The sequence below is a fragment of the Monodelphis domestica genome, chromosome 5, assembly GCF_027887165.1.
Source record: "Monodelphis domestica isolate mMonDom1 chromosome 5, mMonDom1.pri, whole genome shotgun sequence".
Lineage (NCBI taxonomy): Eukaryota > Metazoa > Chordata > Mammalia > Didelphimorphia > Didelphidae > Monodelphis > Monodelphis domestica.
Genome location: NC_077231.1, coordinates 54,413,114 through 54,485,202, shown reverse-complemented (window position 1 = coordinate 54,485,202; position 72,089 = coordinate 54,413,114). Strand labels below are relative to the sequence as shown.

The 72,089-nt window shown below is 38.8% G+C and overlaps 2 protein-coding genes across 6 annotated transcripts in view; both read left to right on the top strand.

Moving 5' to 3' along the window:
• Nucleotides 1–29,171: 29,171 nt before the first annotated feature.
• On the top strand, nucleotides 29,172–56,916 carry NAP1L1 (nucleosome assembly protein 1 like 1). 5 transcript variants are annotated; one of them, XM_056798468.1, is made up of 15 exons: nucleotides 29,172–29,201; nucleotides 43,373–43,414; nucleotides 44,771–44,856; nucleotides 45,647–45,749; nucleotides 46,876–47,017; nucleotides 47,530–47,610; nucleotides 47,859–47,987; nucleotides 48,559–48,630; nucleotides 48,927–49,066; nucleotides 50,062–50,207; nucleotides 50,314–50,333; nucleotides 52,177–52,299; nucleotides 53,247–53,279; nucleotides 53,789–53,839; nucleotides 54,557–56,916. In XM_056798468.1, exons 2-15 carry the CDS (start codon nucleotides 43,398–43,400, stop codon nucleotides 54,590–54,592), a joined length of 1,179 nt encoding a protein of 392 aa, XP_056654446.1. In that variant the 5' UTR covers nucleotides 29,172–29,201; nucleotides 43,373–43,397; the 3' UTR covers nucleotides 54,593–56,916. The 5 variants fall into 5 exon arrangements, 4 of the variants coding, with proteins under 4 accessions (XP_056654446.1, XP_056654445.1, XP_056654443.1 ...); XR_008912091.1 differs by lacking the exon at nucleotides 29,172–29,201 and adding an exon at nucleotides 29,299–29,440 and having other exon boundaries at nucleotides 53,518–53,839; XM_056798467.1 differs by lacking the exon at nucleotides 29,172–29,201 and adding an exon at nucleotides 29,299–29,440 and having other exon boundaries at nucleotides 47,862–47,987.
• A 10,431-nt stretch (nucleotides 56,917–67,347) lies between these two features.
• Nucleotides 67,348–72,089, top strand: part of PHLDA1 (pleckstrin homology like domain family A member 1) — an 8,694-nt gene continuing 3,952 nt past the window's right edge. The window contains exons 1-5 of the mRNA XM_056800631.1: nucleotides 67,348–67,428; nucleotides 67,599–67,835; nucleotides 70,630–70,790; nucleotides 70,849–70,968; nucleotides 71,890–72,031. Of these exons, the coding sequence (XP_056656609.1) occupies nucleotides 67,348–67,428; nucleotides 67,599–67,835; nucleotides 70,630–70,790; nucleotides 70,849–70,968; nucleotides 71,890–72,031 (741 nt within the window). The remainder of the gene's footprint in view (nucleotides 67,429–67,598; nucleotides 67,836–70,629; nucleotides 70,791–70,848; nucleotides 70,969–71,889; nucleotides 72,032–72,089) is intronic.

The window sequence follows — 72,089 nt, the reverse complement described above, 5'->3', positions numbered from 1 at the left end:
AATTCAAATTGTAGAATAAGATATATAGTTTCAGAAATGACTTGTTGTTTTGTTTGTGCATAGTTGTTGCAAGGGTTTTCTTTTCCAGTGGGGGAGAAGGAGAAATAAAATATGCTTATTAATTTAAAATAAAATTTAATTAAAAAAAAGATGAGATTAAATTCATAAATACCACAAGGGCAGATAGTAACCACCAAGCCAGTGTGTCCCTTCGTAGGCACTACCTCAATATGAAGCAGAAACTATACCCTCACTCGGATGCTCAAGGAGGCAGAGGTGCATGTAGAGCCTTACCCATCTAGCAACAGCAGACAATTCTCAGTGCCCTCAAATTCTCACGTACCTGGAATTTAGGCAATTAGCTAAGATACCAAAAATAACTTCTCCCTCATAGAAGATAAAGAAACAGAAGTAAACAGCTAGTTGCAGCATGTGGTCAATGACGAAGGTATAGATAGATATTTTGTTTTTTTTTTTGTTTCATTTTGCATTTTCAGCTATTTTTCTTTGTTACAAAGGAGAGCACAATGGGTGGGTATCCAGGAGGAAATGCCTGTTCTGGGAGAAGAAAAGGCATCAAAGAACTTTTTTTTTTTTTTAAGTCTGCCTGAGTCCCCTGTGTTGAAAGAGCCCCTAATGCAAGAGTTATAATAATAATAACATTAATATTGAAAACAATTTTTATTAGTGACAGAATTGGGATGATATATATGCTCTTTCTTCTAGATCACAAAATGAACTGTGAAAGAAAAGATGACCCCTTGAAGTATAATAGAACCATCAAGTGTGAATGTTTTCATATTATCTGTTTACTCTGGTGATCATTAAACAGTTTGCAATTATTTACACATACAAAAATGTCTTCCTAAATTTTCATCACATACAATTGAAACAGTCACAGATGGTGAAGTAATTAGGAAACAGAAATTCACAAATTAAAAATAGAAACAACCCCGGGCTTTAGACACAAATATTTTGTAAAGGATCTTTTCTTTTTTCCAATTTCATGACATCAGTGTAGTTTTCAGTCATTGTGCCATTGTTAAAAAGAGGTAAAGGGAAAAACTAGTATAGATGACTAATTTCTCAGGAAAGTGAAACCACCCAGGCTAATAATGAGATGAAAAGTCTAGATATACACAAAGAATACACACACACATACACACACACACACACACACACACACACACACACACACAGAGTCAGGTATAGAATCATCTTACCCTACAGAGAAGTTGAAGGAAAAGGGATGTGGTTGAGAATCAAAGGGAAAGTAGATTAAGGGAGGCAGGAGTCAGAAGCAAAACAGATGGAATTTCATAAAAAGGATCAGAAGGACTAGGAATGCAAATGGCCTTTTAGTATGCTTCATAGTTAGTCGGGATTATGTCATCCCCCAAAAGAAGCATCTGAAGGACTTCAACATCCATAGGAAATTGTAAGACAGACTTCAAGACCTTTGGCAAGAAAGCACTTCTCTCACTCGTGCCTCATTTCATATGCTCTTTAGAGGATTGTCAAACAAAGTTATTTCTGGGATTGCATTCATTAAGAACTCTTTTATAATGTTAATATATGCATAGGAGACATTTGATTGGAGGAGAGACTTTAAGGCTATTTTTTGTTTTATGTTGTCAAATTCTTTTTTTTTTTTCATCACGAATAAACAGTCAACACAGTGAGTGCTGGGTTGGTACCCCAAAGAGATCATTAGGAAAAAGACTTGTACAAGAACATTCATAGCTGTGCTTTTTGTGGTGGCACAAAATTGGAAAATGAGGGGATACCCTTAGATTGGGGAATGGCTGAACAAATTGTGGTATATGTTGGTGATGGAATACTATTGTGCTCAAAACAATGATGAACTGGAGGAATTCCACGGAGACTCGAACAACGTCCAGGAAGTGATGCAGAGTGAAAGGAGCAGAACCAGGAGAACATTGTAAACAGAGACTGATACACTGTGGTACAATCGAATGTAATGGACTTCTCCATTAGTGGCAATGCAGTGATCTTGAACAACCCAGAGGAATCTATGAGAAAGAACACTGTCCACATTCAGAGGGAAATCTGTGGGAGCAGAAATTCAGAAGAAAAACAGCTGCTTGATCACTTTTCAATGGGGATATGATTAGGGTTATAAACCCTAAATGATCACCCTAGTGCAAATATCAATAATGGAACTAGGTCTTGACCAAAGACACACGTAAAACCCAGTGAAACTGTGTGTCGGATATGGAAGGGGGTTGGGTGGAGGGGAGGGAAAGAATATGATTTTTGTAATCCTGGAAAAATGCTCTAAATTAATCAATTAAATAAAATAAAAAAATAAACACAGCAAAATTCAATCCTTTCAGTCAATTGTGTAACTATGGAGATATTGTCTTATATAGCAAAATAATTTGTAAAAGTCTATATGTTTCCATCTCATATTTTCACTGAGTCCACTTAATATATGATAGATAAGATGTAAAAAGAAAAAAAAACTGTCACAGATAGGCTCATAGTTAATAATATGCACTTGATTTTCCTCTTTTTTTGAGTAATAATATCATTTTTAGATCTCTCCTAGTCATTTGATATATTTTTTATATTTAGAAACTTTTAAGAAATACTAATTCTCCAGTAGGTTCAAAATTGTGCCCTGCCTCTCTCCTACAGAAAGATATCTGCTGTACTTAGTTGATCTATTCTGGCCATTCTTTCCAACTTTCTTTTCTTAAGTACCATCTCCACTTTCTAACATGAGTTTAACCAAGTTCCAGAACAGTGGCTGCTTAAACTCATGGGAATTGTAGTCCAAAAACAACAGCAGTTCCTCTTCCTTGGAAGAAAAAGGTCTTGAATTCTGATCCTTGGCACCCTCTGATGCACTAGAAAATGGAAATAGAAGCACAGGAGTCGCTGAGATTATTACTACTGGGAGGCCTAGGGGAAGACAGGTGACTTTACCTGTATCCTACTGTATTCATGTAGCTGTCTGCCAGTGTTTATTATCCCCTGAGGTCTTAGAGAATATCAAGGCAGTCTCCCACAGGTCTAAGTGGTTTGATGTGAAAATGGAAAACCAGTTCCTGGGTTGTGGAGGAACACTGAACATTGTCTGAATATAGAACATATTGGCTATGTTTTTGATGAAGTGAACAAGGAGCAGTTATTGAGGGGATGCTACAGAATGGGGGACAGGGAGGAGTAAGAATTGGAAGCAGAGAAAAACAGAGACAGAGTCAGAGAGAAAGAGGGAAGAGTCAAGAGAACATAAGTTATCAAGAGGATGTTAAATATGGTAGAGTGAGCATAATGAAGGGATCTGATAGTCTAATCTCTTGGAATTGGTTCAACACCAATGAAGAGCTGATTCTGAATTGGGGGGGGAGGGCTTGGGGAATGGATCAATCAAAATTAATCAGCAAATATTTATTCAACATACCTTGTGCCAGGCACTGTTCTAGGTGCTGGAGATACAAAGGCAAAAATGAAGCTGGCTTTGTCCTCTGAGTTGATTACCTATCAAGGGAGGCAACATATATAAATATGTACAAAATATATACAAAACAAATGAGGTAAATTCAGGGGTTTTATTATGTATTATTATTCTAAAATGCAAAATTTAAATTCTTTTTGAGAGTAATTTTAGGATGAGAAACACACTACCTCTCCAAATCCAGAAAGTGAACTGTTTGGAGAAGGCGCCATGCAGATGCCTGCAAAGACCACACATTGCACCAGAAGATCCAGAGTGAACTTTGGGATGTGGTGATTTGAGCTTTCCAGGGTTTAGTGCATTTGTTTTGTATGTATACTCTTATGCCAAAGGAGACTGTCCCCTAACTGGCTTTTTGTCAATGTACCAGGCAATCATAGGTTTTGTTCTTTTTCCCTTTTATCCCCAAATTATTGTAATTTAAAAGTTGGTTATATTTACAAGATCCATTGGAGAGACCAGTCTTCCATCGGATTGCAGGGAAGAATGTGTAATTGGAAATCTGTTATGTAAACCTCAAAATTTCTTAGACTTATAAATGTTGGAAATTTCACCATTGGGAAATTTCATACTTGAAAAATTTCCTATTGATAGTGGGTCTTGACTATTGGAATGTGAACCCCATTGGCATGGGAGGTTCCTTCTCCTTCCCTTCTTAAGATTACTTTAGGACAGAAACCCTTTGCTGAACAATGGAAAGGACTTTGACCTATGCTTAAGCATAGAACAGGAATTTCTTTGAGTCATGATTGATTTTAGAATTGATACAATGGAGATACTTGGAATCAATCTCCACCCTATTCAGTCCTAACAGGATTGAGTAAGGGCTGCAGCCTAGATCAAAATTTAATTATTCCAATCTCTACCCTACTCAGGTTAACAGGATTTAGAAAGGGCTGTAGCAAAGGATCAAAGATTTAATTATTTGAAAATATGACCTTCAACAGACATGTGCAAAGCCAGACCTCTGGGCGGTCCTGGGTTAAGCTAGAGCCTCCATTGGCACAGGGAAATTGATGGACAGGTGATTGGTAGATGTGAGGACTGAGGGGAGGGAACTTGGATGGTTTCCTTAAGGATAGAGGGGGTGGTTGAGAAGGGGGTCGGTGTGGTTGGTGTGTGCTCTGAGAAGCTTGCTCTGAAGGAAGCTGAAAGTGGGGGCCTCTGAGACTTTCTCCATTTTGGTCACGTGAGTAATAGGGACTGATCTCTTTTCTTTGCCCCAGCTATCTAAGGGCTTGGGCCTTTTGGCCCAGCCTAAACAGAAGGGGTATTTAAGCCCTATTCCCTTCTCTCCCTTTTTCTCTCTCTCTTTCTCTAATTCCTTTCTTCCTCCTATTGTAATTAAACTCCATAAAAGATTGACTGCTGATTTAAGTTTTCATTTAGGAATTACTTAGCTGAATTCCTTGGCGACCTTAAATTAATACATATCAGTCTTTTAAAGTGATTTTCCTTGTCACAGTTACGCTAAAAACTACATTTCCCAGGAGTTCACTGACTTCCTGTCATTATATACTTCCTGTAGACAGGGGGATATATTGAGTGGGGTCCCTGGTCTTGGTCTTTTTACTTCCTGGGTTATGACTGTGGTGTTAAGTGGGGGTTTTTGAACAGGTAGATTAGTCATGGGCATGTGGTTTTATATTGTTACCTCTTATTCCTTTATTTCTAATGATCATTAATAAATCTCTAAAAATATAATATTTTAGGAGTTTGTATATTAATTTTAATTTTATAGGAGATGTGCTAGCATTTGGGGAGAATCAGGGAAGGACTCATGGAGGTGTTGCTTGAACTGAACCTTGAAGGAAACTATGGATCTTAAGAAATGCAGAAGAGGAGGAAGTATATTCTAGATAGAGAGGGCAATTTATGCCAAGACACAAGAAGGGGAGATGGACGATTATACATGAGGAATACCAAGAAGGCCAGTGTGACTGGATGGTGGAGTGAATGAAGGAGAATAATATATAGACAGTCCCAGAAAACTGCTCTAAAAATCTATTTTCTTTTCCATGTTTGATGCTTGCCATTATTCAGTGCTTTATGTAAAAAGGAATTCTTAATTCCTTTTTTAATTTAACAAGGGACCTGCAGGTCCCCTTACCATAGAGATGTGTAGGGATTAACCAGCCCACAGTGACAGGAAGTAGGAACCGGGGAGCCCCCTGATGGGCCAGAGTCAGTTGAGGGCTGTCAGTTGCTGAGAGTTAGGGCTAGCAGTTTCAGGGAAGTTGGCTGCTGGGTGTGAGTTGGTCATTGGGGGTTGGTTGCTCGTAGTGAGTTGAGTTGGTGGTTGGCATTTAGTTGCTGGAATATAAAGGTGGGCCTGAGCTTACTGAGAGGGCTTTTGGCTTTAGCCTTTAGAGTGCTTTTTGGCTTGTGGTTTTTGGTTTGGGACTTTAGGTATTTTTTCTTTCTTGAACTTTTTTGGGAGGTCATTGGTATTCATTGACAGATATAATTGAGGTTGGATTAAATACTGTTTGGGTTGGTTTTGATTGGGCTGGACTGGGTTGGAACTTTGTGGGGTAGTTATTAGTGGTAGTTATAGGCAGTTATAGGTAGATATAGGCAGTTTTAGGTAGTAATTATAGGTAGTTATAGGATAACTAGTATAGACACTAGGAAATTTTCTTTCTCTACCTCTTTCCTATATTTCTCTCCTTTACTATATTCATTTACTATCTCTATTTTAATTAAACTAAATTGTTATTTGTTAAAAGCTGCTAGAAGTGTTCTTTTCTCTAGCTTAAAGGGATAATATTAATTTACAGCTCTACTATATTCTCATTAAAACTTAAATTATTAAAAGCTGCTCTCTTACCCTAGACAATATAAAATACTTAGAAATCTATCTACCAAGACAAACACAGGAACTATATGAACACAACTACAAAACACTCCCCACACAATTAAAACTAGATCTAAACAACTGGAGAAACATCAATTGCTCATGGGTAGGATAAGCTAACATAATAAAAATGACAATCCTACCCAAATTAATTTACTTATTTAGTGCTATACCCATTGAACTACCAAAAAACTTTTTTACTGAATTAGAAAAAAACATAACAAAGTTCATTTGGAAGAACAAAAGATCAAGGATATCCAGGGAAATCATGAAAAAAATGTGAAGGAAGGTGGCCTTGCAGTCCCAGATCCCAAACTATACTATAAAGCAGTGGTTATCAAAACAATTTGGTACCGGCTAAGAGACAGAAATAAGGATCAGTGGAATAGACTTGGGGTAAGTGACCTCAGCAAGATAGTCTATGATAAATCCAAAGATCCCAGGTTTTGGGATAAAAATTCAATATTTGATAAAAACTGCTTAGAAAATTGGAAGACAGTATGGGAGAGATTGGGTTTGGACCAATATCTCACACCCTACACCAAGATAAACTCAGAATGGGTGAATGACTTGAATATAAAGAAGGAAACTATAAGTAAATTAGATGAACACAGAATAGTATACATGTCAGATCTTTGAGAAAAGAAAGATTTTAAAACCAAGTAAGAGCTAGAAAAAAATCACAAAATGTAAAATCAATAATTTTGATTACATCAAATGAAAAAGTTTTTGTACAAACAAAACCAATGCAACCAAAATTAGAAGGGAAGCAATAAATTGGGAAAAAATCATCATAACAAAAACCTCTGACAAAGGTCTAATTACTCAAATTTATAAAGAGCTAAATCAATTGTTCAAAAAAATTCAAGCTATTCTCCAATTGATAAATGGGCAAGGGAAATGAATAGGCAATTTTCAATTAAAGAAATCAAAACTATTAATAAGCACATGAAAAAGTGTTCTAAATCTTTTTAAATCAGAGATATGCAAATCAAAACAACTCTGAGGTATCACCTCACACCTAGCAGATTGGCTAGCATGACAGCAAAGGAAAGTAGTGAATGCTGGAGGGGATGTGGCAAAGTGGAGTTGTGAATTGATCCAACCATTCTGGAGGGCAATTTGGAACTATGCCCAAAGGGCGCTAAAAGACTATCTCCCCTTTGATCCAGCTATATCACTGCTGGGTTTGTATCCCAAAGAGATAATAAGGAAAAATACATGTACAAAAATATTCATAGGGGGCAGCTGGGTAGCTCAGTGGACTGAGAGCCAGGCCTAGAGACTGGAGGTCCTAGGTTCAAATGTGGCCTCAGACATTTCTCAGCTGTGTGACCCTGGGCAAGTCACTTGACCCCCATTGCCTAGCCCTGACCACTCTTCTGCCTTGGAACCAACACACAGTATTGATTCCAAGACAGAAGGTAAGGGTTTAAAAAAAAATATTCATAGCTGCGCTCTTTGTGGTGGCTAAAAATTGGAAAATGAGGGGATGGCCATAAATTGGAGAATGGCTGAACAAATTGTGGTATTTGTTGGTGATGGAATACTATTGTGCTAAAAGGAATAATAAAGTGGAGGAATTCCATGGGGACTGGAACAACCTCCAGGAAGTGATGCAGAGCGAAAGGAGCAGAACCAGGAAATCATTATACACAGAGACTGATACATTGTGGTACAATCGAATGTAATGCACATCTCCATTAGTGGCAATGCAGTGATTCTGAACAACCTGGAGGGATCTATGAGAAAGAACGCTATCCACATCCAGAGGAAACACTGTGGGAGTAAAAAAATCGAAGAAAAACAACTGCTTGATCACATGGGTCGATGGGGATATGATTGGGGATATGTCAGACTCTAAATGAACATCCTAATGCAAACACCAACAACATGGAAATAGGTTCTGATCAAGGACACATGTAATACCCAGTGAAATTGCATGTCAATTATGGGAAGGGTGGGGGAAGGGAAGGGAGAGAAAAAATATAATTCTTATAACCAAGGAAGAATGTTCTAAATTGACTAAAAAAAAAAAAAGCTGCTCTCTTATTCTGTCAAAACTCCTAATTTAACCCTTACATTTATGATTTTCTTCTTTTTTTTTTTAAACCCTTACCTTCCATTTTGGAGTCAATACTGTGTATTGGCTCCAAGGCAGAAGAGATGTAAGGGCTGGGCAATGGGGGTCAAGTGACTTGCCCAAGGTCACACGGCTGGGAAGTGTCTGAGGTATGATTCTCTTCTTGAGAAAAGTGTTTATGATACATAGGTGTAAGACCTTTGGACTCTTTCATTTTTTTTCATCTCCATCCATATTTTTCAACATTTTTTTTCTTCTCCACCTACCTTTGCATATTTCAATAAAGACCTTTATATATATATATATGTATATATATATATATATATATATATATATATATATATTTAACCCTTTTTTACCCCTTCCCTTCATCAAGTAATTCTAAGGCAGAAGAGCAACAAGGGTTAGGTCACTGGGGTTAAGTGACTTTCCCAGGGTCCCATAGCTAGGAAGTGTCCAAGGTCAAATTTGAACCCAGGTCCTTCTGTCTCTAGGCCTGGCTCTCTACCCATTGAGCCACCTAGCTATCTTTAGAGGTAACAAGCCCTGGAACTCTGCCCCTGAACATCGAAAGATGAGTTACTACTCACAGAAAGTCAAAGGAGGAACATGGTGGATGTGAGCATGCTAAAACAGATAATCAATGAAGAAATGTAAGGAAGAAGGAGAATAAATGATATCCTCAGGAATTGTAAGAAAGGAAAAGAAGATCAGCTAACAGACTGGGAGAAAGTGTCAAAGGTCTCTAGCATGGTGGCTGGATTAATTTGCTTATCATTTGTTTAACTCTTAGATTTAAATATCCTGTTATTTGCCTTGGATAAAAAACAGACTCCTCAATCAATACTTATAACCTTTATTTCTTGTTCCTATTCACCTTTTCAATCTTATTTCATATGATTCTCCTTCTCGAATTCTGTGCTATCGTCAAACTGGATTGCTAGCTGTGACCCCATATAAAACTTGCCATCTCTGCCCTCTGTTTCTTTTAATAAAGTACAGGTTTCCTATTATGCCCTTTGCATTCACAGATCCTAGAATGTAAGTAGCCTGAGGGCAAAAACTATTTAGATTTTTGTCTTTGTTTTCCCAGTGCCTAGGACTGGGCTTTGTACATTGAAGTCACTTAGTAATCATTTATTGACTGAAACTGATCATAACTAACCAAAAAGTTTACCAGAATGCCCAACTCTTTCTTCTGATAAAAATGCTTATGATACTTTTCCCTTTAAGTGCCATTGTCATCATCCTCTTTGAAGTTGCCAGTGAAAAACTACCAAAAGAAGGAACACATTTTTAGTTGATTGAAAAAAAAAATGGCAGCCTCACAGTTTGCGTTGAATATTACTATGTGAAAAGAATCAAATGGGAACTAAAAATATATTTGCAAAAGCAAAATTTGGTCTGGAAATTGAGAAGATTCACAATTTTTGCAAAACAAACTTTGACTAAGAAAACAGCCTACATTATGGAAAAAAATCACTACCTAAGAGTCAAGATCCTTGTAATATGGTGCCAGCTCTATCTATCACTATGACTGTGGAAGTTAGTTACTCTGGACCTCAGTTTCTCCATCTGTAAAATGATGGGGTTGATCTTTTCCAGCTTAGTTAAGCTCTCTCCCTTCTCCCATGTTTAGTAGAAGTTAAGTCAATTTTTTTAGTCATTGGTAAAATTCCCAAATGTAATTTATCAAGAATATTACTTGGGAACAAAAGATATTAACAAATTTTTATTAAAAATAAATATTCCTTGTGCTAGGGGAAAAAAAGAATATTACTTGGTACTGAAATTTACATATTTTCAAAGGAAAATCTAGCTAAAGCCTCAGCCATTAAATTCTCCAGGTTATTTCTTCAGATCCGCCCACATATTTTTTCCTCCTAGCAGAGAACAGTCTTTTTGTTGCTTTTGTGTGAAAAAAAAAAAAAGGTTTCAGAATGAAATAATTTAAGAAACACAGTACTTCCTGGACTGAGTCTGAAGATACTCTCATTCTAACCTCAACTCTGACCCTAACTAGCAAGAGAGCCCTGGGCAAGTCATTTTCCTGCTTTGGTTTTCTATAAAATAAGATTGCATTAGCTGACCTCCCAGGGCTCCTCTAGCTCAGAGAGTCCATGGTTTCTATAGTTACAAAATTTTTTGAGGCACTACCTTCTTCCTGTATTCAGTCAAAGTCTTTGAAAATTATTCCCTTCTTCTAGCTTACCTGGTCTGGGTTATATCTAGCTCTATCTGTGTAAAGATGGAGGGAACAAAAAGGAAAGGTGCTTTTCATTTAAAACAGCCTCATTGTCATCAAATACTTTAAGTTGTTACCCTGTTAAATTGTCCCAAAGGTCATTTATTCATTTTTTGCCTCCATTTCTTGAAACTGTCCTAGTTATAGCTTCAAAACTCAGCTGACCTGCTACCACTTAAAGGTCTCGTGCAAAAGATGGCTTTTCAGCTGAGTCTTGAAGGAGTGAGAGATGCTAGGGAGATAAAGCCATAAAGATTGGTCAATCTACTGGTTATGTGTGGTGAAGGACACAAAGGAAGCAAAGAAGACTAAAATGGAGAAACCAGGTGACTGAAATGATGGTGATGCCTTCAACAGAAAGCTGGGGAAATCATGGGTTTTGGGGGGGAGGTGGGGAAGATAACATGATTTTTTTTTAATGTGTTTTGAACACCTAGGGAAGCATTGTGGTACAATATGAAACATACTACGTCTGGAATCAGGACACAGGTTCAAATCTCACCTCTTCTGCTTTAAAGAGGTCATTTCATTTCCCCTCACTTCTGTTTCCTTTTTAATAAATGAGAGGATTGGAGTTGATGGGCTATGGAAGTCACTTTCATCCCAAGATTTTTAGTTCTATAGATATTCAGCTAGAAATAGTCAAATAGCAAATTGGTTATGTGGAACCTCAAGAGAGGAATATATATAGATGGATCTACAGATCTGGGAATCATTTATATAAAGATGATCATTGTGCTGATGAGATTACCAAAAAGGATATGTTAACAAAGAAAAGAAAAAGGAATCTTGTCCCACCACAGTTATTTTATTTTATTTATTTTTATAACCCTTACATTCCATCTTAGAATCAATACTAGGTATTGGTTCCAAGGCAGAAGACCCACCACAGTTATGGGGAATAGAAAATGGACAATGATACAGTCATGGAGATGGAAAGAGATGCTAGAGAGGGAGAAGAACCAATAGAACAATGTCAGGAATTCTCATGTAGGAGAGGATCTAAAGGAAAAGAAGTTTTGATGGTGTCAGATATTGCAGAGAGATCAAGAAAGATAATTGTGAAATGGCATTGGTAGGTTTGAATTGCTCCCTGGACACCTACTAACTTGGAATCTCTCTTTGGACACCTACTCATTTTGGGACTGGCTAAGCCTTCTTTTTTAGATCAATGGTAATCTCACCTTCCCTAGCTAGCCCTGGGAGTCCCAACTGACCATCCGATCTACTAGATCATTCCAAAGGCTTGTTCTTGGTCCATTTCAACCATACCACTCTTTACTTGGTGACATTTCCTCCACTTTGACCTTAGCAAATACTCTTGGTATATTTCCTTCTCCAGTGCATCCCTGCTAGGATGAGAGTTCCATGAAAAGTAAAAACAGGGAGAATCAGATATCAACAATGCAAAAAGGGTCCTAATTTTTTTCAGCTTCAGAATGATCAGAATAGACTCTATAGACCGAGTCTGTTTTTAATGAACTGGTTCAATTTTTTCATGCCAGGCTAGTATAATTTAGTGCTGGCCAGAGAATGAGAAACTCCCTAAATGAAAGCTAGAAAAGAGCCCAGATAGGATGGTCTCCGATTTATAGGTGGGGGGCTATGAGCCAATATGTTAACGTTGATAAGGCTCCATAAGTCAATCTGGTTTGTCTGTCCTTAATGGACACATGGATTTTGTTAATAAACTTGGGGGGATGTGGCGATTTGCTTGGGATGAGGTCATTATCCTACAGAGTCTATAATAAAAAGTTGAGTTACTGGTCCCCAAGGACCCTCCTAGCTCTAAATGTGTGTGATCCCCGTGACCCCTCATTATCTCTCTCAAATCTCCAGGAATCTCCCAAAGGCAGCAGTGTAGGATTAGCCAGGGCTATTACCAGGCACAAGGAAGGCTTTAGGAGTGGGTGAAGGACACAGTGTATTCTCCTAGTTCTTCGGTATGCATTTTTGCAACCCTGGGGGGGAGGAGGGGCCAGAAATGGGGTTGAGACATGGAAGGATGGGAGAAGAACAAAAAGACTTGGATACCATCTACAACAACAACAACTACACCTAGCTTCTGCTGGTTAATCCAGGGTCACACAAATGACCTGCATGGGAGTCAGGGCTCAAACTAGCCTTCCTTATGAGATTTGGGAGTCATCTATCTGATTGTGACCATATTGCTAACTGGGCAATCAAAGGAAAAATACCAAGCCCTGATATCAAGGAAAAGGGGGAAGTAAGGATAAATTTAGTTATTTTTCTCAAGCATAAATAATGTTGACCTAGAAATATATTTGATAGTCACTCTGGAAAACACAGAAAGCTAGAGTATATCCTACTTTATTTTTTATTTTTTTATTATAGTTTATTTTTTGGAGAGTGATGTTTATTTCATTTGTCTTTAGAATTGAAAATATTTGGGGTCCTTAGGTGACTCAGTGGAGTCTCCTCAAACAGTGGTTTCACCCTGTGAGTCTTCCTTTCAACAGTAAGAATAAGTGGACTTTTTCTCTGATTCCATTTATTTCTTTGTATATTTGGAATCTGATGGCAGAACAGTCAAAGGGAAAGGGGCTCTCAAGGGGAAAGAAAAGGGAAGTGGGGGAAGCAAAGAACACAGCATCCTTGGGAAAACAGAAATCACTCTTGTGGCCCATGGTTCATACCATTAAGGAAGAGAGATATATGTCAGGTTGGAGGATGAGAGCTTCAGGAGGAAGGATGGAGAGCCCTGGAACCCTGATAAGGCTCTGATAAAAGAGCAAATTCAGAGTTGTTATTTCCCAAGGCCATGCTAATACACTCTGAACAGTGAATGAAACATTGTCGAGAGCCCACTGTTATCTGGGGAGTAGTGACAGATGACACAGTTCAATGGTAGTTCATTACTTTTTGTAGCTCTGAAGGTCTTTTTAAAATCCAGGTGACAGAGAAAGAACTAATAAAGAAAGCAAGGATTTTATTATTTTTTTGGATATATTACAGGATTCTAAACTAGATTTAACTAGTGTGGTTAGCAGGATTAAACAAATTCATCTCTTTGAGAAGGTTGAATGAAAACATTTTGGGAAGTGTTTCAGGCTAATTGGTTTTTTTTTTTATGTTGAGAGGGAGAGAAATGGAGGGAGGGAGAGAGAAAGAGAGACAGAGAGAGAGGGAGGGAGGGAGAGAGAAAAGAGAGAGGGAGGGAAAGAAAGAGGACAGAAAATAGGAATTTGCTACCAGGTGATGGATTGATGCTAGGAAAAAGCATCATTACCCATATTATCTTAAAATAACCATATTTTAGGAATGATAACAGGAAGAAATTGTTATGAGACCTTTTATTTTTGAAACTCCAGAAACACTTCAGCATCTAGTTTAAATATGTAGTTTAGACTTAAAAAAAAAAAACCCTTACCTTCCATCTTAGAATCAGCATTGTTTATTGGTTCCAACACAGGCAAGCAGTAAGGGCTAAGCAATGGGGAAGTGACTTGCTAAGAGAGGGAGGGAGGGAGGAGGAGAGAGAGAGACAGACAGATAGACAGAGACAGAGAGAGACAGAGACAGAGAGACAGAGACAGACAGAGAGGGAGACAGAGAGAGACAGAGACAGAGAGAGAAGAGAGACAGAGACAGAGAGGCAGAAACAGAGAGGGAGAGAGAGAGGGAGGGAGAGAGAGAGAGAGAAAGGGAGAGAGGGAGGGATAGAGGAAGGGAAAGAGGCTAAGAAGTGTCTGAGTTCAAATTTGAACCCAGGACCTCCTGTCTCCGAGCCTGGCTCTCAGTCCTCTTAGCCAGTCACCTAGTTCCTTTCTCCCCTGAGTTTGTTAATAGAAATAATGAATTGAGTGTTGGAGCTGCAGTCAGAAAGATGAGTTCAAATCTCTACTTTAAAATTGACTGTGTCACCCTGGGCAATCTCTCTCAAGCTTCAAAATGGAAAACCATCTGTGCCACTTACTTGACTGAGTGGCTGTTGAAAGAAACAAATGAGATAACATGTAAATCCTTATTAGGTCTTAAAAAGCATTCCTTTCCCCAACTACTCCCACCCCACTCAGTTCCCAAATCCCACCATTTTCTAGACTTCCTACCAGTTCCTTTCTTCAGAGATTATTTTCCACTCTCACTGTATTGTTATCTTGTATCAATATAGTTAATTGCAGGTTATCTCCCTCATTAAGATGTAAGTTCATTAAGGTAGACACTTTTTGGGGGGGGTTTGGTTATTTCTTGTTTTGCTTTTTTTATTTTGTTTTGTTTTTGTTTCCTCAGCACTTTGCAGGGTGTCTGGAACAGAGTGATGTTTTAATAAATATTTGTTGAGAGATGATCATCATTTTTCAGTTATAATTATTGTTTGTTTGATCTACTTCCAAATCGATCGATTCTTTTATTTTTTAATTATTATTATTTTTTTTTTATAAAACCCTTACTTTCTGTCTTGGGCAGAAGAGTGGTAAGGGCTAGGCAATGGGGGTTAAATGACTTGCCCAGGGTCATACAGCTGAGGCCACATTAGAACCTAGGACCTCCTGTCCCTGGGCCTGGCTTTCAATCCACTGAGCTACCCAGATGCCCCCAGCCAATTCTTTTATGGAATGATTTCATCTGCAGTACTCCTGAAAATGCATTTCTCAACCAAAGGTCAGATCGACAAATTATTCAGTACCTTTCCAACTCAATGAATCTTCAAGTACTCTCTGAATACCTATATGGACCTAAAGTTCTCATAATCATTTAAAGGAGAGTTCAGCCATATTTCTGATGTTTGTGTTCCATATCTAAGATCCCGTCTTAATGATAGAACTGGGAATGCATCCTAGGTACAGGAACTACTTATGACAGTGTATGTTGTTTTGATCCTAAATGATTTCAGCTAAGTTTTTGCTTCTTTCAGGTCTTCTAGACTATCTCCTGCATCACAGAGCTAGAGGAGAGCTTCTGTGGGGAAAGTGATAGGAGAAGGCAAAAGTCAAATTTGGTAGAAAGACTAATATCACTACAGAGTGGAAACAAGAACATTTGCTTACCTCTTCCTCAGGGCAATAACTCTCAAAAGAGATAAAAACAACCCAACTCTTTGATTTGATTTGATTTTTTTTGTTTTTTGTTTTTTACTTTTTAAAAATTATTTTATTTGGTTATTTATAAACATTATTCATTGGAAACAATGATCATTATCTTTTCCTCCCCCCACCCCCCTCCCACCACTTCTCCCATAGCCGGCCCACAATTCCACTGGTTATCACATGTGTTCTTGATTTGAACTCATTTCCATGTTGTTGGTATTTGCATTAGAGTGTTCATTTAGAGTCTCTCCTCAGTCATTTCCTCTCAACCCCTTACAGTCAAGCAGTTGCTTTTCATCGGTGTTTTTACTCCCACAGTTTATCCTCTGCTTGTGGATGGTGTTTTTTAGATCCCTGCAGATGATTGTTCAGAGACATTGCATTGACACCAATGGAGAAGTCCATCACCTTCGATTGTACCACAATGTATCAGTCTCTGTGTACAATGTTTTCCTGGTTCTGCTCCTTTTGCTCTGCATCACTTCCTGGAGGTTGTTCCAGTCTTTGATTTTATTAAGCCTATCAAGAAGCTGATTCATAAGAGGAGCTGGTTTGCTTATTGACAAAGCTAATCTAATTGGTCATTTCACAAGTCAGTTGGATACAGATGGTTAATTTGGTAAGAGTGGACAGTAGAAATAGATTTTAGATGGCAGACATGGGGATTCATGCCAAAAGGATCTAGGGAGTCGAAGACATAATCCAGACTGTCCCTTCTCACCTGTTTACACTGACCCAAGTGCACAGGAACATGGAATGTTTTGTTTTTTTTTAAAATCAATTAATTTGTTTGTTTTCCTAGGCATCTCTCTCCTTTTCTCCCCTCCCCACACTTAAGGCATCATTTGACCAAAATATGTATCTATATATTTTAAATAGTTTAAAGATTTTATTCTAACAATTTAAATTATAGTACTTATTTGTCTAAATGGAAACTGAAAACAAGTATACCAAACAGTTGATTACTAATTGTGTATTCAAAGTAGTAAGTTTCCACAATACCAAACAAAGCAGTTCTGAGTTTTTCCAAAGATAAAATTTCAACAGCTCCAGCTTCTTTAGTGTTATCAAAATACAATAGAAAAAAAAGCAAATTTTTTTTTCTACTCTTTGCACGTGTGTTCTCAGGATCTAGGCATATGGTAGGCAGTCATACATTACAGCAGCTACAGGCAGGGCTGGGCAAATTTCAGGAGATTTAACATGGCACAAGGGGTCCTCAGAGATTTCAAGTATTATTTTGCAAGAAGATGGACTCAGGAAGAGTAAGAAAGCCACTACAGGCTTCTGGATTGGTCCAGAAGTACCCAGGAGATTTTAAGGAAGGAGTTGGTGGGGAGTCAGATCCTCTGCACTTGTATGAGATACACGCTTTATTTAGGTTGCTAAGTTTTCTCTAAGAATGGTACTGTGATTTCCCCGAGGACTGGCGTTGGACTTTTGGTGGCAGAGAGAAACTGAGCTCACTAGGTGAGAGAGGGTTGTAAATACTAATTTCCTTAAGGGGCTCAGATGTGAACTTCCTCATTCTTTACATATGGAAAATAAAGCTGTTCTATATTTGCTATTTTGGACATCTGATGCCTTCATGGGAATAGAAAGCCCTTAGAGAGATATAAACCGTATTTGTAGGCTCTCTTTGGGAGGGGGCAACGAGCCATAAATTATTACTCATCAGAGACCCCCTAATTTTGAACCTGAAAGGTATGTCAAAGGAAAGGTTCCAAAGGATCTATTGACAACACAGGTTACATTACGTGGTATATAATGTATTACTAGCTGGTAATAATTGGCTTCCCCTAGTGGAATGGGCACATGAGGACCATTTGTTCTGAAAACCAGGAAGGCAGCTGAAGCAGGCACTATGGAGGTCAGACATCAGAGACGCCAAGGTCATCCACTGCATCCCAAGCCATCACCAGTCACCTTGACTTTTGTCTTGATGCTGAACTTCAATGACTTTTATAAGATTAAAAATGAATATCCAAATACTCCAAGCATTATATTTTATAAAGTTTATTAATAATAACTTCAAGTAAAGAGAAGCAAAGTCTCAGTAAAGTATAGGAGTAAAAATGAATAAATACTAGTATTTAAAAATATATATGATTTTCATACTAAATCAATAGAGAGGGAAAAGAAAAAAGGTTCTTTCAGTCAAGTGAGCAGAGCAAAGAGAGACAGAGATGCACACTGGCAACACTTTACCAAAAGCACAAGCTCTGAAAAAAGAGTCTTGTGGTGTGGGTCTCAGCCAAATTTATCTCCTAAGCATCTTTATGTAAAATGAGGATGCTGGGAATGTAGCTCAGGTGTGGCAAATTTTCCACCTGCACAAAAGAAAGTTCCCAGACCACACACACCGGAGAGGAGCATGCAGAGCCACCAGAGAAGAAAAAAAGGAGGGCAGGGATACACACAACTCCATACAAAATGTGAGCACAGCATGCAACGTGATGGAAAGAGGAAAGGAATTCTGGGGAATGTCATCCTGGGCTACAACATTCTAACTACACACTTTGGAAGAGAGAGTGAGGTTGATGACTTTGTGCATTTCTGCCTTAATTAAACTCAATTCTCAAGGGCATCACTCACCATCCACTATTTTACCTCCAACATTGTGATGTTGAAAATGAAGGACAAGCAATGACAATTATTATAGTAAATGATATAGACTAAGTTAACTTGTAAAAAACTGATGAATTCCGTAAATTTTGTGTTTCCTTCTCTTTACTCCCTGACTCTAGTCAAGAAAAGAAGGAGGCAGCTAGACAAACTGTGTGTTAGATACGTACAGTGGAGTGGGAATGGAGAGAATAAATACTTTTTTAAAAATTTTAATACATCATTGTATTTTATTTTTTTTGTAGTAATCTTGTTGTTTATTAATAGTTCAGTTGTTTCTGACTCTGTGATCCATCCAGTGGATGATAGCATGCCAAGTCAGAATAAATGCTTTTTGTCAAAAAAAGCAACCAAGTTCTTAAGTCACTTTGCCCATAATTTTTGATTGACAGACATAAGTGAAGCTTGATCTGAGTTTTTTCAACGGATTATCCAATTTTCACAAATACTTGCTTTTAAGGGGCCAATTCTAACACACCTTTCCTTAATGAATTATAGTAACTTAAAACAGACTACACTTCAATGTTTATACTTAAGCACCTGGCATTTTTATTTGTGTGGTTACGCATCCATGAAGACTGTCTTTTTGTTTTTTATATATAATCATCTTGAATTGCTACAGGTGAAAGAAATCCCTGGAAGTGGCACTGAAAGATGAGTATTTGAATGGACAATCTATTTAGCATTTATTCTGGTGTCTGGTTGTAAGGGCGACCCGAGGAATCTGAGCCCTCAACCAAGGAGGTGCAAAAGCTGGGCTCAGAGCCATAACATCACAAATCAATCTGGCGGCCTACAAGGGGTCCTGCCTACCTGCCATGCTGAAACCTTGAATTCTGGACCTGAAGGCTCAGCTAAGGTGCACAAGTAGCTGACTGATTTGACTTCTCTTAAATACTTCCAAATTATTGGAATTATAGGAAGTCTTAGGTTGATCCATTAAGAATGAGCCACATGGATGATTCAGGCTAGTTTCTTTTATGGTGAGATGGGATGAAAGGCTCCTAGTTTTTACTAGGTCTTCTTTGGATCGGTTGAAATTGGCCAGAGCATAAAGCATTGGGCTTGAAATCAAGAAGACCAGGGTTCAAATGGGTCCGCAAATACTAGCTGTGTGATCCTGTATAAGTCACTTATCCATTGTTTGGCTCAGTTTTGTCCCCTATAAAGTGGGGATAATAATAGTATCTACCTCCCAGAGTTCTTACGAGGTTCAGATGAGATATTTGTAAAGCATTTAGCACTTGAGGCACACAGTAAGTGCTATGTAAATGTTAGCTATTATTAGAACATTCCTTCAGACTGGAGGACTTTCTTGCAGATCCCCAAATTTTAGGATGCAACTTTTTATTCATAAACAAGTCTTTAGTAAAAATAAATAATAAATGAATACAAATAAATAATAAAATACAAATAAAATAAATAAATAATATAAATGAGTACAAATTAAAAATGAGCAATATAAGCTTAAAGCAAACATGCTATTTGAGACCACAGGAGTTGTTTACACTCAGTGTCTCCACTTTCTCACCATCAATTTATTCCTTAAAACTTTTGATATCACATTTTCCTATTTGAAAGTGTTTTCTCAAGTCACCAGGAACCTGCCAAATGCCAAATTCAGTGGTCTTTTCTTAAGCCTTGGCCTTGATGCTGGCAATATTTGACACTACCACCTTTTTTCTTTTGAGAAATAGTAATAGAGAATGGAAAGATTGTTAGCTCTGGGGTCAGAGGACTTAAATTAGAAACCTAGCTCTGCAATTTAACTTGTGTGACCTTGGATACATCATTCTAGTTCTTTGGTCCAGGGTTCCCTTATTTGTAAAAGAAATGGGCTACACTTGATTTCTAAGGTCATTTCTACTTCTCAAACTCCTTTTAAATTTAGCATGAAGGGGGTAGCTGGGTAGCTCAGTGGAGTGAGAGCCAGGCCTAGAGATGGGAGGTCCTAGGTTCAAATCTGGCCTCAGACACTTCCCAGTTATGTGAAAGTCACTGAGAAAGTCCCTTGACCCCCATTGCCTAGCCCTTACTACTCTTATGCCTTGGAGCCAATATACAGTATTGATTCCAAGACTGAAGATAAGGGTTGAAAAAAAATTAATAAATTTAGCAAGAATTCTTTGGAACATCAGCTTTTTAAGGGGGGTGGGGGAGAGGGAGGAATTCAATCTCTCCTGTTTGCACTTTCAAATCCTTCCTGGGCTCCCATGCAGCTCAGATGCTTCAGACCAGTTTGGTGTCCACAGCTTACATGGCGAATGCTTCGGTTTCTAGCTCTACAGTACTTCGGATATGAAAATCATTTCTGGACTTTATTAATGGCCAGTTTCTGAAGTGACTTCCTGAGGGATTTGGGTCCTTTAGATCAGGATCCAAAGGAATAAGATTCCTTATTTTTTTATGAGACAGAAAAGAAAGTGTCAGATAGAGCTACCTGTTTCCTAGCTACTTGACTCGGGGCTAGTCATTTAATTTCTCTCAGTGTCAATTTCTTCAACTGTAAAATGGAAATAATTATACTAACTTTTTTACAGGTTAGTGTGAGAATCAAATGAGAATATAGAACTATAAAGCACTTTGCAAACCTTAAGGTATTGTATGAATTTGTATTATCAAAGAGCATCTCTAATTGATAGAATTGCCACTCTCCCCACCCCCCAATTCTCTGAAAGGAGGGGTTTTCGCCATCTTTTTTTTCCCCTTCTCATTCTGCTCTTTGCAAAGAAAGAAAAGCAGTCTGCCTTTGTTTTTCTTTCTGGTGGACCAATCTGAATTAATTTTAAAACAATGCTTAATTAATTAATTTGGCAGGGTTTCAGTTAAAGAGTTTCTTTGGAGACTCCAGTATCAGTTGCTTGTACCAAACTTTCAGAACAAAATGTCAATCAGATTTTTGAACTAGGGATCCACAAAGTATTTATCCCATTAAATGCTCACTATGTTTTAGGAAGTGTGCTAGGTGCTTAGGACACAATTTCAAAGAATGAAACAATCTCTACTTTAGAAAAACGGACATTCTAACATCTGAAGACAGATTCAAATGGATTTTGGGACAGAAATAATAGAAAACCAACTTCAAACTTCCAATACTTCAATTTAAATAAAATACTAATTGGGTCACAGGACCAAAGATTAAGAGTTAGAAAGGGCTTCTTTGTGGTGGTGGTTTTATATATTTATATATATTTATATATGATTTATATATATATATATATAAATATACATTTATATATTTATATATATATTTATATATATATATTCATGATTAAAATCACAAAAACTAAATAGTTCCTGCATTCAAGTTTGGTCATTTTCAGTCTTTTCCACTCATCATGACCCCATTTGGGGTCTTCTTGGCAAAGATACTGTAATGGTTTGCCATTTCCTTCTCCAGCTCATTTTACAGATGAGGAAACTGAGGCAAAAAGGATTAAATGACTTGTCCAGGCTGACACAGCTAGGAAGTCTCTGAGGCTAGATTGGAGTTCAGGAATATGAGTCTTCTTGACTCCAGGATTGGTGCTCTGTGTATTTTGCCACCTCGAAGCCCAGGACAGGACTTTAGAAGTCATCTAGTCTACCTCTCATTTTATAGTCTTGGAAACCAAAGTCCTGAAATATTGTGAGTGTCCGAAGGTGACGTACATAGTAGACAGAGGGATAGTCAGCAAGAGCCAGGTTCAAATCTAATTAGGTAATTAGGTAACCCAAACAACTCCAAAAGACTCTGAGTTGCTGATGGGATGCTCACTTGCATTCAATGTGGGCAGTTTCTACACTGGGCACTTTTCATAGTTCTTAAAAATCACATCAAAACAACAAAAGCAATAATGCTATCATTAACCAATTATGTGAATATCATATTATAGAATTAGGGATAGGGAATCAAATTTTGTTTCACTGTATATTTTATTTAAATTACATTTTATAAATATATATTTGAAAATACAGGTGTCTAGATTTTCCCCATTTTGGTTTCAATATATTGCTAGTTAGCATAAGAAATCAAATGGGAGTTTTTTAGGAGTTTTGTGGAAGCCACAGAAGATGCAGAAAAAGTTTAGGAAATCAGAAATGCATAAAATATATGTAGAGTATTGTGTATCAACATATTTTTTCTTTTACTATCATAACTATATACAATTTCTTTTTTTTTCCCCCAAACCCTTACATTCCATCTTGGAATCAACATTGTGTATTGGTTCCAAGGCAGAAGAGTGGTAAGGGCTAAGCAATGGGGGTCAAGTGACTTGCCCAGGGTCACACAGCTAACAGAATTTCTTTTTTTAAAGTTAAAATAAAAAAAAAGTTAAAGTTTGCTAAAAGAGATGATACCCAAAGGATAGAAATGTTAACACTGACCTACTTATAGCCCATGACCAAATAATTAACACAAATTTTACATTAAGGTACTGTAAACACCCCAAACAAGAAAAAGAAAATTTTCAGATTTCTTTGGTACAAAGAGAGGGTCAAAAAATTTTACTTGGATTTTCCAGATTGAGGGGTCTTGGTGCCCCAAACCCCCTTGATGTGGAAGGGATAGCTGTATATTATTTAATCATAATAATATATTATTTTTGGAAGTATGAGTATGTTCAGTTATGGCAAATGAAAATTAAAAAGTGAAAGAGTGAAGAAGAGAGATTTCTTTGTATAGGAGAATGCTAGTCAGTGACCTTGGTTATTGGATGGACCACTCAATACTATGTATACTAAGAAGCCAGACGCAGGCATCCTTCCCAAGGCTATTCACTGCCATTTGATTTTTTTTCTTTATCTTTATATTTTATTCTTATTCATCTCAACTCCTGAAATTTACTTAGCACCGTAACCAGTGCCAATTCTCCTTTGATTGCTTTGAATTTCTGCCTTCTATTTCTATGAGCAGCCCTTTCAGAAGTTTAAGACAAGTCACGACATCCCCCAGTGAGTTAAAAAAATTGAGAAATGAAAGATGTCGAAAGTCTATTTATGAGAAAAGTCTATTTGTGTCAAAAGGTGCACGATCACATTCCAGTGTTTCCTTTTCCCCATATAATGTAATTTTCTTTTGTCTTTTAGTATAATATTTTAAAAGTTTCATGCATTTTTTTTTGCTTTTTCTTATCATCAAATGAAAATATGTCACCTATAGGGAAATTTGCTCTTGTTTTGAGAAGGAAGAAAAACAAACTCCAAACAAAGTTTTGAAATGTCCCCTTGGGTGGGATTTATATATTTTATATTCTATTGTGTGATAACCCATCTGAAATGATGTAATAAAAATGAGGAAAGTATTTCTGTAATACATTGTGACTTGCTTTACAAATTGCAATTCTGGTTTGTCTGTTTTTTCCCCTTCCACTACATGGTGGGTCCATGTGAAACTGGGATCATTATCACCAGTCAAAAAATAAATAAAACCAACACATCAAACCTGGGAAGGCAGAATTTATAATGCTAGAAACTCAGGAAAAACAACCTTTCAGACTAAGATGCAAAGGAATCAATGCTAATTATTTAGCACTATTTTGTCTTGCTGCCTTTTGCATAACCTTTGGACATTTTACACATTTGAGATGATGCCCTTTCGAAACTATCTGGTGTCTGGTGAAAAAGATCTGGAGGATTTATAAAAAGGGATAGGGGAAAAAAAAGGGATAGGGAAAAAAAAGGGATAGGGAAAAAAAGGGATAGGGGCTTGAACTATGTTTCACTGTATATTTTATAAAGATTTTATATATATTTATGTTATATATGTTTATAAATATAGATTCAATTCTAAATAAATTCATGAATAAATGTTATATTATAATATAGGATTATAAAGTATTATAACTTATTATAAATATATTATAATTATAAATTTATTACAAATATATGATAATATAGATATATGTAGAAATAGGTTTGAAAATAGATATATATTTGAAAATATATATTTTTAAATCCCTTCCATGTTGAGGTTCAAAATGGAGTCAATTGAGGATATCATCTGAGGATGATGGAGCATTAAAAACAACCATGACCACAACCAAAACAGTAATGCTCACTCTCCTAGGCTGACTGTGGAGGTCCAGTGTCTAGGAACTAGAAGGTGATGATTGAATTGTATTGCTGTCCTCTCTCCTGAGCAGAACCCATCTAATGGATTGTGTTATGTTGTGTTGGGCTCTATAGAAGAAGGTTCAAGAGTCACATCTCCAAAGGACACTGACTGGTTGGAGAAGCCCTGAAGGATTGGGGAGACCAAGTTGTTAACCCTGGAGAAAAGGAGTGTTAGGGGGCAGGTGAGCCCTTCATTTAAGCATCTGAAGGGCTAGGACAGGAAAGACAGATTTGCTTTCTTCTGTTTAAACACTACCAGAAATCTGGCAAGGCAAACTTTGGCATAATACAAGGAACTACTTCTCAACAATCAGAACTGACCAAAAAATGGAATGGGTTAGCCCAGGGCAGGTACTATAAAAGCTTGTAGACTGATGGGGGTAGGTGCAAGTAGTAGTGAGTTTCTCTTCACTGGAGATGCTCAAGGGGAAGCTGGGAGTACCATTCACTGGTCAGTCCGTGGAAGAAATCCTTAATTGGGTATGGGTTGGATTTGGGGTCTTCTGAAGCTCCAGGCATCCCTCAACATGTTAAATGGTTCCAAATTTGTAGCCCCAGCTGAGTGTGATGCCCCCTCAAGAGCTTGGGGCTCCCAGGAAATCAAGCAACCATGTGAGTTCTGTGAACATTTTTGGTTAGCATGTTAGTATGTTTATTAGATTCCCTTAAAAAGAAAATCGAGAGCCTGGCCCTGACCTGAGGGATGGGATAGAAAGCCAGAGGAAGCAAGGAAAACTCTGCTGGGGCTGCAGTGGAGAGGGATTCAGTGAAGTTCCATTGAGGAAGCATGGGAGTAAGTCCTGGGTTCCATATTGGTTTTATTGACTGGAAGGGGCCAATGGCTAGAGGGAGAATGCCCATGTGCAGGATTCCTGGGGGGACTGCTTTGCTTCTAGACAGGGGAATGGTGGAGAGAGTTCCAGGTCTGACTCCCATGGAGGGTCATTTACAAGTCATCATCAGGACTGTAAAAACATGGATGGAGGACATAAAGTGCTGGCCAGAATTCTGGGTTAGGAATCAAGATCAAGATGAATTTCAGGCATTTCACCATTTTACTCAGAACTGGGACTGCTTGACGGCAGAATTTAGCATGGAGTTGGGAAAAGAATTCAGTTCATTTTCTATTTGGGGGTTCTTGTTTGTTTAAATGATGAAAACTTATTTTGCAGGTAGCTTTCATTTTTAAAAATTTCTTTATTTTAATAATATTAACAATATTTATTATATATCTATCACATATAACATATAATATATTACAGACTTATGTGATATATTAATGTTATAATATAATAATTAAAATTTTCCACATAAGTTTTCCAAAGTTGTAGGATTCAGTTGTCTCCCTCCCTTCTTCCCTGTCCCCCTCTCAGATTTAACAAGCCACTCAGTTTGGGTTATACATGCATGACCACAGGTAGCTTTCTTTAGAATTCAATCCTGGAGGGTCCTGAGGAGTCGGTGAGGACCAAGTGTTTGGGAAGTAGCCTGGCAAAGGAGTGAGAAGGCGCCCAGTGAGCGCATGGGCAGAGGAGATATTTTCAGCCCTTCCTTCTAGCTTTGCTCCCGGGTCTGTAGTTTACCTTGGACCAAACTTCCTTTGTAAAAGCGGGCTTGGCCTTTATAGATTGAGCTAACAGAAACATTTCTCCCCAGCAATGGGATGCAGTCAGAGGCACACACACACTACTACAAATAAAACAGGTCTTTTTTTCAGTTGTGTCTGACTCTTCCAGACCTCGTTTGGGGTTTTCTTGGCAAAGATACTAGAGCGGTTTGCCATTTCCTTTGCCAGCTTTTTGCTGACAAGGAAACTGAGGCAAACAGGGTGAAGGCACTTGCCTGGGGTCTTACAAAGGGTCTTGGGATTTAAAGTTAGGAAGATGACTCCAAGAGCAGTGCTCTAACCATTGCATCACCTACCTGTCCTATATATTTTTTATTGTATTAGAAATGAAAATGTCTTCCTATTATTATGAAAATAGTTTTGACCTCCAGGACCCCCTGAAAGGGAACCTGATCCACATTTTACGAATTATCTAGCAATTTAAGGTTCACAAAACACTTTCCTCCGGGTCTGGGGAGAGAGAACAAGTTTTAGATTTCCATTTTACACAGGAAGAAAGAAAGGTTCAGACTGGTGAAATGGTTTGAGCTGTAACTAGGGCAGTGCGACTAGAGCTTTGCTTCTGAGCACTGATATTTAGAGGGTGCTGACAACATTTGTAGTCATTCACCAGCACAGAAACAACTCAGGTTAATACTGGGTTAGCTAGAATAATTAGTCGAAATAAGAAGCTTACTCACCCACTTTCTCCTTCAGGAGGCACACTACTGATACAGGACTACTCTACTCCCCCATTCTTTCTCCAAAAGCATCTTCCAGGAGTCTCTGAATTTCTGTACTTCTTTTTGTGCTATTGAAAATTTAAAGGTTTTTTATTTTTTAAAAGTTGACTTGAAGACATCAGTTGTGTTGTTTGCCAAGTTGGTGTAAAGTTGGCTTTAGTTATAGCTTTGAAAGTGACTCGTTGGTCACAGCATCAGCTTATTACTCATTAAATTTACTATATGAAAAGAAACAATAAAGTATAAAAACACTATACAAATATACTATGAAATAGCAGAGTCAATTATCTTTCTACAGAATACGCTACTGGCTCCTTAAAGAAAAATGATTGATAACAGCTCATTTTAATCTTAGAGGAAAGCTTTCAAAATAAGCTAGGTTATATACATCTCTTATAATCAGAGATGCAAATCAAAACAACTCTGAGGTATCACCTCACACCTAGCAGATTGGCTAACATAACAGCTATGGAAAGTAATGAATGCTGGAGGGGATGTGGCAAAGTGGGGACATTAATTCATTGCTGGTGGAGTTGTGAATTGATCCAACCATTCTGGAGGGCAATTTGGAACTATGCCCAAAGGGGATAAAAGAATGTCTACCCTTTGATCTAGCCATAGCACTGCTGGGTCTGTACCCCAAAGAGATAATAAGGAAAAAGACTTATACAAGAATATTCATAGCTGTGCTCTTTGTGGTGGCCAAAAATTGGAAAACGAGGGGATGCCCTTCAATTGGGGAATGGCTGAACAAATTGTGGTATATGTTGGTGATGGAATACTATTATGCTCAAAGGAATAATAAAGTGGAGGAATTCCATGGAGACTGGAACAACCTCCAGGAAGTGATGCAGAGCTAGAGGAGCAGAACCAGGAAAACATTGTACACAGAGACTGATACATTGTGGTATAATCAAAGGTGATGGACTTCTCCATTAGTGGCAATGCAATGTCCCTGAACAATCTGCAGGGATCTAGGAGAAAAAAACACTATCCACAAGCAGAAGATAAACTGTGGGAGTAAAAATACCGATGAAAAGCAACTGCTTGACTACAGGGATTGAGGGGATATGACTGAGGAGAGACTCTAAATGAACACTCTAATGCAAATACCAACAACATGGAAATGGGTTTGAATCAAGAACACATGTGATACCCAGTGGAATTGTGGGCCCTATGGGAGAAGTGGTGGGAGGGAGGGGAGGGAAGAAAAGAAAATGCTTTTTGTTTCCAATGAATAATGTTTGGAAATGACCAAATAAAAATTAAAAAAAAAAAGCTAGGTTAGGGAGAGTTAGAGAGGAGTTAAAGAAGGAGGAGGGCTAAGAGTGACAAAGGTTCCTAACTGTAGAATAAAAGGGGGGGGGTGGGGAGAAAGTTTGGGGGTGGGGATTTCTGCCTGGCTGGGGTGGTGGTAGTGGGGAGCTGCTCATTTTAATGAGAATGGGCAGAACCCTAGGGTTTCTTGTGAAAAGCAAGGCATCAGTGAATAGTGGAGGTGATTTGCTAAATTGGATGGAGTAAATGACTCCCCTCAGTCTGTGAATGTAATGACTGTATGAAGTTTACAGTGGGAGAAGGGGTTACATTTTAGGGAGTTACAAATGTGAGTCAGTCCAGCCCCAGCTGAGAAAATAGCCACCAAGTTTGACTGGTCTGAACATTTCCCGTCAGGCTCCCCTTCAGGGTGCTTGCTTGGAACCTTCAAGCCCAGTTAGGAGGCTGCTCTCAGCCGCTCCGCAGGCACCCCGGAAAGGTACGCCCGCCTCGTGTCCATAGTGGCTTTGGTCTTGTGTAGTGTTGTTGGCAACGTGAGCTCCAGGAGGGCAGGTACGGCACTCCCCTTCCCCTCGCGCCCCCTTCTCTCTGCACCCTTGGGACTTAGCGTGGGGCGGAGGAGAGTGAGCGCTTAATGAAAAAGCAAAGGGATGGACCTACAGGCTTGGCTAGTACCCCCGACCCTGGGAAGCTCGGGAACGGTGCAAACACAGTGAGGAGAAGAAGGGGCAGAGGCTGGAGGACTGGTGAACTACCGGCTGGTTGCACTCAGGGAAAATGAGTGACTGCCTCAGGGGCTGAGCAGGGCGGAGCCCGCGCCCCGGGTGGGGAGACGGACGGCGTTCTGGACCAGGCGGAGCGAGGCAAGAACGAGGCTGGCGGAGACCCCAGAGAGGGAGAGCCCGGGATTTCTTTCCCGCGTTAGGGCGCGCGCGCACGCGCGAAGGAAGCTGGGGGCGTTTGACCCCGGGCTGGCAGGGGCAGCCGGACGCACAGCGGGAGAGCTGGAACGCGGGGAGGGGCGGTGGCGAGGGTAAATGGAAGTCCCGGAGAGTAGAGGGAGCGAGAATGCGTGCAGGAAGGTGGCCCTGTTGCTAGGCACCCAACTCCTGTCCCGCCCTCTCCGCGTTGCCTAGGTGACCGCCGGAGGGGAGGGGGTGACGGGCACCTACGTGCTGACGCTAATTGTATATGAGCGCGAGCGGCGCGATCTCGGGTCTTTTTTAGCGCCATCTGCTCAGGGCGCCGCCTCCTTCTCTTCCTCCTCCTCCTTCTTCTAGGTCTCCTCCCGCCGTTGCCGCTGCCGCCGTTGCCGTCGCCGCCCTGAGTCACAGTCTGCGCAGCTCCGGCCGCTTGGTTCCCGCAGCAGCCGCGGGTAACGGAAGCGGGGCAAGAGGGGAGGGAGTGTACGGGGCTTCCAACGGCCGGGCCAGGCCATGGCGGGGGAGGGGAATCCAGCGAGGCTGCCCTGCCGGGGCCTGGTCGGGGCCGCGCCCGCGCGCGGACGTGGGAGGGTCCGGGGCCTCAGGCTCGGTTGCGGCCAATCTTCTGCTCTCCCTTCGTGAGGGCCGACCGAGGTGGGGGCGAGGATTGTGAGGGCCGCCCCACCCTTGACTGGGCTCAGGCCGTCCGCAGTCCGGGGTGGCCTGAGAGGGAGGGAGGGAAGGACGGCTGTGGGGTTGCTCGTGGCTACGGGAGCACGTTTTGCGCGCGCGCGTGTCAGTGGGAATCCGTGGGTGGGGCGCAGCCTGAGCGGTTCTCCCGCACTAGATACCCCGGTTGGGGAGCGGGGTGGGGCACTGTTCCCTGCCCGATCCCGCAGCCCCGGGAGGTAGCGACGGCGGCAAAGTTAGGGTCGGGGCTGAGGCGACGTTTGTCCGCTGCCTGCAACACGTGGTGGCATGGCCGCCGTCCGCCCGCCCGGGAGCGCGGCTCCCCCTCCCCCTCCCCCCACCTTCTGATTCTCTTCCTCTTCTTATATATCTTATCTTCTATACCACGGATCATACCCCCTTCCTGATCATCCTCTTTCATCCCTCCTTATCTTAACCCTCTTTCTCCTACCATCCTCCCTTCCCCTCCTGATCTTCCCCCATCATCCTTCATCTTAACTTCATTCTGTACTACCATTTCCCCCCTTCCCCCCATCATTTCCTCATCTCTCCCCCTCCTGTCGTTTCCCCAGTCCGCCCTTTCCCCTCCAGATCATCCCTCAATCTTAGGCCTCTTCTTTCCCCATCCGACTCCTCCCCATCCCTTCCTTACACTAATCTATTCGTCACCCCCCAAAAAGACCCTTTTTGACTTTTAAAGTACTTCATCCCTATGTACCTTTTGATTAAACACTGGTAAAACACTAGCCAGGCTGAACTTCAGTTTGAGATTCTAGGGAAGGCCTGCAATACTGGCAAAAACTAGTAATAGAAGTTTGGGGTACTTGTCTCCTCATCCAAGTTGGCATGGTTGAATGCCCAGAGGAAGGGAAGCAGTGACTACTAAGTGGAGTGCTGGACCTTGAATTGGGAAGCTCTGTGTTCATGACTTATACATACCTTGGTTGTGTGATCCTTGGCCAAGTGGTTTAACTTTTTAACTTGCTCTAGATCCGTCTGTAAAGTTGTAGAGAACTTGTTACTGTGCAAACGGGCTTTTCCGGGTGAATGGTAGGCCCTTCCTATACTTTTCTTTAATCCCCCTTATTAATAAAGCTGTGTGGCCTGGACAAGTGGGATAACCTCTCTAAGCTGTCAGTTGCCGCATCTGTTGAATGAACTCTAAAATCTCCATCTATGTTATGTGAAGGTTGTTGATTTCATTTTGAGGTATAGGAAACTATAGATCAGTAATTTCACTGGTCCCAGTGTGGTCCAGGTCTGCAAATCCCCTGCTACGAGGTCAGCACCTGGTGAAGTCCCCAAAGGGCATGGAGATGTGACTTGCCACTTGCAGGGCTTATAGCCAATATATTTCCCAAGAAAGCCTTGAGTTTTCTGGCTTCCAGGCAACCTCTAGCCACTACCCAGTGCTGATTCTCCATTGACTAAATAGCTTTCTCTGCTCTTCTAGGTAGGAACTGATCACCTGGACTTTTGAAATATATAGTTAGAATACTTTTTCCTTTTCAGGTTGATTCTTCCCATATTGCTTCTAGTCTCTCATATCTAATTAGAATGACCAGTTCCCTTTGAGGAGGGCAGGGTGAAACTTGAGCTGTAATTTTTTTTTTAAATATATAGAGAATTTCCACCAGTACAGATAGATACCTTCTCAGTAGCTTAAGTCAGATGGAGTTGTTGACTGGGGCTTACCCTGGCTTAGAATTTGAACCTAGGTTTTTCCTGGCTTCTAGGCCAACTCTTACTGAAAATTTTGTTAGGGAATGTCAACACAGACATTTTCCTAATGTAGTCTTAGCCAGGTAATTAGTGTCTCTACCCTTAGGCTCTTGACTGCAGCTATATTCACTCACTAGCTGCAAATGCTGTGTAGTTGGAGAAGGGATCTTGTGAGTTGATTTGACAGATCAAATCTTCATGCAAAGATTGCAGTTAAGTTTGATGTCTTGATAAAATCAAACCATGTTTTAAATTAACATTTCATCCATGAATGATTATATACATATATAAAATGATTGTTTATCTATATATAGTGTATATATATATATATGACTACTATCTTATACCATAATATACATTACTAGGAAAGCCTAGTATGACTAGAATCTGAGGGAAGATAGACATAATTTAGAAGAAAGGTTTTGGGACTGTTTTGTCATTCAAATGCATGACTGTTGGGCCTGCTGATTAAACTTTCCTCAGACACACAATTGTTTTTTCTTAATTGCTTGATTTTTTTCTTGGCAGCTAGGTGGTGCAATGGATAGGAGGCCAGCCTTGCTTGGAGTGAGGAAGACTTGTATTGTTAATCCTTGAGACACTTGCTGTGTGACCCTAGTCACAAGTTTCTCCCCCCCCCCCCCCAGCCTTTTCTTTCCTGTGTAAAATGTGAAGGGATTCCTTCCAGCACTAAACCTATGATCCTATACCCCTAACTTGTATTAAAAGTAACTCACGAAATACCAATTTACTGCATTTTGTTTCGATATATTATTAAGACAGCTGGAATTGAATGTAGTAAGCAAATCTTTGTTCTAATTGCAAGAAATGAGAGCTGGTCATTTTTAACGAACATACTAGACCACGAATACCTAAATAATTGCTTAACTTTTAAAGTCAATTTGAAGTTATATTTAGAAGACTATTGATCCACATTTTTGAAACTCCTATTTTGGAATTACCTTGAAAGCCAGTTATTGAGCTACTTTTGGATCAGCAATGGTATTTTCTTATGTGACTTTAGGAAAGTCTTGTCCTTAGATTTCCAGCCCTTAAAAGCGAATGACACTAAGTGTCCTCAACTATTCTTTCCAGAACTAAATCTGTAAACCTCAGCAGATTTGTATCTTGATGGTTTTTGACTTAAAAAAAATAACTCTGGTAACTTCTAAGAGAAAGAATGATGGTATTTCCAAGGAGTTAATGAATATTTTGAACAGTAAAAATATTGCTGGAATGAGCATATGCCTGCTAAAGTAGCATCTTAGGCAAGAATGACAGATAGATGCATGAATTCTTGGTATGTTTTCTTTAAATAAAATGTTGTCAAACACTTTGTGTCAAACACAAAGTACATTAATGCTTAGTACTTTGATTCATTATGCACCATACTTGATGGGGCTTGCAATTTAGACATTTTAACTTTTAATTGATTCATCGACTTTTCCCTCTACTGAATTTGGCCATCTTTTTCCCTAGTTCTGGCATTTCACCAATTTATTATTGAGTTGTGATTTTGGAACTTCATGGCAAGAAACTACAGCAGAGGGAATGGAAGGATTGAAGCTTGGTCAAAATTAGAATGAAGGAAGTCTGTAAAAGAAAATTTTATAGTGTGGGAATCAAAGACCTAAAGGGGTCTTATTGAGATACTTTTTAGAAAATAGAAAATTCACGTTGACAGTAGGCTTGTTAAAATTATCGTTAACTAACCATGAACTGAATTATATTGTTTCAACCCAGAGTTGATTATTTCATCTTTTGTTAGGAATGTACATATAAATAAATCAATAAATATTTATCAAATTGACTAGTGGGTGCCAGGGATTGTGCTAGGTACTAGAAATAGATACAAAATTGAAAAGATTGTTATTAATTTAGCAAAGTGAATTAATATCAAAGATGTTATAGTTAATATTAATTTGAATCATCTCTGCCCTAGGGTGCTAGTATCTACAGTTGGAAAGACCTGGGTTAAAATCTTGTCTCAGTCATTAGCCAAGATTTATCTGACATTTCTCCCCTTATACTCTAGCAAAAGTAACCCTAATTCTCTGATTCTCAGTTCATCTCTTGCATTGACTATTATCACCCTTACCTTTTGCCTTAGAATCAATGGTTCCAAGGCAGAAGAGTGGCAAGGGCTAGGCAGTGAAGGTTAAGTGACTTGCCCAGGTAGCTAGGAAGAAACTGAGGACAGCTTTGAACCTAGGATCTCCTGGATCTCAATCCACTGAGCCACCTAGCTGCTCCCAGGAAATGTTTTAAAGGTGACATTTTATCTGGGTTTTAAAAGTTAGATGAAAATTTGATGTTGAAGCAGGGATATAAGCCTGTAAATGCCACATGTAAACGTTTTAAGACATTTGTCTTGATGTAAATTTTTTTTACAAATTGTACAATTACAAAATGTAATTAAAACATTTGAGGTACCAAGTGTTTTAAGATATCCTTAAAGATACTTCCCCCCCTTTAAGCTACTTTAGAACAATTGTTCTTTACATTGGGTCCTTGGATAGATTTCAGAGAGGGGAGGAGGGAGAATCTGAACTTGGATGGGGGGGGGGGAGGAATTGCAGTTAACATCTAATTGAAATGTAACATTTCCTTCAAATTTTCATGTAGGCAACATCATAGAAGCAATACATGCTAGTAGATCATTTGGAAGAGTTGTTGACTATAAGAAATTTACAGTCCAAAAATTTAACTAGTATAGTCACTCCCAATTAGGAAACTTATTGGGAGGAGTAAAGAATACAACTTAAACACAGACAAAGTGCAAGATTGTTGTGTGGGTAAAAGAGTGATACAGATAGTGTTGTTTGAAAACCTTTTGAAAGAGGGAAAGAATCCTCTAACCTGAAGGGGTAGGAGAGAGGTCTCTTAGAAGAGAGGAATTTCTTTACTTGTGCTTTGTAAGGAAGAGAAGAATTCTAAGAATCTGAGACCAGGGAGCTCTTTTTAGGAATGAGCTATTAGCTTGAATTTGGAGAATAGCCAGAAGTCGCATTTGATTAGAAAATAAATGCATGTCAAATTGGAAATTGAAAGAAACTGCCTCAAGCCTGTGGTAGGTAGGCCTCTTGTAAACCTTAAAATTTCTTAGATTTATAAATGTTGGAAATTTCACCTTTAGGAAATTTCATACTTGAAAAATTTCCTACTGATAGTCTATTGGAATGTGAACCCCCCTTGGCATGGGAGGGTCCTTCTCCCTACTTAAGATTACTTTAGGACAGAAACCTTTTGCTGAACAATGGAAAGGGCTTTGACCTATGCTTAAGCATAGAACAGGAAGTTCTTTGAGTCATGATTGATTTTAGAATTGATACAATAGAGATACTTGGAATGACAGAACCAGGTCTTGGAACTTAGTCTCCACCCTACTCAGTCCTAACAGGATTTAGGAAGGGCTGCAGCATGATCAAAATTTAATTATTTGAGAATATGACCTTCAACAGACATGTGCAAAGAGGGGCAGACCTGGGCAGTCCTGGGTTAAGCTAGAGCCACCATTGGCACAGGGGAGACATGGACAGTGATTGGTAGATGTGAGAACTGAGGGGAGGGAATTTAGATGGTTTCCTTAAAAGATAGCGGGTCGGAGGACTGAAGGGAGGTTCGAGAGGTTTTGCTCTGAGAGGTTGCTCTGAGAGGAGGGCTTGCTCTGAAGGAGGCTGGAGGTGGAGGCCCTGAGACTGTTTCTCCATTTTGGTCACGTGAGTGATAGGGACTGATCCCTTTTCTTTGCCTCAGCTATCTAAGGGCTTGGGCCTTTTGGCCCAGCCTAAACAGAGGGGGTATTTAAGCCCTATTTCCTTTTCTCCCCTTTCTTTCTCTCTCTCTCTCTCTCTCTCTCTCTCATACCTTTCTTCCTCCTGTTTGTAATTAAAAACTCCATAAAAGGTTGACTGCTGACTTGAGTTTTCATTTAGGAATTACATAGCTGAATTCCTTGGCGACCTAAATTAATATATATCAGTCTTTTAAAGTGATTTCCTGAAGTATAAAGAGATTACATTTTATGCCTTGGGGTGTTCAGTGAGGATTAGCACTTTTGGTCTGAGGGCTTACCATACTGTTCTCTGGGCTGGTCACTCACTTTTGGTGTCTACCTTTTATTCAACTCCAGCTGTGGTTCCAAGAAGCTGTAACATGTGCAGCGGCCACAGCCTATGCAAAGATAGAAGCAGGTCATGGAATGAGAATGGAGAAATTTGGGTTACTTTTTTTAAGAGTATAACGGGAGAAAAATGAAATCTAGATAGGTAGGGTCTAATAAACATATTAAGCATCTAATAGATGCTTAACGCTAACATAACACCTACTAGGTACCAGGCACTATGCTGAGAACTTAATAAATATCTTCTTTGAGCCTCACTAGCAACCTGATATCCCCTAGCATGTGAAGACTTCCCTGGCAGAATAGGCAGATAAAAACAGTTTGTTCCAATGGCCAGGAAGGCAGCCAAAGCAGAGGTGCTGTGGAGCATGGTCAGACATTAAAGGCACCAAGGTCATCTACTGCATCCCAGGCCATCCCCAGTCATCCTGACTTTTGTCTTTCTCTGGATTTAAGTGGCTGGAAGAAAGAGTGAGGCTTATGACTTTGTGCACCTCTGCCTCACTTCAGTCTAAGTCATGTGCAAGTCAGGACATTACCTCCTGATATCATTGGTCCTTTTTGAAAATGAAGGATGAACAACATTTTGAGAGCTGGGGAGTGATCTCTTCAGACTCCTGCATTTGAAAGATTTATTTTGGCAGCTACACGAAGGATGGATTGGTGCCAAGGAGACTGATCAGGATGCTGTTATAATGGTCCAATTGAGATGTGATGGAGGTTTGAACTAATTTGGTGTAGTGTAAGTGGAGAGAAGGGAACTTGGAGAGATTTCATAAAATCGTAGATTTAGAGCTGAAAGGAATATTAGAGGTCATTTAGTCCAATTCCCTCCTGAGGAATCTGGAATTAGGTTGACTTGCCGAAGGTCAAGGTAATATCAGGCAAGATTTAAACCTAGGGTTTCTGTATAAGTGCCCAAAGTAACATGCACACAGGGTAGAGGAAACCTTTATTTCACACCCATAGAAAGTTTAGAAGGAACTTAAGAACATATAAGAGCACATAAGCCCTTAAATGTCCTCTCTGGAAAGGAACTGAATTTGTGTTTGTTTTTGGAGCAAACTCCTTGACAGTTTTCAGTTAGTTATATCCCTCTCAAAGTTCCTGTTCAGTCTTTTTTAGATTTGTCACTTCCTGATTTTACCCCAACAAATCCTGCCTTCCTACATCCTTTATATCATAGTTTTAATCCCTTCTTTGTTTTTCCAACTGTAGAAGATCCTCTTTCCAGAAGACCCAGTGCCTAAACTTTTGATCTTGAGCAGCAACCAGTGCTAGCCACTGTATAAGAAATCTCCCTTCTAGGTTGGAAAATTAGGTTCTGGGATCATTCTACTTAGGAAATGTTGAGGAGTGTTGAATTGTGGAAATAGTTGAATCAGAAGAAAGCATTTTCTAAGTATTTCTTGGTGGGGATTGATTCTCAAGGGGTAAAACAGGAAAGATAATGAAGGTAAGAGGGTTGGAGGTTTCCCTATTTACAGTGAGTCTTAGGTTGGAGGATATTGAGAGAAATGGCAATTCAGTCACTACCATGAAACAGCCAGTCAGAGAGAGATATGGACTTTTGTCATTATTATATATATTGCTAATGTGTACAGTGAAAGCAAGAAAATGCATTCTTCTCCCTTCTTTCCATAATCCCTATTTTGATAATGAAGGGGTGGTCTGGGGATCAATAGGGTTATTAACACCACAGGAATCACATGTAGAATAATATTGAAAATCATGAATGCATTTATTGTTTATTAAATATTGGTAAAGATAATAGGTGCCTTCTGACTCAGAAAACATCTTTTTCCTCCCCCTTACACTCCCCAACATTTTTTAAAAGTCATGATTTATTAAGGATATTTGTTATATTCAAAACAGATTAACCAGAAAGCATCATAGAATTTACCCTCAGATACTAATGCTGAGAAGCATTCTTTATGTGAACACAATGCCCTGAGTTGAGGTGGTATAGAACATAGAGTGCTCACAATGGAATCAGGAAGATGTTCCTTCAGTATTCCCTCAAGACACCTCAGTAACTTAATATCTGTCAACCCCAGTTTCCACATCTATAAATTGGGAATAATAGCACCTTCCTTTCAGTGATGCTGAAATAACATGTAATCAAACCATAATGCCTAGTGTGAACTCTTTATTATGGTTTGTGACTACAATATGTATTAAACTCTAAGCATCACCAGCCATAATAAAACCATAGAAAACAATCTCAAATTTAGTAAGATTGGTAGGCAAGAGATCAGTTTGGATGAGGATTTACAAGTTGTCTCTGGCAAGCTGTTTCATAAAGGAGGATCTTGTTGAAAACCTAAGTAGCCAATTGAGTGGTCTAGGGAATTGATAGGTCTTTTGAGGGGAAAAAAAGATAAACAAAATCTTGACCCTACTAAATTGTGAGATAATGTATATAAACATTATTTGTAATTACCATGTTTTTAAAGCACATTGTCAGTTTAACAGTGAAACACCTGAAAATATCTTTTATTAGACAATCTAGATACAAATAAAGTAACAGATTAAGGAAAGGGTAACCTGGAACTGGATATTCAAGACTCATGATTCCAGTGCTCATCCTGGATGTACCTTAAGTAATACAACTGACATACATACTGGACTTGGAGCAGAAGTTGGAAAACTTCTTGCTCCCCATTGTCATTTTTAGACTTTCTTTGTGGTTGTCCAGAAATTATTTCCTTAAAGTTAATCCTGTCAAGATTTTCTGCCCTATTCAAGTCATTGTGCCTGTTGTATGCCAACCACTGAAGTCATTCTTGTACTGTTCTCAAGGAATTCAGCTCTCATTCTCTCAACTTGTGCCCTCATCTTGGGGATCTGCACACTTATTAATTTAATGTTTTTTCAAACTCCAGAACGTTTCAGTTCTTATTAAAGAATTCACATTCCTCTGCTTGGTTCTTACTACCTTTCATTCATTTCTTCTCTATGTCTCATTCCTTCTAAATCCATTTTTGTCCCTTTAGTGATTTGTAATCCTAGGCTTCTGCTCTGACTTCAGTATACTAAATTCCCAGGCTCAATCCTTTTCAACTACTCAGGGTCATCAGTTTAAAAAAATTCCCCTGTGCTATTACTACTCATCCCATACCAAACCCAGTCTACATTTGCTCCTATTATTCACCTCTTCTCCATACTACTCAATGAAGCTACAGTTGTTACTGTATGGCATAAGTTTGGTATACATCTGGGCCCTTGTTGCTACTAGAAAATCCCTAATTGGTTACCTGTCTTAATCCCTATAAACTATACTTAATCTCTTCTTTCCTACAGCCTTCCATACAGACCTTGCTCTTTATTCTCTCTATATATTCCTTATGCTTGTTCCAATTACAATATAAAACCATTTGCCTTGTCTATATATAGGCCCTAACTTAAGTGATGATTTTTATGTTCTTGGTGCTGGACTATATGAACAAAAAAGAAAAAAAAAACCTCAAAAACCTCAAAAGGCTTATATATTGTAGAAGACAATAGCTTTGGAATACCAAGACACTTGTATTGATATTGAGGCTTTTAAAATACAAGCTGTATTTGGTTTTTGAAAATTTATTCGAGGACTGAGTTGGTAGAATAGCAAAGATAATTTGTCCTGTCAGCACTAATGATGAGAGATGGAAAATGCAAATATTTGGAGTACTAGAGTATTTTGATTGACAAAGCCTGGTTTAAAAGGGTTAATTTTTGTGGAATACTGCATTTTTCTTCTAGCCTCATATTTTCTATTTACAAAAAGGCTACAACAGCTTGGTAACATTCCCTACTATTTTCCATTAACCTTTTTGTTACAGGTTTGATTTTATTGTCATAGTCTGGTATTTTCTTCTGCTGCTTTCTTTTGTCTTTGAGCAAATTATTAGTGGGATTTCTAGTTCTTTTTTAAACAATTAAATATACACCTCTATTTATCTTTGAAGAACCATATGCCAAAGAGAAAAATATTAGTTGAATAAAGAGAAATGATTAATTTTGTCATTTGTGCACTGCTTTACTTATTTGTAAAATACTTTGTCCAGGACAGTTTGGTAAAACCCGCTGCCACCTAGATGATTTCCAAGTAATAAGTTAAGATGCCTATTCTTATTAAGATTATTATTAGCAAGATGTGGGAAGCAAAACTGGTATGACTCTAGACTTTGTAGTTTGGAAGCTGTGGATGGAGGCAGTATTTTAAAGGATATACAATCTCTTTGCTCCTAGGTTCTGAAATTCCTGATTATTCCACAGTGTTAGATATTTGCTACACTTTCAAAATTGAACATAGCCTTGAACATGACATCATGACCCAAATTCTGGCAGTATAGAAATAATTTGCTAGTCATAGAACTAGCCTTGTGTACAGCAAGACAGTGCAACCTACTTTGTGCAACCTGTTGGGCTTTTGGGAAACCTTCAAGAGGCTTATGGCATTATTGAAAAATCCTGTGGTGTATGTATATAAGGTTTGAGTGGTGGGTTCTTACCAATCCATGGGGGAAGAGAAAGGAGTTGTGAAGAGACATTAAGCAATTTACCAAGGTCATGATAGCAATTGTCAATAGTATTTGAACCTAGGATTCTTGGCTTTAATTTTAGATCTTTCACTCTAAAATTTTCCACCATATTGTTCTCTTTATTGTGAGGATATTCTTAATTCAGGAACAGCTCAGAACTTCCAGCTTTATTGTCAAGCTTTTTGTATACAACTAGGCACCATTTATAACATTGTTTATCTGCATAAATTCTTGGTTTAAGTTTCAAGCAGTTCACTCACACCTCCCAAGCTTTGCATTAGCAATAGTTCTTAGTTAAGACATAGCCATGTGAATTTTCATATTTGTCTTAAGCTTCACATTTGTTTCTTACCAGTTCTAAAGATTCTCTTTCTGACCCATGTTTTTGTTACCTAGACTCCATCTTGTTTTATATCTGATCCTCTCTTCATTCATTCAGGTACCAGGTCCTATAAGCTTTTACCCTGGAGCATCTCTTCTGCTTTGTCCCTTTTTTTCTTACTTCCTTCTTCTTGTGGTAGTAGAGTGGCTTCATTACTACTCGGGTCTTCTCAACTCTTCTTCAATCTATTCTTCCTGGTGCTGTCAGATTTTATTTCCATTGTTGTAGACCTGGGCCAGTCTAACCAAAGGGAGGAGCCAGAATTACCAGTGTCATTGTCAAATAATAGCAGCTCCAATGAGCATATTTTACTGTTTTCTTGAGAATGTTATTTTTTTCTCTTTTTTTAAACTTTCTGTCTTGGAGTAAATACGGTGTATTGGCTCCAAGGCAGAAGAGTGGTAAGGGCTAGGCAATGGGGGTCAAGTGACTTGCCCAGGGTCACACAGCTGGGAAGTGTCTGAGGCCAAATTTGAACCTAGGACCTCCCGTCTCTAGGCCTTACTCTCTTAATCCACTGAGCTACCCAGCTGCCCCAAGAATGTTATTTTGACATGTAACCAATGCTTTTTTTCAATGTAGTTCAATGCTCTCTCTCTGCCCTCGTCTTCATACTAGCTTTAGTATCTTGTATTCAGAACAGAAATTCAGAGTTCTGAATACAAGATGGCTAAGCTTGCTGTATAGTGCATTTAAATTTCTAAGTCATATATACTTTTAAATGAAAAGTTGTATTGGTGCCTTTTTTTAAATAGATCTCTTCCTCTCCTCTTCCCCTCTTCCCAACTTTACCTTATGACAAAAACAGGTAAAACCCACAGTTCCCATCATTGTTTGTCTGATCATATGCTTAGCATGCCCCAGGACCCCCTCCCTTTTGTTAAAAGTTTAATTGTTAAATGTTTAGCATGCTTTTATTTATTCTTCACAAGGGCATGCAGATAAAAGTTTTTTTTGTTATATATGTTACTTTTTGCCAAGCAAGACAAGACGGTTTATGAATATTAGGATGTATTGGATTCTCCAGAATAGCTTTTTGAACTGGGTATATATGCCCAGAGTACTTTAGGAGTTTAATGTAATTGAGCTTGGCAAGGACAACCATTTTTGCAACCTGCTTTCCCATCTGTAACAAAGCTGTAGATTTGGTGTTTGTAGTGGAGATACTAATATTGTAATATTGCCTCAATTTATCCAGTAGCCAAGAATGATCTCTTCTGTTCATATTGGCCTTAGGGACACTTACAATACCTATGCCTAATACTCAGTGGCACACAAAATTCTTTTCTATTTAGGTGAGCATTTGTATTCCCTTCTTTTGTATAGTGATTTGTAATTGCCTAACTGCACATATATTCATAGTTCTGTATAAGCTATGTTTTCTAAAATGAGGTGTTATCTTTTTTTGCCATTTTATAATTTATTTAAAACCTGTTCTGATTTAAGGAGTTTCAAACGTTTTATACATCATTATTACTTTGAAGACAAAGTTATAAAACAGCAATGGTAGTGAGTTAGAATCATCCATCTTTCATCTAATATGTAGTAAACTAATAATTGTTTTTTTTTAGTTGATTGTTCCTCCAAATGAAGTGTTCTTATAAATAAGATAGAAAAGAAACCACAAAATTTTAATCCAAGGGTTAATTTCTAATGGTTGCTTAGTTTTAATCAGTTTTCACTTTAGTGAATGACATGAATATAAACAATAGCCTTAACTGGATCTTTTTTCCTTTATCCAGTAGCATAGATAACTAGTTTAAGAATTTATTAAACACTTATATGTGCCATGCACTATGCTAAGTGCTGGACATAGGAAGACCACCAACAAGTAAGACTCTACCTTCAAGGGGTGTGTGTGTGTGTGTGTGTGCATGTGTGTGCGCACGTGCGGACACACACACTTTTTTTTTTAGCCCTTAAGACCTTCTGCCTTAGAATCAATACTGTATATTGGTTCCAAGGCAGAAGAGTGGTAAGGGCTAAGCAATGAGGATTAGGTGACTTGCTCAGAGTCACACAGCTAGGAAGTCTCTGAGTTCAGATTTGAACCTAGGACCTCCTGTGTTGACTGAGTCTCAATCGACTGAGCCACCCAGCTGCCCGGTACTTACATTTTAATAGGAAAAATTGCACATAAAGGGGACCTGAGTCAAACTGGATACAGTGTGATGACATGGAATGGAGATGGTTAGTAAGTGATAAGTAAGCCTGGTTCTTAGAAAGATAAGGCAAAAGTTCAAACCTAACAAGAGCAAGCACAGAGCAAGTAAATTGAACTGCTGTCAACAAATGTTTTTAAGCTAGACCTCTGATTTTATCTATGTAAGAAACTTGGGACACTGAGACATTAAGGGACTTGTTGATTACACTATTAGGACTTGAACGCAAGTGTTTTAAATTCTGTTATACATTAGATAACTTGAACCCATTAATAAAAACCAGCATTCTTTTTTTTTTTGGTGACATTCTCAAAGTAGGTCCTAAAGAAATACTTTTGAGAAAAGCTTACTCTTCTAATTTTTACTTTAATAGTGGACCTGTGCTCCTAAGGAGACTAGACTATCTCTTTACAAAGTGGGTACATATAGGAATTAGGCTAGGAATATGGAACAACAAATCATTATTTTTCTTTTATAATTACTTCCCAGTAATTTTGTCTGAGAGAGAAGAACTTTTTTTTTGGTCAATCTAGGGAACTTAACGAAACAGGTACAGGTCCCAAGATGATAGGATTGATCTTATGGTGGCTTACCAAAAGTCTTAAGGATTGTTACTTATGAAAATTGCTATAGATATTGGGTCTGAGATTAGCTATAACATGTTGAGTCCTGACTTCCCAGGGCAATTACAAAGTTAAGTCTGTTGGGTTTTTTTTTTTTTTCAGGATATCTTTTTTTCTTTATTGTTCAAGGATATTTTTAACACTCCTTTCTTTCTATAGATCTCATATTTGGAGGTCTTACAACATGGCAGATATTGACAAGTAAGTAATTTGGTTCTTTACTCTAAAAAAATTGAGTCCACCTTTATTATAGTAGTAGTGTGAAAATGGCTAATTGTTAGTAGTTACGAATAACTGATTATTTTAGTTACTAAGTTATTGGATAAATGCTTATTCCTAGCAAAGTGCTGGACATCTACTGGTCAATAAAATTGAGTTTGTTAAGTGAATTCATTTTTATTTTTCAAAGTGTTTTCTGAATAAAGCCTAATACTTTTAAAATGCTTTATCTGATAGTAATAGGTTGCTTTATTTTCCCATATTCTTAGTGGTTCTATTGGTGTGCTATTAGCATTTCCCAAGAAAATAAGGGTAAAAAGATTCCCCCTATACATTACTTGGTAATTTATTAGCTTTCGCATTGACTAAGTTTTCTGCCTACACTTGTTGCCCTATACCCCAAATACATTGTCTTGTTTAATTAAAGTGATTCCAAACATTGAGAATTGGAAGATATTTTAAATCAATTAGGCATTTATTAAATGACTACTGTGTGCCACAAGTACTTTGCAATTTAGCTAGAAATACAAAGCCTTTGAAAAATGAAAGTCCTTGCTCAAGAGCCTCATCTTTATTATTATTATTATTATTATTATTATTATTATTATTATTATAGAGACTTTATGATTACCCCTTGTATACACAGGCATCCCCTTTCCTTTCATTTTCATGGTTATCTCATCTTCATCTGATTTGAAACTGAAAAAGGTTGTGAAGTAGTCCTAGATGGTGGGATACTATAAAGGGTGTAGCTTATCTTTATATTATGGACTAGTTCCAACAGTGATTGGGGAAAATTGCCCTGGACCAAGTGTTCTTAACAATTTGTGTGTAATCGACCTTATTGACAGTTTAATTAATCCTCTTCCCCTGAATTGTTTTTAACTGCATGAAACCCATAGGATTACAAAGGAAATAGATATATATTAAAATTCACAGACATTTTGGATTTATTCATAGATCCCAGGTTCAGAAACCCTATTTTAGAGGGAATATCAAAGAAATTTCTTGCAAACTCTTTGAATAAAATACACTTCTCTTTCAGCACTTGTCCAAGAATAAGGAGGCTAAGGCAGGATTCTTCTCCTTAAAGTGCAGTTTTTCCTTAATTGCCCAGTATAAGGTATCCCCCAGAGTAACCACTTAATTCCTTTAAGTCAGGAAGTAGCAAGTAAATCTTGGATTTAGCACAAAAGACTGGGGAGAACTTTGCACCATCTTGTAAGTTAACCTGTTGTGTGTGACTCAGAAAAGACTGGTTTTTAGTATGGGGAATGAATTTTTGAGCATTTTTTCCCTAGTCCATGTAAATTTGAATCTGTCAATTATAAATTACAGCAAAGAAACTGAACTTGACCAACAAGATATGGAGGATGTTGAAGAAGTAGAAGAAGAAGAAACTGGTGAAGATGCAAATAGCAAAGGTAGTACCTTAACTTTTGATGGAAGTCTATTTCTGAAAACCTGTATCAGTGGGATGCAAAATGCCACTGCTTTATCATAATTGTCTCTACTCTCAACCTCATTTGGTTGGGGGCATTTGGCCACATTAAAGAATGGAGTGAAACATAAGTCCATTGCATGTCCCTAATTATAACTTTGGACTGAGTTTTTTAAATGTTCTTTTTCCTTTTTGAATTGTACCTATAATTTTCATGGTATAGAGAGAGAAACTCCTACCAAAGCAAGGTAGTATCTATTCTGTGACTTCATAGTGAGGGACTGGCTGGGTTAGTGGAAGAACTAAAGGAAGAGATGATTACTTATTCTGAGTTTAGCATCCTGGCTAAGGTTGTGGATTCAGATGGTTCCCCTTCCTCCCTCACCTCTTGGAAGCCAAATATTCTATAAAGATGAGTTTTTAAAAATTGACAAGTTCAGCTTTTAGCCAGATACTGTCTTGATTTCTTCTACATAAAAGGTAAGAATGTATTCTGACAATGCCAATTTGCTGATATAATTTCTAAATTCATGTTGGCAATTATCAATAAAATTCAAGCATTAAATTGGCATTGAATAATTTGGTCTTCAAAACTGGTATGAGTATATTGGCAGAATTCAGGATGACTTTCCCATTGTGTTTTTCATTAATCTAATGCTCATTTTACTAAGCTTGGATTTCTTATACTCTAGATTTCTGGGAAACTTTGCAATTGTATTAATCTATGGATCAGTTATAATAATTTTTTAAAAATTACTTCTTGCGCTATTTAGCTCGTCAATTGACTGTTCAGATGATGCAGAATCCTCAAATTCTTGCAGCTCTTCAGGAAAGATTGGATGGTTTAGTGGGAACATCTACTGGATACATTGAGAGGTATATGCTCTATAATTGATGCTTATTATGCTATAGGTATAGTACAGTTAAGCCTTTTTTAAAGAGTACCATATCTGGATGATCTTAAAAAGACTGAATTTAATTAGCATCTAGATTAAGGACAGATTTTTAATGCTGTCAATTTAAGTAACTTGAATGTCAACAATCCTTTGAAGTTTAGTGGGTCTTAGAAAGTAGGATTACAGCCTGAGATCAAGAAATTATGGGGACAGAAAAGGGCTTGAGGTGATCTAGTTTCTCATTTTTACAGACTGAGGCCAAAGAGGTTAAGTGACTCACCAAAAGAAAGCAAGCTAGTTTTACAGTAGAGCTGAAATTGTAGTCACTTGACTTTGGTCTAGGGATGTTTTTGTTTTGTTTTGCCTGCTATATGGCTCTCATTTGTTAATGAATTTGTTTGGAAACTTGAGGGAGATTTTGGCTTTCCTCTGTCCATGACAAAAAGTATATGCGAAATGTAAGGGGAAACTATTCTCTTAAGATGATGATGGAAAGAAGAGCCAGAAAAGGAATGGTTCTGATATATCTTAACAGATAATGAGTAAGTTACTTATAAGTTATTTTGCTAAATTGAAAGCCTTTCTCCTTGTATGATTGGCCAAATGTCTCTAAAGTTATATACCCAGGGGAAAACCCAATTTTATCTATGAAATGTAATTATTTTGTAAGGCAAATATCTATTCACTTTTGAAAGGAAAATAACATTTTAGGACATTTATAATCAAACATTTTTTGACTTAGTTGGTTCTTAGTGGTAATCCTGTTCTCTAATCATTACCGATTCATTGATAATTGAATATTAATATTTTCTTAACTGTGTTTAACTGGTCTAAAAATTCATTTAAAAAAATCACAGTTCTATATGAATTGCCTAGCATTCTGTTGTTGGCTAAATCAGTTCCAAAACATCTACCTCATCTTGATTTTTTTTTAGTGGAGCCTTATGAATGAGTAAGAGTCCTTTTTTCTGGGGTAGCAGTTGAATCTTTTAGTATTTTGGGTACATTGACTGCTGAACTGACATAATTTGTTTCATTTGGTTATAAATAAGAAAAGGAATTAAATGAACAGTGGAATAACAGTGGGTTCTCTTTAAACATTTTAGCTTGCCAAAAGTAGTTAAGCGACGGGTGAATGCCCTCAAAAACCTTCAGGTGAAATGTGCACAGATAGAAGCCAAGTTCTATGAGGAAGTTCATGCTCTTGAAAGAAAGTACGCTGTTCTTTACCAGCCACTTTTTGATAAGGTAATGTATCCTGTCATGTCTTATCCAATATGTACAATATTAAGAAGAGGAAATTTGTGCTTTTAGTTACAGTTAACAGAATTAAATGTTTTAGTTTCTTGACCTAATGTCAAAGTGGTTATTATGGTGTGCCTGGTGATACCATTGATAAAAGGATAAGAGTCCAGTGTATCTTGGTCTTTTAGTGAGCCCAAAGGGGAAAAGAATCCCAAATTTTATGGGGTTGCTGCTGGAGAAAAAAGACTGTGTGTGGCAGTGACTCTTACAAATGAAGTAATTCCATTAGGAATAGAAAATTATAGAGGGCTGGTAGGTGACTTATGTGGATTGAGAGTCAGGCCTGGGGATGGGATCATCCTTCCTATTTGCATGGCTCTGGGCAGGTCACTTAACATTCATTGCCTATAGTCATTACTGCTCCACTGCCTTGGAACCAATATACATTGATGATTCTAAAATGGAAGGAAAGTTTGGAAACTAAATTTAAAGGCGAAATGGTTTAATCATTTCAGAGAAGTGAAATCATCAATGCAATTTATGAACCTACAGAGGAAGAATGTGAGTGGAAACCTGATGATGATGAAGAAATTTCAGTGAGTACTTTTTGTTAGAATTATACAACTTTTAATCATTAAGGTGATAGCATGTTTAAACATACTTTAACCAAAATTGTGAATTTAGAGGTTTACAACAAGTGATGTCACATTTAATAATGAGACAAAAATGTACTCCAAAACTATTTTGCCTCACTTGTTTTATTTTTTGATTGGGAGGAAAGTAAAAGTGAGCCAAGCCAGACAGAGTAATTAAGCTTAGTAAGTAACACTTGTATTTTTTCAAGGAGGAAATGAAAGAGAAGGCCAAGCTTGAAGAGGAGAAAAAAGATGAAGAAAAAGAAGACCCTAAAGGAATTCCTGAATTTTGGCTGACTGTTTTTAAAAATGTTGACTTGCTCAGTGATATGGTTCAGGTAACTTAAATTCATAGTACAAATGCCCGGGAGGTTTAGATAAAATTACAGTAAGTAGTTTAGCATCTGCCTAACATATCACCATTTATTTGACACATTGAAAGAGATATTAATTAATGTTTTGTGTTTGACTAAATTAAATAAAAATTGGTTTGGTGTTGATTTAAGGCTTTAAAAAAAGTCATAGGTTAGTGCCATAAGACCAGTTGTGTTAGATTTTATTTTTGTATAACTCAGTATTCTTAGTGACAGCTACTTGCCTCCTGAATATCATGACATCTGAGCCATTGTTGGGGATGAATGGATTGTACCCATACTTTCTGCTTTGTCAAGGGTAGAAAGAGTTTTCAAAACTTATCTGTCCACTTTATGGCCTTCTTTAACAACCATCTCTTGGTCTGAGTAAAGCACCTACATATGATCGACTGGCTAAGCATTAAGAAGATAATAAAATAATAAGATTAATTATTGTGGTGATCAATTTTAATTATTTCTTTGGGAAAAACAATTCTTATATAAATTTTCTTTATTCAACTCCACTTTGAAAACTACCTTTTCCTTTTACTTGAAGGAACATGATGAACCTATTCTGAAGCATTTGAAAGATATTAAAGTGAAGTTCTCAGATGCTGGACAGCCTATGGTAAATAATTTAAGAATAATACTATAATCTTAATTTGGAGTTTGCTAGATGGGATATTGGCGGGTGGGGAGTGTACACAAGTATACTCTTTGTAAGTAAGAGTTAGGATGTATGAAAATTAAGTTCTTGTGAAAATTGAGTAAGACTAGTATAGAACCTGAATTTCTTAGTATTTGGCCATTTTTGAAATTTCAAGTGAAATAAAAATAAAATTGATTTAAAAGTCCAAAAGGCTTTCATTTAATGGGATGGAAACAAAACATTAACATCTTAATCTTTGCAATAATTATTTTTAGAGTTTTACATTAGAATTTCACTTTGAACCCAACGAATATTTCACAAATGAGGTGTTGATGAAGACATATCGTATGCGGTCAGAGCCAGATGATTCTGATCCCTTTTCCTTTGATGGACCAGAAATTATGAGTTGCACAGGGTGAGATTATTTTGATGCTTCAAAACATTTAAAATAGGTATAAGTGATAAATTCTGTATAACCTAGTGGAAGTGCTTATTGGATCTGGGAAGGGGGGGAAGGCAGAAAAGAGGGGAAAGAAAATGAAATAATGTAAACATAGAAAAATATGATTAAATGTTTTTGTTTTACTTGTATTTATAAAGAAATATCTTTTACCATAATTGAATACTAGTATTTCAGAAGTGGGCTTATATTTGTGATTTCTTGTCCTGTCAGCATCTTAATAATAGTATAATCAGTCTCCTTAAATAATAGTCTATATGCTTTGCCCAGACTTTTCTACATGGTCTTTTTTGATCTCTTTACTCCTTTCCCCAAACTATTTTGTATATACCTCTGTATACATGTTTTTCCCCAGTAGAATATGTAAGCTCGAGGAAAGCAATTTTGATTTGATTTATTTTGTCTTTATATTCCTGGTATCTAGGACATGGTAGGTAGGTGCTTAATAAGTTCCTGTTGGTTGGCTGATTTGTATTCCACCTAACAGTACAATTCCTTCCTAGTTGTTAGGTGAATTACAGTTAAACGAATTAGTCAAATTAAAAAGAAATTGTTTTGTAAAAATGCTTGCTAAGGGATTCTAGGTGACTCAGTGACTAGAAAGCCAGCCCTGGAGATGGGAGGTCCTAGATTCAAATTTGTCCTTACATATTTCCAACTGTGTGACCCTGGGCAAGTCACTTAACCCCCAGTTGGCCTAACCTTTATTATTCCTGCTTTAAGTACAATTACAATATTGATTCTAAGACAGATGGGAAGGATTTTTTTCTAAAAAAGTACTCATAGAAGAAACGTTTTTATTATTCTGATATGGATTTAAGCTAATTGCCAATGTCAAGTTGTTCTCATAAAAGCCATAATCATATTTGCTTTGTAGTTTATGTTTTTTAAAAGATTAGAAAAAGAATTTAGTATTATAATTGTGATGAAAACTTCCTTATTTCTCAAAGGTGTCAGGTAGACTGGAAGAAAGGGAAAAATGTTACTTTGAAAACTATTAAGAAGAAACAGAAACACAAGGGACGTGGGACTGTTCGAACTGTGACCAAAACAGTTTCCAATGATTCTTTTTTCAATTTCTTTTCTCCTCCTGAAGGTAAACAGTGCTTTAATTTGGGATTGGGTGGATGCTTGTGTTATTATAGTCTATATAGTCTTACTTTTTTTTTCTTTCTTTCCATCTCTTTGCCATTTACCTGTAGTTCCCGAGAGTGGAGACCTGGTGAGTTGAATTGTTTTCTTTGAGTAATGTAAAACTGTAGAGATTGAAAAGTTTCCAAAGGATGTTTGTTCCAGTTTTGTTTCCCAAACTTTTATACTTTCTGGTACCATTTATTTCTATGGAGAAACTCTTGTTTTCTGAAATAGTTTGTTCAGAAACTAGAATGCTTTTATGCTATATTGCAAGGGTTATGTTCACCCTGGACAGAATAACATTTCCTTTTAATGATTGGGCTTCATTTCAGTGGAAATTATGTTCTGAATGGGAAGGTGATTGAATGTTTGGTTCTCCAAGTACTTATGTGTCTGGGCCAATCTTAGTTTTGAAGTTTGGAGTAGTTCTCAGATGCTGTGGTGACCCCTGCTGAATCCTGAGAGATTCTCAGGAGCTTTGAGTAGACTTAGACAGATAGAGGTTGGATGTAGCAATATTTTAATATGAGGTGGATGGGTTTGGTGAAAAGATTTCAAAAAGTTAATTTTCATTGATGAAACTGCCGTTTTTGATAGTCATCATCTTTTGATATTTTTAGGTGGAATACAGCCCTAAAATAATTTGCAGTCATTGCAGTATCCATCCTTTCAAAATGCTTTCTTTTTATTCACTTGACCATTTTAAAGAAATTCCCATTTTGTGGAAAGTCCTGTTATAAGTGTACTATCCATCACAGTTTCATTCCTTTATAAAATCTTCCCCTTGCTTTAGCATTATTAAACTTATTTATATTTGGAATGTTTTTGTTTAGTAACTAAGAGGGAGGACTATATGAAAATCTTTTATCAATTTGATTGTAGGCCTGTGATCTGTACATTTCAGAAATTGTTTTTGCTATTAACTCCACTTCTATAAGTTTTTTCACTTCATTATTTGAACTTAATTATTTTTAAAACCATATGCATACCACTTAGCTGTATCTGCCTTGGATTTTCCTTTTCAGGCACTTTATATAATCATCTTAAAATCTTTATATTAAGTGATGTGATAGTCCTTTAGCTTCTTGGTTTAATAGAACTTAATGCCCTAGCAGATAAAAAAATAATTTTTTGCAGGTCTATTACTTTCATATTCTTAAACCTTAAGATATAGTCCTTAAAAAGAGAATTCATGATTTGAATTGAATGGTTGATGAAACAGTGGGATCATTAAATGATGCTTTCTTTTACCATTCTGCCATTCTTTGGGTTTTTAAATTGGAGCTAGATATACTTGGTTAGGCAGCTTACTTATTGATATTATCTTCTGCCCCCTTTTTACTTGTCTTTCTCAACTGCTATGCTAATTTTAACTTCTTGTCTCCTCCTTTCACCCATCCCCCATAAGTAACTGTATGCCAAGATCATGTTTTTGTTGTTTGTCTCATAACCATGCACTTAGGAAAAGTTATCTTGAGATTTTGCCCTCGTTCTTTGTCTTAATTGTAAGAAGTCTCTGAAGAACAAAGTGAAGTATCTATTTGACCTTTATAAAGTGTGAGCACATTATTTTTTTGTGACTTCTTTAAAAATAGTTTTTGTTGTTAGTTGAAGCATCAGCCTTTCTCCCTTTTTTATTGGCTCAAAGCATTGATTCAGATGATTAAATTAAAAATGTTATTTAATTCACCATTTAAAAAAATTTGCCATTATTTTTGAGTTGTATGTGGTTTGGCTTGAGAATAATTTGGGAAAAGGTATATCTAAGTCTTAAATTGTGCTATCCCAGCTCTTTGAAGAAAATGTTAACAAAGTTAGCCATGTACACTTGGTGTAGCTGACATCCCACCTGTATGTGCAGATTGCTTAATAATGAAGTTACTCGTATGTTTTTTTGTTTTTTACTTATGAAGTGTTGTCTGCTAATATAGGATGATGATGCAGAGGCTATCCTTGCTGCAGATTTCGAGATTGGTCACTTTTTACGTGAGCGTATCGTCCCAAGATCAGTATTATACTTCACAGGGGAAGCTATTGAAGATGACGATGATGATGTAAGTGAAGATGAATGTTGACCAGTAAAATTCTTATTTTGGAGGCCAAGATCTTTCTGAGATCCAGTGCATCCAGTAACTGAGATAACAGTAAATTACCTATTCTGTTTGTGAAATTTCCTTACCTCTTGTGAATTGTAGCTTGAATTGTGACCATTCTTTAGGGCAATAGGATGGACAAAGATGATTGATCTTTTTTGGGTCCTGTAGATGCCCATCATCAACATCAAAGACAACACTCAGGAGAATTAGAATTTTCCAAAAATGTAATCATTTTTTGTTTAAATCTCTCCACATTGGTTCTAAGGCAGAAGAGTTGTAAAGGCTAGACAATTAAGGGTTAGAAGCGACTTGTCTAGAATCACAAAGTTCTATCTTGAGCTAGATTTGAACCTAAGACCCCCCCCACCCCCCATCCCCACCCTCCTACCCCCCTCAAGTTACTGGCTTTCAATCCACCAAGCCACCTAGCTGTTTTCCTAGAATTGATTTATACACCTTTCTTTTTTAAAACATTGACAAGAAAAATAGATAGGGAACAACTTTCATCCACTGAATAATTAATAATTATCAGAAAAATGATTATCTTGCAGTCCTCTATTGAAAACTGAATGGTTCTAAAGTTAGTTGACTTACTAGCAACTTTTACTTGGGTTTTCCTTTTTTCTGAGCTAGTTTCCTTATGAAGAAGGTTGGACTAGATGACCTCTACCTAGGGGCCCATCATTTTTTTTTGATGACTCAACCAATTCTACCTCTATCCGGTGAATGGCTTTGGGGAATAGTCTTCCTTTTTGTGTAGAACTAGCATTGCTAGTATGTGATAAGAGGATAGCTTTACTTAGGTGAGATTTTGAACTAGGTGGCCTGTAGGATTCCTTCAAATGCTTTGGTTCTGGGAGCTTTTAACGCCACCATATTCAAATAAACAATTTTTTTTTTTCTAGTATGATGAAGAAGGTGAAGAGGCTGATGATGAGGTAATATTTACAAGACCAGATAGCTAAATTGTTTGATTCATGATTTGCTTTGTCTGAATATATATCAAAATAGCATTAAGGTTTTTGGTATAACATTTACTTTTAACAAAAAAGGAATATATTTTAATCCAAATATATAATTCTACAGGTAAAAGTATACTTGTGTATATGTATATAGTAGATAAGCTACAAAACTATCAGCAACAATGTTTTATTTAAAAATTTTGTTCTGCTGCAGGGTTATCAGCTCTTTGAAGAAGTCAAAAGCTGCAGTAAATTTTTTCAACGTTGGCTGCAGTAAATCTTTTCAATAAAAGCAGACTGGATGTGTCTCGAGTTGTGTTGGGAAATTTTCATATTAGAAGCTTTCAGATTAATTGCATTTTTCATCAAAGTCTTGTAATGATGAAAACTTGTTGACCTATACTATAATTTAGATTAACCTGCCTACATTATGAAATTTCTTCTACTGTACCTACTTCATGGATGCATTTTGAACTTTAATATAGGAAGGGGAAGAAGAAGCTGATGAGGAAAATGATCCAGAATATGATCCGAAGGTGAGAGGAATTTTTTTTTTGTGCCTGTCTCAATAATCATGCGATTGGATGTTTTTGTTTCATTTTAAATTCTTTTCTGTTATAAAGGCTGAGTTTTCCTGTGAACTGGGTTTTTTAAAAGTAGACATTTATGGTACTGATTTCTAGAAGAAAGTTATTGAACTTTCTGTGAATAATTCTGTATGAAAAATGCTGTTTGCAGATAAAATTTGGTTTTTATTTATGCTTATGATCTAAATTTAATATTTATATGCAAAAATGTTTTTAAGGTCTTATTGTTAATGAGTGATCCTTTGTAGGTTAAGTTTCTTGTTTTTAATCTATTGCTTAAACTGTTCCCTTGTGGCAAAGTAAAAAACTTTCCTTTTATCCCTCTACTATTCTCAATAAGTCATTTAAATATTAGATCAAGTCCAGTGAGCAAATTGATACCTGAGGTTTCTAAAAAGGATTATGCCTTGACTAATGGGGAACCTGCTGTGATACATAATTACCATCACCTTGAAATGGGACTCTCCATCCTCCATTGTGTATCTGTTTTTATCATGAATTATGACTGAGTGATTTAATGGCCTTAACTGTCTTGGGAGTTATTATACCCCTCTCCCCCAATCAAAAATTGTAGGAATTATTTTTGGGAAAAGCAGTGTTTGATAGCTACACAGAATTCTGCAGAAAAGTGGCCGTGACTAGTGTTTTCTTTCTTCCTTTCAACAGAAAGATCCAAACCCAGCCGAGTGCAAGCAGCAGTGAGAGCAGTGTGTGCTGTGGCCTTGAGGATTACTGCACTGTCCCAGCCTAAACACAACTAGTAGTTACTTACAGCCTTATGTTTTGTATTTTCTTGGTAGAATCAAGTAAACAATTTTTGTTAAAAAAGGAAAAAAAGAAAAAATGAACGTTTAAGAACCAGTTCAAATTATAGGTTCATTCTACCTAGCATTTTAATAGTATAATTTCTGCCGGATATGTAGAATGCAGTAAATCCCCTAACGCATGTCCATTGCTACATAGTTTGGTTCTTGTGAAGTCTTTTGTCATGTAGCTATTAGAGACTGCAGCTGCAAAAATTATCCAAACTGTTATTTGAGACCAATATTGGTTTAGAAAAAAGAAATCCTTCTGAAGAACCAACCAAAGTATTTTTTCAGCCCAGTAGTTGAATGGGTTTAAGTCTGCTTGCACTAGCTGTGCCTTCATTACTTTGTTAGAGAAATGCAGTGACTTGTACTAACTAGGAGACATTTTGAAAATTGATTTGAGAAGAGACTAGTATACGGTTAAGAATTTCCAGTAAGACCACATCTAATGTTCGTAACTGTCTGCTTGTTTATGGATTTTTGTATTTTAATGTGACATAGTGATCTACAAAGAAACTTAGTCATCCTATTAAGGTTATTGTTTACCACTGGGGTGTGAATAAAACCTAGTATTTTCAGAAGTTAGCGTCCTCTTATACTTGTGTAACCGTGTCCATTTAAATTGAAAGCATCTTTCCTTTTCTTAGTGGTATCGTGGTGCACCTTCACTGAAAACAATCCTTTATACCACCTGATATAAGCCCATTTCAGGTTCTTTTGTTGCAAATTTAAATTACCAAGCAGAAATGTTAGTCCTCGCAGGATAATGTCTTAATTTGACACTTTGGGAGGTCTACATTGATAATTTTAACTGATGGACATTAGTTGGAAGAAGGAACCAGACTAAAAAGCAGTCCTATATCTACTAATATGCAACGATATGTGAATGAACCAGTGGACAAAATTTTAAATCGTCATAACCCTTAAAGATCATTATTGTTCAATTTAAATTTATTGCGATCTTGGGGTTGAAGCTAGGGAGAGAGTTTCTATTCCAATCCTTTGCTTAATATGTGAGTATATTATTTACTCATACCTCTATCTACCCATATATTTAAATGGGTGATATTGTTTACTTACCTACCTCACAAGAGTGTTGAGGCTTATTAAGTTACATTATATAAAAATTGTTCTTGGTCATTAAAAGGTCAGAAATTTAAACTTTATTGTGTATGTGTTATATTTAGCACTTTGTTTGAACCAGGGTTATGATTTTCAGACTGGAAAACCAATGGCTAGTACCTCTGTCTTAGATTTATTCAAAAGACATTCTTGTGGTGGATCTTTGTGGCTCCTGTTAGAATTAGGACTGTGGGCTATATGAAAGCATTTGGACATTCTGGATTTAATGATAGTAATGCATTCCTTTTCCAAGAAACCTTCATGAAATATGGGAAAGTAAGAGCCATACTAAAATACCTCAGGCTAATTACTGTTATTTGGGGGGTGGGGAGAAGGGTTGATTTATTTCAAGGCTTGGCGGTGAAGTCCATTAGTGAATTTTCCCCCTAAAAAAAGGGAAGGCCAAGAACTTAAGATAATTATATTTGTTTCATTCTTTAATATGATAATAGCTTCTTGTGCGCCCCCCCCCCCCCCCCCCAGCATGATTTGCGGTAATATGCAGCAAACATTTTGGTATTTACATTGTGCCATTCATTTTTCACTTCAGAACATTTAATTATAACTTCTGGAAATCCTTAACTGAACACATTGAATTACTGTATGAAAATTTGCTGTGGATAGATCTTTGCGATAAATCTTTTGTTATTTGTCCTTTGTTATTTTTACTGTCAGCTTAATTTTGATGATCTATGATCTAAATTTGATCTCACTTGTTTCTCTGTACTCTGTCTTTTGATCAATTTCCCCCCGCCTTTCCATTTTTCTTCAACAGGTAGAATCCCATTTGAGTGAACTTAAAAGAGTTTCAAAATTGCAATGTTTTATACAGCCCTTTTGAATGAGAAACTTATTGCTAAAAAATGGAGGACTAAATGGTTAATTGTTTTTAGTTACATGAAGCAATTGTCAGGGATGATGCCACACTTGCATAGTGACCAAATAATGGGGGTCATGGTGGTAGGTATTCTGAAGAAAAGGTCCTAGAGACTCAGTGGAATCTGAGGAGAGGGTAAACAATGTGATTCCCGTCTGCTGAAATTATATTTGAATGTATTCAAAGATTCCTAATAAATTTTGACATGTTTTTCAGAATGTTGTGTTGGTAATGATTTGGGCTTTTCTATTTTGAGAAAGGTAGGAATTTGGAAATAATTGTTTTCTGGCTTCTCAATACCTTTGTAAGCTGAGAGGGTCTGCAAATTACAGGAAGTTGAAGGATCTGTAAATTACTCTGAACTGCTATAGTTAAGAAGGTAATTCATAGCATTTCAGAGATACTTAGGGAAATTTGTTATCCCAAGATTTCTGCTAGTATTTTTGATTTGTCTTAACTTTCATTTTATATATAGTCCTCACCAGTCCAGCCACTGGGAGCCAGGAAACAATTCTCGTCTATTCTTTAAGAACTCTGAACAACCAACATAACATTTTGCATGTTTATTGTTACATACTGATATTTATATTTTTATATATAAATAACAGAACACTTTCTAATTGACTGCCAACTTCATAAAGACTTGTGAAATATATTTATTATATAGATTTCTCATTGAACAAAACTATTCAATTCAATAAAGTAGTATTCCTATGCATTTCTATGACATGGAAATAGCCTTAGTACATGGAGAGCTGTACCTCACTATATTTGCTAAAATGGGATTCTACCTGTCTCTTATTTCCTTTTTAGCCCTAAAAAAAACCGGCTGTTTCCTTGTAAAAGGATTCTGTTCTTTGGTAGAAGTATTTCCATTGCACTATGAATAGCATAATAGCAAAGTGGTTGGCGATTATAGTAGGGTCACTAAAGATAACTGAACTTTCAGTGTTTACACATAATTATTTAGAAGAGTGTACATTTGGTGCTCCTCTTGGTTTAAATTAGATACTACTCCCATTCCTGTAAGAAAAATTTGAGCTGTGGCTGGCTGAAACATTTCCATCCCTATCCATTTAATATATATTAAACCATTTAATATTCAAGTATTTGACATGCCTTTTGTTTGAATTTTTTGATATCAAAGTATTTTTAGTTCGTTCTTGTAAAACAATTGAATGTTTTTAATTTTGAAGTGGGTTATATTAGCTTTCTACTCAGACTTAATGTTATTCTGTATGCATAGAACAGATTTATAGAGCATGTCATTCTTGCTGTAATTTTTTTGGGAAAATTTGCCTTTTGTTAATTTGAAAAAAGGGAACTAAATGGATTTTTAAATCTTGTCTATACTATACTGATAATGAACATATTTTTGTTAGAATTTTTCTTAGGACTGTGTGCCAAGTACCACCTGGTAGGCAAATTGTTTTTCGTGTGAGATGTAGTAGAATTTATGGAAGAAAAAAAATTGATCTGAAGTGGCATATTAACGATTTTATTTATTACTGTAAGAATCTAGGTATTAAATTTGCCCTTGGGGAAAAGATTAAGGACGAGGATTATGTCATTTTCCAGGCATTCACTTTTATAGTATTTGCTTTTAGCTTTGCCTTATGAATGAATATTTGTAGAGTTGCAAATTTAGCAGATAAAGCCCATTTACTTTTCAGGCCTTTTCCCCCCTTCTCTAGTAGATTGATGACTTTAAATGTGAATTTTTCCCCCCAGAAGAATAAGTTGAAACTAGGAGTCTTCCATTTGTAAAGATCACACTAATAAGTGCTTTAGACCATACAACCTGAGGGCAAGAACCAGGGTCTATCATGCTGCTCTAGATAAAAAATAAAAACAAAACCCAAACATTGTTAGCACATGCATTGAATGTAGAATTTAAAGCTGGAAGGAACTTTTTAAAAGCATTCTGGAAAAGCCAATGTAGCTTTTCTCTTTTTTCCTACCTCTCATTAACTCCGATACTGGCAATTTCATCTAGGGTGTTCAATTTGAGGGCCACTTCCAAAGTTGTAGCACTGAATGCTATTGAAAAGTTTCCGAGTTGTAGAAGTTAAATTTCTGGAGCCCTTGATGGCCCTTTAAAATCTGGCTACCATAACCATCGTGCATAAATATTTTCTTCAAATATTGAAGCTTTGCTTAATCCTGACACTCATGCTTGGTAATTTTACCTCCTGCATGTTTTAACTATATATCTAAATGTAATCCTTGTGTTTCATCTTCATTGCTAACTTTGGTGTTAATAGGTTCATCAGGACTTGGGCTGTAGTTGTTGCTTTATCAAATCTCTCTAGTCCCCTCTTCATTGAATTGACCTGCATCATTTCTCACAACTATAGCTGATGACCCCCCCCCCCCATAGCTCTGCAAGCAGCAAATTTTAACATATAACTTTAGTCTTTATTGATGTATAACCCATTCTTTTTTGTTAAGCTGTATTAAATACATTGGAGGTAAAGGATAATGTCCTGTTCTCCCCCCTCCCCCCACTGTAATGTTTTTTATATTTACCTTAAGACAGAATTCATGGGAAATGAATGTTGGAGAAAGCTAGCCCAACCCCTACCTACCTGTTGCTACGGCAGGAGTTTTTAAATTAATTTGGAGTCTGAGAACTTCTTATAATAACTATTTCAATGTAATTGATAATTTTTTATATTAATGTATTTTGCAAACATTCTGAGAAGAAGTCCATAGCCTTCATGCTGCCAGAGGGATCCAATCCATGTCATTCAAAAGATGTTAACCCCATCTCTAGGGAAAGAGCAACCCTGGATTAGAAGGTGGTCCTTATACTGACAAAATTTTTTGTTCCCGTCTTATGCCTGTTAAAACACATACAAATGTGTGTATTTGGTGTCACTAGTTGTTACTGATGGTAATTAGTGACAATTTTTAACAAACGAATGGTTTAGGCCTTAAGCATAAACTTAAGGGGGGTTTAAAAAATGGACATAGGACTTAATTTTTTCCTAATTTTAAATTCTTATGACTAGTTAAGGACATTAGGGAAGGAGGCAGAAGATACATCTTAGGTTTAATCTTCACTAGTTTGGTTTCCACCCCCTATCTTATCTGAGTAGGCCTAAGGTCTGCTATCTCAGATTGGGGGAGGTGACATCTCCCCAAATGCCAGAGATTTGGACGTTTACCAGCTAGCTCTCTTGGGGGAGGAATGATATACTTAAGTTGTAGTGTTAACCCCCCCTCTCCCCTGAACCCACAAAAAGCCCGTGTCCTAGTCCAATGATAAGTGAATTAAGATGGCAAAGTGTAGAGTGGGCATTTCTTATCTGCCTTAGGGCAGAGAAATCTGTGCGCCATTGGAATTAGGGTGCAACAAATACTTCATCTCTGCCCAGGTGAGCCTTAGCACAATTGTAGGAATTGAGAGGTCTTCCCAGCAGTTTAAGAGTGCAAAGTATCTATCTAGTTGGCAACAAAAGAGCCCTGAAGAGTTCCATTTATCTTCAAAAAGCCTTTTCCATCACTAAGGGAAATCCTTGTTTGCCCTGTGGGCTTGGCCAGGCCTGCAGGCTGCATTTCTAGCAGCTCCCATGGATCTCTGCATTCTCCTTTGCTGTTGGTGAGCCCTTCCCCTGTCCCCCTTCTCCCCCCCCCTCCCCCCAGTCTTCTTGGTATAGGATGGGATAAGGGAGCGAGAGTCAGTAGCCAGTGAGCACATTTGGCATTTTGTGAACAGAACGAACATAACTAGGAACCCAGAGAATAATCCTCCACTTAGGACACTTAAGTTTCCAAGTTTTGTGCTTCCCATTTTCATTGTGGTGGTGGTGGTGGTGGTGGTGAGTGACCCCAAGCAGGGCAGCTTGCCGCCCCCTCCCCAGTCTGAAAGTAGGGGCTGCCCCTTCTGGCTCTGCCTGCTGCAAGTGTAGCCCTGCAGGGACCCGCAGCGACAGGCCCCCTGACTCCCAGAGTCTCTCATTGCTTTATTCCTGAACTGTTGGCCTGGGAAAGTCCACACATGTGGCTGCTGGGCTGAGCAGGCATGTCCTTGGCCATGGTCAGGCCTTTCCTGCTCTGCCCAGGCTTCAGAGGAAGAGCCATACCCGGGGACTTCTCATCTGGTTCTCCAGCCTCTTGCCGAGCCTTCCTCCCTGCTGGTCTGGGCTTCGGGCCCTCGAAGGAGCTGCCCTTCCCAATGCCTCCCTGCCACTGTCCCTGGAGCCCCCTCCTCAGCCCTCTTCTGGCTCCGGGCCCTACCTCGGCTCTCTGGACTTAGGTATCACATCTGTGATGCCCTGAACCTGCTCCAGGCCCTTCCACACCTCCTGCTGCTCTCTGACCACTTCATTGTCCCATGAACATCACGAACCTTTTCTGATGAGACACCTCTCGCCCTTGCCTGCCTTCATCACCTCCGGATTCAGGGCTCTTCCTGCTACTCTCCCTACCTGGTGGTCTTTCCATCCACTTTCCTTGAATCTGGCCTTGTCACCACCTGCCTTTCTGCCACAGTGGCCTAGCTCTGTGTCGCATTGCCTCCAGAATCCGGTACAAATCCTCCTGGGGGGGCCCTTGCTGGGCATTTGCCCTGGAACCAGGTCCTGAAGCTATGGGCATTCTCCTGGCCTCTGCTGTGCCCTCAGGCCGGCTTCTCCTTTGTCCTGAAGAGCTGGTTTGTGCAGTGCTCCCTGGGAGCTCCTGGAGAGCAGAGGCTGTTTGGCATCCTGTGGATCCTGGCACAGATCCCCTCTCTTATGTGCTTCCTACTGGGGCAACAGCCCCAGCAAGTACCCTCTGGGACCCGGACACTTGGGCCTCACTGCTCCTCCTGGGGTGCTTGGCCCTGCCTCACACACCCCTCAGCCTCTCCTCTTTCCAGGCCTTGGCATTAACTTTTATTCTGTTCTTTCTCCCAAGTCCCTCAGAATGGTCCTGGGTCTCTGCATTGCTGCTGGTAGAGAAGTCCATCACATTCAATTGTACCACAGTGTATCATTCTCGGTGTACAATGTTCTACTGGTTTTGCTCTTCTCACTCTGCATCACTTCCTGGAGGTTGTTCCACTTCCCATGGAATTCCTCCAGTTCATTATTCCCTAAAGCATGATAGTTGTTCAGCCATTCCCCAATTGAAGGGCATCCCCTCATTTTCCAATTTTTGCCACCACAAAGAGCACAGCTTCGAATATTCTTGTACATGTATTTTTCCTTATCTCTTTGGGGTACAAACCCAGCAGTGCTATGGCTGGATCAAAGGGCAGGCAGTCTTTTATCGCCCTTTGGGCATAGTTCCAAATTGCTCTCCAGAATGTTGGATCAATTCACAAGTCCACCAGCAATGAATTAGTGTCCCCACTTTGCCACATCCCCTCCAGCATTCATTACTTTCCATAGCTGTTATGTTAGCCAATCTGCTAGGTGTGAGGTGATACCTCAGAGTTGTTTTGATTTGCATCTCTTTGATTATAAGAGATTTAGAACACTTTTCCATGTGCTTATTAATAGTTTTATTTCATCCTGTGAAAACTGCTTATTCATGTCCCTTGACCATTTGTCAAGTGGGGAATGGCTTGATTTTTTTGTAAATTTGACTGAGTTCCTTATATATTTGGGAAATCAAACTTGTCAGTTTTGTTACAAAAATGTTCTCCTAGTTTGTTGCTTTCCTTCTAATTTTTGTTGCATTGATTTTGTTTGTACAAAACCTTTCTAATTTGATATAATCAAAGTCATTCAGTTTACATTTTGTAATGTTCTCTAGCTCTTGCTTGGTCTTAAATTCCTTCCTTTCCCATAGGTTTGACAGGCATACTATTGTGTGTTCACCTTATTTAATTATGGTTTCACTCTTAATGTTTAAGTCATTCACCCATTCTGAATTTCTCTTGGTATAGGGTGGGAAATATTTATGTAAACCTAATCTCTCCCATACTGTTTTCAATTTTCCCAGCAGTTTTTGCGAGTTCTTTTCCTAAAAGCTGGAGTCTTTGAGTTTGTCAAACGCAATCTTGCCGAAGTCATTTACCCTGAGTCTATTTCTTTGATCCACCCTTCTGTCTCTTAGCCAGTACCATATTGTTTTGATCATTGCTTTATAGTACATTTGCTTTATAGTACAGTTTAAGATCTGGCACTGTTTAGCAGAACATATGAAATCTAAACTAGATATTTTAAAATAAGACACTGGTTTAGTTATGAAGAGAGGCTGACTTCTGTAAGCTGAACTTGCTCAGAAATGATCAGTGCAGGTTAAATGTCCATTCGACCAACAAAATTCCTGAGCTGTTTGTGGGTGCTCGATGCTGGGAGAAGACCAAGAAAAGTGGAAATTCCTGCTGTGATGGGGTTTAGAGCTGGAAACAGTCTTTAAAGGGATCTAATCCAACCCTTCTTCTCCTTTTACAACTGCTTATGATTCCCAGTGGTTCAGAAAGGGAGTAATATCCATAAGCAAGTCACAGAAAAACTTAAATGGCTGTTGTCCTAATTTTTTTTAAGTGCTTAATTTAAAACATCATAACTTTTAATTTTTGAATAAGAGATCCTCTGGACACAGGATATCCACGATAGTCATGGAAATTAACTATATTCCCTCGCCCTGATTTCACAAAACCTTTTGAGAGCATAATATGTATTGGGAATAAACACAAACCGTATCCTTTCCATATGTTTTTCCCTCTCATTTCCCCTCAGAATTTTAAATGAGATCTCAATTTCTGAAATATTAAGAATGCCATTTCTGGGAAAAAAGTACCAAAAAAGAGCTCATTTCCTTCTATGAGTACTCTGCCCTCACAAAGATTAAAAAGACAGGATTTTAAACTTGAGGTCCATGAACTGGAGGAATTAAAATAAATCTTTTATTTCAACATAATTTGTATCCTTTGTTGAATTTCCCAAGATTGCCAGAAAGTGGTCCATAACACAAGAACAGAACTCTAGACCATCGCATCCATCAGCAATGTCTAACTCAAATGGCAACAGATCCCTCCTGGCCATGTATTGACTGAGGAAACCTCAGATTTGCGTGATGATGTCTTTTACTTATTCTGTTAAACATTTCCCAATTACACTTTATCTGGTTTAGACACAATTTGGACACATCTCTAGACTACGGTCTCTTAAGAGTAGTTGCAGCCAAAACAAGTCCGGCATCTTAAACTTCCACAAATGGGTCTTGCTCCCCTCTCTTGCACCCCACAAATGGGGTGATCCCCTCTCTGTTGCTGAGCGGGAAGACTTTCAAGGCTGCTAGGATGTCCTGTAGTTTGCTTTTTGATGGCGGAACCTGCAGGAGTCTAGGATCCCCTTCGGACCATGAACAGGATGCTATTTAATGAGAGCTAGGGGAAAAGGTGTAAGGATCTGTGGGTAGTTTATACCTTCCATTGAAGAGATGAAATTTTCCCATCCACTCATCCCAAATAAAGAAGCCACCTAAAATATTACAATTGTCTTCCAGCCACACCGCTGAGTGGTCCATTTACCCATGCCTAACCAGAATACAAGTGTCGTTTTAATATATTTTTAATATTCATTTAAACATTTTTTGAATTTTGAAGTTTTCCCCTCCCTACCTATTGAGAAGGCAAGCAATGTATTAATTATACAGATGAAGTTAGGAAAACCATTTCCATATTAACCATGTTGCACACAAAAAAAGCAAGAAAAAGTGGGGAAAAAGTAGACTTTGACCTGCACTGAATTCATCATTTGGGAGCTTCAGTTTCCAAATGGGTCTTAAATAAGATGACCATATTATGTCTAGAGTTCCAATGGGGGCTGGGCTTTGATTCAGGAGTTCAAATGTAGCTTCTTATTTAACTGTTGGCCTCGGTTTCTTCATCTGAAAAGTGAGCCGGAGAAGGAAATGGAACACCTCCCCAGGATCTTTGCCAAGAAAAGTGGGATCGTGCAAAGTTGGACACGGTGAATAACCCACAACTTTAGTAGATAAGGGGAATTGAACCGACAGATTTTAGTGGAGTTAAGATCATGCAAATGATAGGCCATCTTTGGACCATATCCAAAAGGGATGTTCATGCAACAAAAAAATAAAGGTAAATGGAATTAAATTGTTTTGTCATGGGTTTAAACTAATGAACACTAAGACTCCTCAAGTGATACTCTGGGAGACGTGTAGCTTTAAAAAATAGCTTTGTTCACTACAAGAGCAGTTCCCCTGTGAAGTCCTGCAATGAATATAATTTTCAACAAAGAATTGAGAATGTAGTTTTCCCAGGTGAGTAAATTAACCCAAAGCCAAGAGTTCATGGGTAGCATTTGGACTGTGAGCTCAAAGGGCAGGAACCATTTCTCTAAACTTTGCCTACTCTGCTCGCTAAACACAGTATATGTTAGACACTTGGTTTATAAGGAGAACATCCAACCATATAACTTAATTTTAGTTTTAAAAAATTAATTTAGAATATTTTCCCATGGTTACATGATTCATGTTCTTCCCCTTTTCCATCCCCCCTCCGTGAGTAGGCGAGCAATTCCATTGGCTTATACATGTATCATAACCCAATAGGATTAAAAAAAAAAAAAAGCTTTGCTCTTGGGAAATTGAGTCAGCCACTGATAGGAGAGGAAATTGGTAAGTACTGAGGGATGATCAATGTTGTGTAATTTCTTGGTTCATTTATGTGTGATGCAGGACAAAAGACAACAGCTTTGAATGCCGAGGCTGTCCCTGGGAATGTGAACTGTCAGCGCAGTAAGTGATGGGTCCTCTTACACTAGTGCCCTGGCATCCCTTTAGAAGAGCAAGCAGGGGTCAGGGGCAGAAGAGCATTCGGGGTTTGCATGGCTTTCCTACCCACGATACTGTCAGCTCCTCGGTGTAAAATTATTTGGGAGAAAAATATCTGCCTCTCGTCTCCATTGTCAATCCGATCACATCTTTTCCCAGTGACAGCGTCTTGTTAACGTTTGATGTTCTAGAAGCAGAACTGGGTAGAACCTTTTTTTTTCTTTCAAAGATTTTATTTGTTTAAATTTTGAAAATTTTAATTAATTTAGAATATTTTCCCATGGTTACAAGATTCATGTTCTCCTTCCTCCCCCCCCTCCCCCCATGACCCGCAGTTGGAAGAACCTTTCCGATGATGTAGCTTATATGTGAGACACAGCCACAGGACAGGGCAGAAAAGTGACCGAGCCTCTGATGTGCTATAAAATAATAGGAATTGGAAGATAAAGGAACTCTTTAGCAGGGCTCTTTGTTGCCAACTAGACACTTTGCACTCTTAAACTGCTGGGAAGACCTCCCCGTTTCTACAATTCCATCCAGGGTCTGATAGAAGGTAAATGAGGTTTCTGTTGTTTCTGAGAAGACTGTTGACTTGTATGGAAGGTGGTTGAGCTCAATAAATGTTAGTCAATGGGGGTCAAGTGACTTGCCCAGAGTCACCCAGCTAGGAAGTGTCCCAGGTCATATTTGAACCCAGAACCTCCCATCTCTAGGCCTGGCTTTCCATCCACTGAGCTGCCCCCAAGACCAATTTAGATTTCAGAAAAAACTTAAAAACTGTCCATCAATGGAGCCGCCTGTCTCAGAAATGGACTTTCTCTTTAGAGGTAGGGTCTAGATTCTTACTCTGATAGGAATTGTACCAGATGACCCGAAGGTGTCCTCCAACTGAGCTAGGAATGTTGGAATTGAAGACCCACCTAGTATAATTGTTCTATGACCCAGAGAATTCATATTAGAACCTCACTCTGCCTTACATCCTCATTGGCTGCAGGTTCCCATCCTAAATCTAGCTCTGTGACGTTGGGCAAACCATCTTCCATCTGTGAGCCCGTTTTCCCAGGAAAGGACTACAGAGATCCCTCCTTTAGCTTCCTTTCCCATGGCTCGTTTGTGGGTGGTTCTGTGTCGCGTATTGGGTATGCCTTTTCCTAAAAGGAAAGATGGAGATAGAATGTTGAAAGGAGAGAATCCTAATAGCGATCAAAGGCTTGGGGATGGAGGGCCAACGTAGGAATTTGTTTCCTCATCTAAAAACGCTTTCTTAATGAAAGTTTCTTCTCTTCCCACCCACCCCAGGGGCTATGTGAGGAGGGAGGGAGGGAAAATATTAATTGGGGACAAAAACCTCAAAAATGAAAAATCAGGAGAGAAAAGGAGGGAGAGCGAGTGGACCTGTGATTTCATTGAAATGGGGGAGTTCCCTTTATACCAAAGCACCTCAGTCTGAGAGTTACCTGGGGCACCCTGAAATGACTTGCTCAGGGTCACACCGCCATAGATGTCAGACAAGACCTAGATCTAGTCCTTCCTGGCTTTTATGGCACTTCACTAGTCGGTCCTCGTGTCTTTTTGTGAAAAGGCAAAAAAAAGAAACCAAACCATGGTGATTGTTTCCCTCATAGCTCGCCAACTGGCTTTGAAAGCCAATTTTAAAGTATAGCCGTGGCTTTTTCCTTATTTGGATTCCCAACGCCGTCTTAGATTGGAAAAGACCCTCCTGGGATGCCGAAGGTCCTTTGCCATAGGTTCACCCATGTGGAATCCTTACGCCATCTCCGGTCCACATTTCGAGTGAGAAGAACCTGAGCTCCCCAAGGAGCTGGAAGGACGTTTTCAGGCCACTGTTGGCAGGCAGGATCTTCGCATTCTCTCCAAAGCCGGTAGTCTGGCCATTGCATTCCGCCGGGATGTGTTGTCAGTCGCTGGTTTCAGTCCCACCTGACCGCCGCCTCGTTTTGGGGGCGAACATTGGAGTGACTGCCATTTCCGTTTCCCACCTCGTTTTACAGATGAGGCAAAACATTATAAAATGACCTGGCCAGGGCCACCCAGCTAGCAAGAGTCTGAGGCCAGATAGGAACTCCAAGAGGAGTCTCCTCGACTCTGGGACAGGTACGCTGCCCCGCTTTTAAGGATGCCTTCCGCTCTCCCGCTCTAGCGCCTTCCAGTCCCTCCTGCTTCCTTCGCGCGTTCTTCGTTGCGGCCACGAGGGGGCGCCGTTCCCTTAGTTATCCTGGAAGCCCGTGCTGCCGCTGCCGCTGCCGCTGCTGCTCCTGCTCCTGGGAGCTCTACCACCTTGGGGCATCCCACTGTCTTAGTACGCTTTAAGACCATTCCTAAAGCTGTGTGGAAACCAGAATCTGCAGTCTCCGTGGAACCTTTGGTTAATGGAGAGGTGGACAGAGCAGGCTCATGAAAGTCTCAGCCCCAATGATCCCCTGTAAATACTGCCTCTATCGGCTGTTCTTCCTGCGAGGTGTTGGACCTGCCGAGAACCCCCTTTCACAGAACAGGCGCGTAGACTTTTATATAAAGGGATGATCTACATTCTGGCTTATCTGCCTCTAGAAGAGAGAGTCATGGTGACAGTGTAGACCGTCTTCCCGGCCGTTTGTCAAACTTGCTTTTATTGCCTTGCATTTAAATAACCTTAGGACAAGGCAGAAGGGCAGGGGGTCACATTTAGGAAGTATCTGAGGCCAGCTTTAAAGCCAGGACTCCTATCTCCGAGCCACCCAGCTGCCCCCAAGTCACTTTAAAATAGGGGGAAAAAGGGGAGGAATGAGAGAAGAAGAAATGATTCTTATTCATTCAACAGAATCTTCCACAACCTTTTAATCCAGGAATTTAAGTAAGCACGGTTGATAATTATTTTTTTTGGCTACATTTTCTGTAAATCCTTTTCACTTAATTTACATGGAGATTTACTATTATTTCTTGGATTAATCTATTAAAAACAGCTAGCTTGTATATTACAGACATTGTTTAAATATTCCTCACAGTGTCATACAGAAAGGAAAACTAATTTGTTTTAAAGGAAATAGACAATAGATGATAATAAAATTCATCCAGGGGCCAATTACATCCTCCAAATGATCAAGTTTTAGAAATCGATTATGCTTCATAAATAGCAGCACAACAGATCCCTTAACCAAGGTCAGGCTTTTTATCATCATATGATGGCTTCATAAAATCCTGAATAAAGCTGAAAAACTTTTTGTCAACTTAGATTGTAGGAAATATAAATGGCACTTTGCCAATTAACTGGCTTTTCTTTTCACTTTCACAGGGTCTGAAATTAGAATCTGTTATCTATTATTATCTGAATAAATTTGCTTTTTTTGTGCCATTTAAAGAAGGATAGAAGTACATAAAGCACCTCTGTTCAGATTTTGAGAATTGACTGTAAGCAGTATGTTTTCTAATGCACTTTTCATTTGGCTTAAAAAAAAAGCCCTTACCTCCATCTTAGAATCAATACTGAGTTTCATTTCTAAGGCATAAGAGCAATAAAAGCTAGGCAATGGGGGTTAAGTGACTTGTCCAGGGTCATACAAGGCAAATTGAATCCAGGCCCTCCCATCTCTAGGTCTGGCTCTCTTATAACTCCCCCACACTTCGCTTATTCCCACCCCATTGGGCCTTTTTTCCCCTACATATTTTGAAAGTGCACCTTTAACTTTGTTAAAATTGAATATAGCCATTGAGTAATCAATGAGTAAGCCAGTAAGTAAATTGAGATAGAGGTTACTTATCCACAAGAATCCTAAAATCTCTAAAGTCTCTCTCTCTATATATATTTTGTTGTTGTTGTTGTTGTTGGTCCCTTTACAAGTATTTCCCGAGTCCTTGCTATGTGCCAAACTCTGCTGAGCAGAGTTCTCCAGCAATTACAACCTGGAAATCCTGGCTTTTTCTGTAATTTCAGGTGAAAACACAAAACAGGTGCTAGCCAAAGGGTGTGTGCAAAGTTCTGTCCTGAGAGAGAGTTACTAAAAGGAAAGGACCCTGCCCACCTAGAGCTAGACCATTTAGCAGATGGAATGTGCCTTCTTCCCAAACAATGGCCAAAGCTCTTTAAATGTCATCCAACCCACCATCTTTAGGATGTTTGGGGTTTTTCAAAACATTCAAAACTGGAATCTGGGCAGCCTCAGAATTTTATAAGTGGAAGAATGCAAAGAGCAGGATAGTCCAGTTCTAGCTTGAATTATAATGGGATCCACCTGTAAAAACTATTGTGTTATGTATGGTCCTATTCATTGCCCATAACAGAGTGACTGAAACACATGACATCGGAGATAATTGCATCATTTACAAGTCAGTAATGTAAGGGGAGGTCTGGGAGAAGAATTTGCCCAGACAAAAACGAATTTGGACAGCAGGATAAATGTAAAGATGTTTCTCAGTGCCTAGTACTGTGTAAGTGCAATAAGTGCTTATTAACTTGATTTTTCTCAATTAGCCAAGAACAACACACACAGTCAAAAGGTTGGACCAATTAGTGGATTCCTTTAAAAACCAACTAACTTCCCACTTGTCTTGGCAAGGAGAGAGAGAGGGGAATAATTTGCCATGTTAGGTGGGGGGATTTCATTTAAAAACATAAGGGGTGATTCCCTCTTTAGGGATAATTCCTCTCGGGACCTGGCATTTCAAGAGGACAGCTGCTTCCAAACCCTTGGCATCCCTTGGCATCCCGGATACAGGCTAACCATGAGAGCCAGATTTCTATCGTAGGTTCCTGTGCTGCTTTCAGGTTTACAGACCTCTCTGCTCACAAAACTGGAAAGGTCCCAGCTCCTAAGTACCCCTCCTTTCTTTATCTGCACTCACATCTCTAAAAGTGGTGATTGATGGGAAATCTTATCTTCAACCTCTTTGGGAGCAATTTCCATAGGAGTTGCTATTGGGAGATTGGAAAGTGCCAGTTGGACCATAGAAAAAAAGGGAAAGGCCACATTTTCTGTTTTCAAGAAAAGAAAAAAGCTGGTAGTCTAGCTCTTAGAAGACCATCATCTTCCAACCGTACCAAAGAAGCTGGTGTTTACAAACAAGATTCGTCTCTACCCCTTAGTATCCAAACTCAGATGAAAAGGGCTGGGAAAGGCACTGGAGGTCACCATTCTGGAATGTTTAGTGGATGGGAACCCAATGAAAAGCCAGCTTTATTTTGGTATCCCACTCAGTGCCTAGCACGGAGCTCCTCTGCACTTAGAGAAGTGGAAGGAGTGCAAGGAAGTACAGCCGGGACAGTTTGCTCATATGCCCACCCAGCCCATCTGGAAGCTGGTTTGGCAAACATCAGTTCTCCTCCATTCAAATGGGGCCAGTGGTTTCCCATGCGAAGGTGCGTCTGTGCCTAGGCACCAACGTGTTTCTTAGAAGCTGGGTGTGGGCAATTTCAGAGTAATCCGAAGAGCCTGTGTGGCTGTTGGCAAGCAAGATTGCCAGGCGGGCTCCGGGCTCTTCCAGCCTCGTTTTCCTCAGTTACCCTTCCAGGACCATGAACCCAGAAGGGCTGAGAGGTGTGATTGTGTGTGAACTCCACAGGGATCCCCCACTATGCGCAATCTATTTTTTTTTTTTTTTGGAGAGGGGAGGTAGAGGTTCCAAGAAGGGTTAGGTTTGGGGTGGGGCTGCAGTGGAAGTGTGATTGAGTGGGCACAGTGGTGGCAGCCCTTACCACCTGCGTGCTTTCCCTTGTTTTCCATCTTTGTTGGTGGGGTTCCTTGGAAGAGGACTTGTTTCTGTGGGCCACAGCGAAGAAAGTGGCAGGATTTCCCCCATTAGCACCACTCACTTTTCTCCATTTTGAGAGGCATGGGAAGGGGGGGGGGGGGGGTTAGTGTTAGAGCTGGGTTTGAGTGCCCTCGCAGGGGTGGAATCCCCAGGCCCCCACTTTTTTTGGGGAGGAGAGGTTTCAGGGAGAAGAGGTTTGGTTCCTGAGGGCGGAAGTGGAGCGTGATCTCCTTGGCAGGAACCCTTCCTCCTACCCCCCTACGATTTCAGCCTCCACTTTTTTCAATTTTTTTTTTGGTGGTGGTGGTGGTGGTGGTGGTGGTGTGTGTGTGTGTGTGTGAGAGAGAGAGAGAGAGAGAGAGAGAGAGACAGAGAGAGACAGAGACAGAGAGAGAGACAGAGACAGAGACAGAGAGAAAAGGAAAGGAAGTTGGTAGGGGAGATTCTAGGATAAGAACTGGTGCTTTAAGTACGACCCCAGTGGCAGGATCTCCCACCACTCCCAACCTTTCCCCCTTTCCCCACATTTTTTGGGAGAAGGCAGGGAAGGGGTTCCTAGAAGATCTTGGGAGAAGCTAGGATTTCTGCTCCTTCGGCATTGTCTCTAACCTCGAAATGGGCACGACTTTAGGCCAGCTGGGCACGTTGCCCTGTTTCTCCTGGGCACGGGGCGCTCCTATACCATCTTTTCCCCGTCTCTCCCCTAGGAGTGAGGGGAGAGGAAAGAGGGGAGGGCGCGGGCGGGGGTTGGAAGGGAGCCAAGTTCACCGACAGCAGCCAGCGTTGTCTGGAGAGCGAGCGGGGCAGTCCGTTCGTCAGTCGGGCTGGCTGACTGGGGCCAGGGGGCGGGTGGGTGCGCGCGGAGCCGCCTTTTCCGCTGGGTGTCACTCTGGGGCGGGAGGGATGG

Excerpts from the sequence above, each read along its gene's own strand:
- NAP1L1 (XM_056798468.1), top strand. Across the intron at positions 47,611-47,858 it reads ATGATGATGAAGAAATTTCA|GAGGAAATGAAAGAGAAGGC; the intron begins GTGAGTACTTTT and ends TATTTTTTCAAG. Across the intron at positions 50,208-50,313 it reads TTTCTTTTCTCCTCCTGAAG|TTCCCGAGAGTGGAGACCTG; the intron begins GTAAACAGTGCT and ends ATTTACCTGTAG.